At 36.5% G+C, this 72,089-nt stretch overlaps 2 long non-coding RNA genes across 3 annotated transcripts in view; one reads left to right on the top strand and one right to left on the bottom strand.

Moving 5' to 3' along the window:
- LOC138126237 (uncharacterized) overlaps nt 1-4,090 on the top strand; it is a 4,751-nt gene extending 661 nt beyond the window's left edge. The window contains exons 1-4 of one of the 2 annotated variants that reach the window (XR_011157707.1): nt 1-1,829; nt 1,896-2,431; nt 2,493-2,935; nt 2,992-4,090. The exon at nt 1-1,829 is cut by the window's left edge and continues 661 nt beyond it. This is a non-coding gene — a long non-coding RNA (uncharacterized lncRNA). Of the gene's footprint in view, nt 1,830-1,895; nt 2,432-2,492 lie in introns of both variants that reach the window. The other variant, XR_011157706.1, reaches the window with a different exon arrangement.
- Nucleotides 4,091-33,864: 29,774 nt separating this feature from the next.
- On the bottom strand, nt 33,865-34,810 carry LOC138127037 (uncharacterized). The gene is made up of 2 exons (XR_011158074.1): nt 34,169-34,810; nt 33,865-34,112 (listed from the first exon to the last, which is right to left on the bottom strand). It is a non-coding gene; the product is annotated as an uncharacterized lncRNA (long non-coding RNA).
- Nucleotides 34,811-72,089: the final 37,279 nt, after the last annotated feature.

Consider the following 72,089-nt stretch of genomic DNA (forward strand, 5'->3'; position numbering starts at 1 on the left):
TTAACAGAGTTGCCAAGTTATTGTTTTAAAAAGGCGCCACAACAACCGTGGATTATAATATATGGGTCGGGTGCTTTAGGCCGCTCTAAGTATCTACTGCCTATAAACTGCGTATTACAGATACCGCGCTCTGGTGAGAGAAACTACGAACCAATTTGTCTGTATCCATTAAAAAGCACGTCTTAAGGCGCCCGCCTGAATTTTTGCGTTCTCACTCTAGAAGACATTATCAGTCTATCTCACTCACTCTCATTAAAAAACGTTGTGGCACCCAAAAGCGGGTGTCACAGCGTAACTTTGGGCGCCACAATGACATATAATACTTAAATTGGGCGCCACAATGACACAAACTAAATCTATGCTTATTTAAAATTTTACCAAATAACGTTTACACACGATTTTATATGCATGTAAAAAAGGATGATTGGATTTTATGTTGGTCTAAAAATGAGTGCTTGCTTTATCAAATGATTGACAGAAGAATACCTAAAGCAAAATTATTCTGGCATTTTGGAAAACCCGTTACGACTCGCTTGGAAAAACCCGGAAGCTCGGTCATACCTGCACCCCCGACGTAACGAATAAGATGGGGATATATAAGGGCCTACTGAGGTTTACGAGGTCTTTTTCGTTTCGATCTCCATCCTGATTTTGGTATCTACAGTGCAGTAAGTGCGAAAGTGTGTGAAAAATGGGAAACAAACAAAAACTACGTCTATCAGATCATAGAAAAAATAAAAAATTGCTAGCTAAGAGAAGGTAAGAAAATGTAGTTTTAAAGATTTTTTGTTTAACCTGTGTATGTTTCATTTACGACTTGTATTTAAATATTTATAATTGAAAAAATTGCAGATTGTTCCAACAAAACCTAAAGAAAAGCACTTCTGCATCCGTAATTGAGGAAACTCCAGTTGCGAGCATGTGGTAACTAATTATTTTTAAGTGTCAGTAGTGAGTAGTACCTTGAGTCCGAATAGGTTTTCACTGTCATTTATCATTTGAAATCATTGAAATAATTGTTTCTTTGGATTAATTTTCAACATTACCAATTAATAATGAGAATGACGGCTATTCTTACTTAAAAAAACTTTCTGCGGACTATAATAATTATCAATTTTTACGAATTTTAGCAATGAAGCAGCTTCACATATTGCAACTAGCGAGCGTGAGTTTGCAAATGAATCACATTTGTTTTAAAAATTGGGAAGGTACTTCCAACAGTATGGAAAGCAATTTAATCGTCGAAGGATTTAAACTGAGCATGCAATTACATGGACTTCGGTATAAATTTCTTATTGCTGACGGCGACAGTAGTGTCCACAAAAAACTTCTGGAGTGCAGACCTTATGGTAATATTACAGTAGAAAAAATTGAATGCAAGAACCATCTTCTTCGAAACTATTGTGCAAAATTACGAGATCTTTCAAACAAAAGATTCAGTTCCAAGGGTACTCTGGTACCGGTCTGCGCTAGAAAATCTTTGAAAGGCAACATTTTCCGTTTGAGAGTTGCTGTTACTTGTGCAATAATGCATTATATAAAAGAAGAGGTGCCAGAAGATGTCAAAGTGTCAGAACTTAAGAACGACATTGCAAACAGCCCCCGACACGTTTTTGGAGATCATCGCAACTGTTCTAATTACTCTCTACGATGACTGAGTGTGGACTGTTAGACGACATTTGTTCAGCAGGATACAGACTTAAATTTCACGCAAAAAGTCTTATAAAAAATGTGAACAACAATTCTGCTGAGCGCTATAATTCAATTTTAGCGAAGTTTATTGGTGGAAAGAGGATTCATTTTTCAAAAAAAGGAGGCTATGAGATGCGGTAAGTAAATGTGATCAGATTTAGTACTTAGATATACTAAATTAAACGTTTTTATTAAATTTTTAGGTGCAATGCAGCAGCCATTTCAAATAACTCGGGCGGCAATTTCTTCACAACAATCCATAAACACATTACGGGAAAAAGTCCCGGAAAATATACAAAAAAATTTTCCCGACTGCAAGAGCGAAAACGAAAATATTCTTATAAAAAGAAATTAAAGTTTGATGCAAACATAAAAGAAAGTGACGTTCACTATGGGCCTGATGCTCAAAAAGTTGATCTTGAAATTGATCCGGACGATATGCAGAAATTAAAGGATGAATTTCTTACAAAACTTCGCAGGACTGCCGAGGAAATAATAAATATGTAAAAGTTGACCAGGGCGCAAAGAGATTCCTCTGCATGGCACGAGCAAAGAACTGTTCGATTGACAGCTTCCAATTTTGGGCGTGTTTGCAATATGCGACCTTCAACAGATCGCTCTAATTTCGTAAAGGAACTTTTAATTTCTAGTTTTGTAGGAAATAAATTCACGAAATACGGAATTGAGAATGAGATTAATGCATTTAATTCTCTAAAGCAAATTCTCATTTCTACGACAGGTAATGTACCTTCATCGCACACTAAAAATGTTATGGTTTAAAAAAAATATTGTTTTTCTAGATATCAGCAGCGAGGCAATTAAAGATTGCGGATTATTCATAAGTGAACATCATCCCTTTTTAGCTGCAAGTCCAGATGGAGTAATTGGGGATGATGGACTTATTGAAATAAAATGCCCCTACACGGCAAGGGACTTTACACCTGAAAATGCAATAATTTCAAAAAAAAACCAAATTTGCATCACTTGAAAATGGTCATTTGAAGTTGAAGCGTACTCACGCATACTACTTTCAAGTTCAGGGGCAGCTTTTAATAACGGGCCGTCAGTTTTGTTATTTTGTTATATGGACACCGAAGGGAATGATTTTAGAAAAAATTGAAACTGATCCCGACTTCCATGAAAGGATGCTGCCCAAACTGAAAACGTTCTATTTGGAACATCTTTTACCCGCTTTAATTCAAAGAGGATATTAAATTTTATTGGTATAATAGTCCTTTAATAGGTATGTTATGTTTTAAAATTTTCCGTCAACATCAAATTGAACGGTATTTGTTTTAGAACTTTCAATTGCAGCCTCCATCCAGACATGCAAGGTACTTACTTCGTCCAGTTTAATTTTACTGACACTAGTAAATAGCCAATGCCAATGTTAAATTTTTTTTCTACTAGAGTTTGGAAAACTTCAACATTGTAATACTAATTTGAGTTAGGAAAAGTGAAAAATTTCCTACTAAGGGCGGAAATAATATTTCAACACTAAAAGTTCAATTTTGGTCGTTTCCTGGGATACGTAACGTAAAAACTGGTATTTAATTGAGATAAAAGCTTAAACGCCGTCACAATTTTTCATTAATAAATTGTTTCTCTATGGTAACGAAAGCAGAACAATTTTGATTTCGCTTTTTAATTTAGAAATAATAGTATATTAAAAATATCCCAATTTTATGTATTTTCCAAACTCCAGTAGAAAAAAATCATGTGTGCAATTCGTAGGAAATAGTATATTGTTATATAAGTGAGGAAAGGGATGCATTGCTAAACGAGAATGACAATTGGATCACGAGCGATAGCGAGTTGATCTAATCATTCAAGTTTAGCAATGGACCTTTCCTCACGTATATAACATACTATTTTTTCCAACGTCAAGAGCTTTCGGTTTATCTTGCATAGGTATAATCAATTTATTATTTTATACAAATCAACATAGAAGTAAAATTTGAAAATCACGTTTCCATGCTCACAGTAAACAATAAAATTTAATTAATGAATGTCAAGTCGTGTTTTTACCAAAATGTGAAAATTAATCAGAATTTACTAAACAAATAGTGATGGAAGTAGAAGATAGTGTTGTAAATTTACCAAATACAGAAATTAAAGAAGCAGCGAACTAGGTATCTTTGGAATTATTACCTATAAAATCTCGAGCACGCTACGGAAAGGAATACAATCCGTTACTGAGATGGAGACAAGTAGTAAGAAGTGCTAGTTTGGCGTCAACGTCAAGCTCTGTACCGACACGTTATTTAGAAAAAAAAATCAGGAACATTTGGAGTTTTAATTCGTGTAAAAAATTGTACATTTAATTTCTATAATACTGATAAAAAAGTTAAGTATCTTTGTATGTGCTAATTGTTAATAAAGAATTCTTACAAATGTATATGTATGTATGAACGTTATTTTAAAGAAAGTACCTAAATGGGGATCAAATTTTTTTTTTACTTTCCCCACTAGTGAGGGAAGTGATTTACTTTCCTCTCATGTGATGCAAACGCCTACTTTCATCTCTAAATTGAGTGATGGAAATGTCATTTTCAGACTTGACGTTGGAAAACGTGTTTTTTCCATACTCGACGCGTTTTTAATCTCGACTTCGCCTCGATTAAAAATCCCGCATCTCGTACGGAAAAAAATCACTTTTCTTAACTTATTGCACAAATAGCTATGTTTGAAAATATCCATCTTTTTTAGTCTCGAAGTCATACGGGCTGAACGGTTATAGTTTTGACCTAATTTATTTTAATTATTGAAAAATATTTTCAGAATTTTTTAAAAGGTAATTGAACAGCGACACTTGAGATCCAGAGCGAACTAATGTAAATTAGAGGTGTTAAAATAAATCATTAAATAAGTTAATTGTGTTTCTTTAAATCGTCGATCCACGGAGTGTGAAAACGTTACACTATTACTTATTATTATTATGCCATATATCCGCAAAAATAGAATAAGTTGTCTGGCAGTTGGGCACCACTTGTCCTTTCAAGTGTCGTAAATTTACTGGTGACAAAACTATCGTTGCCCTGTTGTAAACCAATTATGAGAAGGTACCAGCGAAGCCAACACGACGTAGAAAAATTTTATACCGAACACAGCATTTCGTGAAGAGCGCTAAATGTGAAAATTAGAATTTGGCTCTCACCACTGGCGTATTCTTCCCCTTAAATGTAAACTTGTATCACATAAATATTAACAGGAATTTGTATTTATACCCCTCATTCATAATTTGGTGTGTTGATACTATCTACTTTCAGAATTGTAATAAGGAAATATCAATAGGTAACATAATACATATAAAATATAATTGAAAAATAATAATATTTACATAATGCAATTACAATAAAATTATATCAAACAGGCTTATGTTGTAGTTATACATTTTCACCATCAGATTCAACGTTATTTTGATCATCAATCTGCTCGTCAACTGCTACGTCATTTGGTGCTACAATGTTAGCGCTACTAGTACTGGCGGAAGGAGATGCTTTTCGTTTGCGGCACATCCTCTTCTTCGCGTGTTTCAGTACCGCATCTTTTAGAAAAGCAATATTTTTTTGCCGGGTGTACCTGTTGTCCGCTAAGTAAATTACTTCAAACAACACCCACTATTCCGTCCAATATTTGGAAAGATTTCTTTCCCTCTGACGATCCTCTGGAGACCCCAGTCCAAGAGTACTGTGTCCGTACTTTGGAAGTGAACATATGGTCCACTACTTTGTAACCAACCTTACAACCGACCTCCTCCCCACTACAGCCCCCAACTTTGGTCAACGACTTGATTAATTGGGTCCCTAAATTCCACGTTATTCCGAATTATCGTCTCCGTCTCAATCAATTCCTCGCAGGAACCTAACGGGAATTGAATGTTTGCCAGTAAATCTTCCTTCGGAGGAGCAACAGCTTGCTCCTTGTGCATTGGTTCCTGGCTTGAAAGGATCCTAAAAATTTTATCAAGGCTGACATTGATTTTGGAATAATTTTGCTTTATTTCTTCTTTCAGTGCATTAAAATTTGTCTTTATTTCCTCTATTTCCTGTTTTATGGTCCGCATGTCTTCGCAGATAGTTGCTGCGTATAGTGTGTCTGCTGGACCGTTGTTTGATTCCAACTCACTCCCAACAGTTTCAATAATAATGTTGGGGACTGGTTCCAATCTGTAGTGTTGTAAATTAACATGTTAATTATGAATGATGTTAATTAACCTGTTAATTATCTTGTTATTTATGGTCAAATATGACCCGATTTGACAAAATCACTTTGTAACTGACCTTCAAAAATTTACATAGTTTACTGTAAGGTGACTATAGTTGACTCAAGTTGCAAAAAACCACTTGTTATTTGCAACAGCATTTTTTCAATATTTTTGAACCAAATAAAGGCACAAAGGGACCAGAAAATCATAGTTTGGATTGAATATTTTCCATAAAAGTACAGTTTTAAAGTAATTTCAAATTACTAATGTCATAAAAGTGCTGTTGCGGATATTTGTCCTTTATGGTCACGGCGCACAGAGGGGTATTGGACGGTAAAAGTTGATCAAAAGTCGAACATTTAAAATTTATTTTTTTTTAGTTGGACCATGTAATCACAAAAAATACTCTTTTTAAAGATATGAAATTTGACACCCCGTGCCATTTGAAAAAAATCAAGTTAGCCTTGTATCTTAAAAAAAATGATGTTAGAAAATTGAAAAAGATCTCAGATGATAGATTTTAGACACTTCTAACTGTGTGCCAAATTTCAAGGAGCTCTGTTAAACCGTTCTGAAAATATTTACCTGTATCCATACTTTTAACGACCCTGTATATTTAAAAATAATAGGTGTGTTATGGTGATTTTTTCCTTTTCGAGTAGTCAGTTCTGTATAGAGGTTAGTACACGTAAAAATTACAAGTGGGCCTTGGAAGGCCTTGGAAATTAGTTTAAAACACTCCACATTTACAACATAGCCTATTTATAACAGTTCCTTTGTGTAAATGATAATAAAAAAATTATCAAAACGCTTACTGACTCGAGTCCATCACAGAAAACTCTTATATGTACAGAAAAAATTCACACTGAAACTTCGTATAACCAATAACGTAACAGGAACAGGTCAGAACATAGCCCTGAGAAACAATAAAGTTCGTCTGGGCGTCCGTCGTCGTGCATTTTTTTTTTGAAACCGGCAAATGACAACATACTTGATCTATTACTCCACTACATGGTTCAACTTAATGAAATGAAATTTTAAATTTTTGACTTTTGATCAACTTTCAGCGTCCAATACTCCTCTGGTAATAGTCAGTTTTCTTCTTTACTAAAAGAACTGGGCTTGCGTAGGGTGAATTTGATTCGCGCACTGTACCGTTGGCGAGTAGTTCATTCACAATACCCCGCAAAATCTCTTTCTCTTTAATTGGCATGCGGTAAGGCCGATACACTATCGGCCTCCAGGTTTTATGAGCATCACATCACGTGCGTTTAAAAAGTCTCCTCCGATTATGCAGTCTTGAGTTAAGTTATTAACTTTCATCACAATCAAATCAACTGGTACCTTAGCTTCACCGAGTTGTACCAAAGTGCGGACGCTCCCAACGCCTTGGACTAAATTACCGGCAAAACCACGTAACATTTTGTTAGCGTTTTGATCATAATTATGTTAAGCTTATTTTTTTCAAGAGGGACTCTTTAATTAAACTTGATGTACTGTCGGTATCTATCAAACACTTCACCTTCCTCCCGTTAATCGTCGCTTGCATCAGGTACGGGTTTTTGGAGGTGGTGGTCTTCGTACTAACCTCATTAATTTCATGACTGGAAGATGGCTTCTGCTGTGAGTATTTGTTTTCAGTTTTATCACTCCTATAAGGGCATTTACTTTGGATATGGCCCAGACGTTTACAATTAAAGCACCCTCTACGCGGCCTAGAACACTCACTAGTAAAGTGGGGACCTTTACAGTTGAAACAAGTAATATTCCGTGTAATAATTCCACTTCCGGTGGGCTTAGTTGAATCGGCTCGAGGAAAATGTTTCTTGGTTCTTGTGAAATTTTGGTTTGACCTATCTACGAGTACCATTGGGACTGATCCCAATGTACTTAAAAATGCATAAAGTTCGTTCGTGTCTTCGAAATTAGACGACCTAGCCGATCTAGCTATATTTTCATCCGGTATTCCACCGATAACCGCGTCGATGAGATATAGTTCAGGTATGACTACATTAAGTAGCTTCAACTTGGCAAGTTTAGTGAAACAGTACTCACTTAGGTCTTGTCCAGGCATCGCCTCGTACGTCGCAGCGTCGAGCAGCAAGTGTGCAAATGGGAGTGGTTTTCGGAACTGTTTCACCAGTACCAGCTTAAGTTTGCGCCATTCCACATTCAGGTGTTGTTGATTGTCATACCACCGTCTCGCCATTCCTCGGAGTCGATTTGGGACAATTCTGGCTACTACCTTGCTGCTCCAGTTGTACGTCTTTGCCACATCGTCCACTCGCGACACCCAAGCTTCAATAGTTAAATGGTCCTTTTGGGGGTCGAATATCGCTATAAGCGCCTCATCATTCGGGCCCGGTCCACTAAAATTTGGTGCACGCTCGATTGTTGCTAAACGCCTTTTTAGTTTCTTTAATTGACGCTTCGCATCGCCAGACGAACTCGAAGACGTACTTGTAGACGACGTACTCGACGATGAGCTTGAAGATTGCTTCCGCTGACGCTTTGTGCCCGCACGATGGGTTTCATGACTTATCCCCGATCGATTCATGATTAATTAAAAGTGTAATGCACTGCCCCAAAAAAGTTAAGGATATTGCTGTTTGTAAACAAGAAAGGAAGAACAGGGATGATAATCGATACATAATATGTGTGATTCCATTCATTTTCAGCCAAATCAACACAGAATGGCACTAAAAAAAAGTAAAACCTTTGAAATCAAATAAAAATAAAATTAATTTAAATAATTTTTGTTTTAATTTCAAATAATCGGTATTTCGTCCTCGTACCCGTATAACTTCTCTAATCCGACGAATTAAGTTGTCAATCTCTTCCTGGCGGATCTGTTGCCACAAAATAGGGAACAAGTCACTCAATTCCCGAATATTCTCTGGATAAGGCAAATAGTCTGGGAGAGTGTTTCCAAGGTCTCAGGCGGGTTCAATGGGGTTGAGGTCCGGAGATCGTGCAGGTAGCTGAAAATGCTGAATTTCCTGCAAATCTAAGGTTTCCAAAACCAATCGTATCCTGTGCAGACGAGCGTTATCATTCACATATCGAGAATATCCTTAACGTTTTTGGGGCAGTGTAGTTTTTGCCGCGTAAACTATTCGCATAACACTACTCGTTACACAGGAATTCAAACACTAACCTCACATGTAACGCAGATAAAGCGCGAGTAATCCCACTTCTGAATTTTGTAAGAAATACAGCCTAAATTTTTAAAACTGGCGTTTATTCCGACAACGTACAAATCGTTCGACAACTCTGAATCGACTGACTCCTCTACCCTTCACCTGATTACGTCTCACATTTTTTGCCAAGCGTGCAAAACATCGATACTAAACACTATAAAATGTTCATATTCTTCGGACCAGGGTCAATTATGTGTCATCAATCATCATCCACTTTTTCTCGCATTAGATTCGAGGAGCACTCTCGACGCTTCACCATAACCAACACAATATATTCACTACTCGAAAGTAAACTCGCCATTTTCACAAAATTTTAGCGTAAATCAAAGAATCAACACGTAAACACCTGCCTTGTGGAGTCGGACAAAACTAACTAAAAACCATACGACCGCAGAGCGGAAAAAACTGTATTCTAAAAACACAATGTTTTGCGTTGATTTTACAAAAAGTATTATTTCACGGTCACTGTCATTGGGTCAAATGGCTAGAAAATGCGAGTAGATAGACAGCTCGTTAATTTATGGGGGGGGAAAATACTGAAATGAAAATTATATTTCGAAAAATTTGGTGTTCTTGACGGGAACTGTCACTGGTCTTTTGTCGCCACGCTCTTTTGACGCCGAGCTCTTTTTTCGCCGCGCTCTTATGTCGCACGCTCTTTTGTCGCGCGCTCTTTTTGCGGCGCGCTGTTGTCGCGAAACCGTTTAAATCGTGGGCGCCTTTTTTTCATCATACTGTATATCGATATTAACTTTGGAATTATCTTTAGAATTTACAGTCAACCCATGTGTCGAGGATAAATTTTTTCATCTGTCACAAGGAAAGTTCTCGGGGCACAATTTTTTGTTTTAGGTATAACCACAATGATGAAGTCAGCTCTATATTGTATGTCATCTACCTACACCCATATTATACTAGTTAACTCTTCACGCCTACATGCTCCATTCTAACCCATTATCAAGATAACCTAAAATAAATGTCATTGTTGAATTTCAAGCTACAATAATGGGAACTTACTTTCATTGGTAGGTATGTTTTATCATTGACAACTTGTATAAATTTATTAATGTCGTCGTCTTCTAAAATTTGAGAATATCTTAGACTAATGTTGGGATGCTCGTTTTAGCAAAGCCTGCAGTTTGTTATACTTGGGTATTGTCTTAAAGTTTTGAAAAGAGTTTAATCAGTAAACTGTTTAATCACAAAATCGCAACCAAACGTGAAATCACAAAAGAATCACACTAATCACTAATTCACTAATGACTGAGTCGAGAATCGACACCAAGTAAAAGTAAATAATGACGGTTGACAGATTTCTCGCAGTAAAAACTATCGGTACTCGGTTAGTAGTGTAGTGTTGTCACCTATCGGCGAAATTAGTTTGTCTCATGTCGCAAAGTTAGCGGCATATCGAAAATTTGTGTGGTTTTCAACACCTACTACGATGGGACAATCATTTATAATGACCCTGTATTGGACATATTTATTAAAAGTCTCACGACATGTGCTGTTTGCAATTTGGAAGAAAATTGCCAATCCATTAAATTTGATTGCCACTTTCAGTTTCATAAAAACTGAAAGTACTTTGTCCTGTATCGAAAGTCTACGACATCGAGCAGTTGGATATAATCTTTCAACAAGTTCACAAATATCATTTAATACGTAAAATTTGATAGCCCTGTTAAAGTATTCAAATGTGTGTCACTTTTAATGGTAGAGAAGAATGAAGTTATTAAATCACCACTTTTCATTTGCACTCCCTTTTCATCATACATTGCTTTTGCAGGTTCTACGTTGATATCGCTTAAATTTAAGAGCACATTCACTGCATCACGTTCTGCTTCCCTCACATCCGCTAATGTCAAACCACAATCCTTTTCATCATACACTGTCTTTGAATGAATTATAATTAAATAAATAAATTTTGCAACATGAGCGTGCCTAAAATTGACCTTTAAGTGAAGTCCAACACACCACCTACAAATTGAATTATGATGTAACATAATTTTCTTTTGTTTTTCGAAAATTTTGTTATCAAAAGGTATGTTTTTTTTTATGCCATTACAATCAGAAAAAAAACTAATAGAATCAATTAAAAAAATTATATCACATGTTAGTAGATTCATATTTGAAAAATAAAAGTTGCCCATTGCCCATAAATGAGTACAGTGGCGAGCACGGAATTTCGCACACATTGGACATTTCACTGACTTAATTTTATTAAAATGAGATACCTACTGGCGGCAGTTTCGTGACAGTTTAGGTGAAACATCAGTCATGATCACATATATCATGCGTATCCCACCTCATTATTGATTATAATGACAATAAAGCTTAGACTAGATAGTTTTTTTTTAATGACGTACAAATTGGCGTGCGAAATTCCGTGCTCCCCACTGTACATAGTATAAAAATTATATGCTCAGGTTTGTAGTGTTTTTAGAGCCATTTCGTTTCCTGTATAATTTTTTCATTCGGGTCATCAATAACAAAGCTATAGCGTGGGCCGTTTTTTTTTTTAAGATAGCCTAGATTAAAACGAGATCTGTCCAGTGGCGGTTGTGATAAATGCATTTTTTTTATGACAAATGCATGCTTTGTTTAAAAAAGTCAAGATTCTAAAGTTAGTCTTGAAGACATATAATACATATGTAAGATTATTAATGTGAAAAAAAATCGTGCACTTTTGGGTGGCCGCGTGTGTACATTATTTCTTTTGTCGAAGTCAAACTTACTTACACAATTATAGAACATTTGCGGATCGGAAGGACTGATGATGCTTTATAGTATGGTATGCTTGAGTTAATTCAGCAACTATAATTTTATTTTCTTCTTCCGTTTGTGGTTTTATAAAATGTGAAGTTAGTTTTGCAGATGAACATGAACTTGCTGTTGAAACTTTAAGAACATGCTTTTGACATTTTAGAAGATCTTTAATATCTGCACGACCGTCGGCGCCCAATACCAATAAGGTAGAGGTTGTTTTTGTAAGAAGTACATACGCAGAGCCAACAACCTGCGCGGAGCTGACGTCATAGTTATGCACAACTGGCGTAACCAAATTATTTCAATAGGGTTTTTATTTAATAAAGTTAATAGTATATTACATACCGAGGAGGAAAGTGTTCCATTCCTGTCGAGAGAACAATAGTTCACCGAGAGGCTTGTGCTCGAGGTGAACTAGTTCTCGAAACACAGGAATGGACTTTCGCCGAGGTTTGTATACTATTTTATTCACAATCAATCACTTAATAAAACAAGCAACATTATAATAATAAAAAATCAATTTATTATTTTTATTTCGGCAAAATATTAAAACTTAGTAGGCGCGCACGATTGAGATTGTATTAAATTTTAGTTCGCAAAAGTTAAATCAAATTGACATTTGCTCACATTTTTTAACAAACAAAATGTATGATAGTAGAATAGAGTGTACTCTCCCCAGAATTGCGGGAATCGGCACACAAATTAACACTCAATCTTTTACTTGAGAAAAGCAAATTACGATACCAGAAAAACGTACAGAGATTTTCGCGATTGGTGTGACAGTAGCGCCACCACAGGTCAGTTATGGGTTTCATTACTAACCGCTTACGACTCATTACTGACTCCTTTTTTCACCATTACTGACCGGTTGATGTGTACATGAGTAATCGCTCACTTTCTAACCTTTAAGAGGTTAGAAAAGCTGCACGTTACTAACCGATTGTGAATAAAATAAATTAAAGTACCGGGATATCAAAAATTATCTTGGTCAAAGGTGGTCATGGATTTTCAAATAATTGTCGAAGCATTTATGTCAGTCATTTTTTGAATGAGTACACAGTACAATTCATAGTCTTTCCAATTTCATGTATTTTTTTTTATTGCTAACTGAAACAGTTATCGTTGCTAACCTGGTATAACTGATCACAATTTGGATTGTGTTTTTTTGGTAAAAACATTAAGATTCCCCTCATTTCTTTTTTTTTATTCTCATAGAAGCATTGCTGATTTCTTGTTGGCAATAATTTATATCTAAGCATTTACGTCGTAAAATAGAAAAAAACAGATCAGTAATGTTGAAAATTTCACTATGTACACGGGGCACCATTTATACCAATAACTGAATCCAAAAGAAATGCTCGTTTAGCAGACTGGTTGAAAAAGATAGGAGTAGATGTTAAGATGGCGAAAAATATACGACAATTTCGAATGCATTTTGAACCGTTCTGCGATACTAAATTCAAACGATGAGTACAGCAGTGAGTAAAAAGTGCTTTCGGAGCATCACCTTTAATATTCATTTTTAACCCGTTGAAAGATCCAGCCATAACCTTGTCCCATCGTAACACTGGACCACCAATTTGGTCATAAATTCGTATGACGCCAAAACATTATTTTGTAATAAGTGTGTATAGACTATCGGTAGTTCTGTCTTCACTGACATTAAAAAATACTAAAAACGTTTCCTTTATTTGACTCAGTTTGTTTACAAACCGTTTGGATTGCGATTTTTCGAGAATATCCGTTATATCATCCGTTTAATGTGTGCTTGAATTTCAGAGTCACGTTTAATTTGAAGATTAAATATTTGTCTGAAATTACCAGTGTTGAACGAATTATTGGAATCATTTCGCCTCGAAATGCCAGTTCTTGCTGTGCCAAAGTGACGGTTACGTCAATTAAATACGTGAGCAAAATTCGATTTTTCCTAACCTCTTCATTACATAATTTGATGGATAAAGCGTCACGCGCTTCTAATGTATCCCCAATTGTGGGAGCATTTTTTTCGAGGCGTTTTAAACTTAAACAGTTCTGCAAATGGTCTTTAGACGCATCGTGTTTTTTTACAGTAGCCGATAAATTTTTTAGATCCGAATATCCTTGCGAAACCCAAATATTCTGCCTCAAATTTGTCAAAAGTAAACATGGCCAACAAAATAACTTATTTTTAAAAATGCTGCCACATAACCACTTATGGCTTGTATACCACGTATATTTAAATGACCACGAAAATGATTGACCACGTTGTTTATCACTACATAAAATTGAAATGTTTGGCAAGGGACGGCCCAACGAAACAATTTCAAAAAGTTCCTCATTCCGGCGCTGTGAAAAAGGTTTTTCCATAATGCTGCAGATAATGTCCATCTGTAATAAAACTTTAACTTATCCAAGGATAGAAAAACATACCTGTTACCCTTCCTGAATTCCTGCTTTGCACCCACGCAACTACACAACGAAGTCAAAACAATGTATTAAATGGCATTCACATATGCTGCTTTTCTTTTGTATCTGATATGATTATCCAAAATGTGGCTGAGCTGCTCTCATCATTTAAGTTTCGTAGCGAAGTTATTGCTAAATGGAACGCGTGTTACCATTGAATCTCACGCTCACTCACATCTATTTGTCATTGGACATGAATGACATCACGTATTTGAGGTTAGGGTGTTCGTTTTTCGTTTTGTTGTTGGACATTGTTGGTTTTAAAACGCATTATGAGCGGAATATCAATCGAAGAATGTGTATTGGTAAGGAGTAAAACTGAAGATATTTATATATTTTAGTTGTTCCTCTCTCTTAATTTCCTTCTTTTTATAATATTCTTTTTTAAAATTCACATATTCCACTGTTGGGTTCTTTCTTTTCTTTTTTGCATTTGTTGATTCAGAATCTGTGTTTGAGGTCGAAGCAATTTCAGAACTTGAGCTGGCAGAACCATTGTCTATTGAGGCTACATCAATTGTATGAGGACTCGCATTCGTTGGAGTGTCACCTAAGATTGCATCCATTTGTTCAAAAAATAAGAATCTGCTGCGAGCTCTTCCCGTTTTTTTCTTTAGGTCCTTGGTCGCCTTATAACTTCTTAACAAATTTTGCCCATTTTTTCTTACAAGAACCTTCAGAATACTAAAGAAAAACGTTTTACTGTTGTGGATGTGCGTGAAATTATTATACTTCAAAATTTTGGCTAACTAGCTCTTGTGTAGTAACCCCCCAAACCGTTTTTTTCTTTTTTATATGAATGAGATCCTCATAATGAGCTTCGACAGCAGCTATCAGGGCTAGGGTAGCATTATAACCCCAGACAGTTTTGGAATCAAGCTCAGCCTGCTCAGCCGTGTCTTCAGGTACCTCATCTCAAGTGACTTGAACCTGATTTTCCGTTTCATGGCGGATTTCTAAATGGACATGTTCTAAAAAAATATGGTATAAAACAGTAATACTGAACTTATTTCTTGTTCTTATCATCTAATTCACCCTGTGTGGCCAACATAGGCCGATTTTAATTGTTAAATGTTATTAAGTTATTTGGGACCCAGATATTTTCATTAAGATCTAGAATTCACCAGTTATCTATTTTCTCCTTTTTATTGATTTTTACTGACCTGCAACAAGAACTAACATTTCGCCACACTCATTTAGTATCCACCCATTCTTGTTTCGTCTTATTTGGTACTACATGTCTTTTATAATCACTTTTATAACCGAACTTTCATCAGGTCAAGCTTTAAAAATAACGTATTATAACGTATAATAACGTCCAACTGGGGTGCAAATGTATCCCACATATTTTGGGACATATTTTTTTACAAATAAAACAACCTGTACTTATATTTATAAAAGTATTCATTGTTTTGTAACTAAATTGGGATTACAATTCTTCAAAAAATTTGATAATTTTGCGTTTACTCTGTGTTCTTTGCAAAACATTCCTGACATTTTACAGTAATGTTGAGATGCTGCTGACACACAAATCGTTTGCAGCATACACAGTATTTTCTAGATTTCCTGTCTTTGATCTTGCCCAAATGAAGCAACGGCCTTGAGATTCTGTTGGAATGGCTGGTTCATTTCTTGCGTCATGTGGCACAGCTAGATCTGGAAAAGCACTTATTATGTTCTTTTCAACTATTGTTTGCAATCCAGTACTATTTCTATAACGACGAGTAGAGTGGTCTCTTATGAGATTTTTTCCAAATTGTAATAAAAATCTTCTTCTACGATCTGGTTTCTTTGACTCCCATGTGAGATTTTTGATCATCCACAACTTCAAAGAATTGATGCCAGCTATGTCAACCCTGTGGTAAAATATTGCCATGGGCCATCTATTTGTTTTCCGTTAGCATGTTTTGCTAACTTATCTACGGTATCTACAGCCCCTTTTGTATGATTGTATTGCAGAATCATATCTGGTTTGTAATTATTTTCCTTTTCAGAAACTGCGTCGTCAATATGCTCACTTGATAAAAGAATCACAGCTCGGTTTTTCTTTGGTACGGTATCTTTGGTAAGATACCAATGTGCGGTTGGGTCTAAATGCAAACATACTAGAAAATTCCGGTTTGTAAGGTTTAGAAAGCAGTTCCGCCGGAATATATTTTTTATTTCGTCTCAGAGTACCTAGTAATGTTATATTTTTTTACCACAGTTTATCAGCCAAGGGTAAACTTGTCAAAAAGTTGTCGGTAGTTAGACCATATCCATTCCCCAAATATCTAGTCAAATCAAGAACCACTCGTTCTCCTTGTCCTACTTCAGGTTTTTTATTTTGTTTTCCTATTAAATATAAATCATACAACAAATAAAAACCTAATGGTAAAAAATAATATTTATCTTCATACCCAAATAGACTTGCATATTTAAAGTATACGCAGATTTACAATCAGCGAGTGCCCAAATTTTGAGTCCGTACTGTAACGGTCCGAATAGGTTCGATAAATTAAGAATTTTAATTTTAAAATAATTTCAACGAAATATTTTAAATACCGTTCATTTGCGACGGAAATGCTGGCCAGTTGTAAATTTTATTGAAGCCGTGTCGGCACCACATTCCTCAAGTGAAATCTGCCAACCTTTCTTTGAAAATGCAGGTACACGTCCTGTCCGAACACAACACAAAGATAACAGTTTTTATGGGAAAAGAAACATTGCAAAATTTACTCGTTCGACAATTTGGGGAGTCCAGTTAAAATCAGGGGATAATTGAATTAATGAATTTGATGTTAGCAGGTTTCAAATTGAGAGAACAACAAAATTAATGTTCATTAGGTTAATTTACTTTTTTAGCATTCTCAAATTTATGGCATATTTGTAATTAAAGGGCGAGAATTGCAAATTAAAAACAGAGCGCTTTATCGTAGAAAATAACTAGAATCGTTTGCACTTTTAGTTAGAAAAGTAACAAAGCAAAGTAGAAAGGGAGTCGGTAGAAAACACAGAGGACCGGGTAACGGTAAAGCCAGGTAGTCGTAGAAATCAGACGTGTGAGTGAGAGAGAGAGAGAATGAAATTTACGAAGTAATTATTAATTAGAACGGTTTTGGGGAATCAAACCAATATAGAACAATTTTTAGAAGTAACAGATCAACGGAATTTAGTTGCATGACATGACAATTACGTAACAGCGTTTCAAGCCCAATTTAGGTTTCAAAATAAGGTTAATTTGTTTCATTTTAATTCTGGTTGTTTCATTTTAATTATGTTTGATTCATTTTAATTATGTTTGATTCATTTTAATTCTGTTTGTCTCATTTTAATTATGTTTATTTCATTTTAATTATGTTTGATTCTTGGTGCTGATTTTTGTTATTGTATAGAGTCGGTAATTCAGTGTTCCTGTTAATTTTGTTTGTTCCATTTTTTAGATTGTGTTTGTTTCTTGATGTTGATGTTTATTATTGTATAGAGTCAGTAATTTAGTGTTCTTTTTCAGAGTTCTAATTCACCAACAAATTATGTACATTCGGTCTGGTCCTAACAAAAGTTTAAATTTAAACATTTAAAATAATGGTGGAAAAACGGAAACTGTAATTTCAAAAGTTCTAGAGATTTCGAAAAGGCGTCGCGATCGGCGTAAAGTAGAACCGAGCTGATTGGTCACTTTGGTCAAGTAGGGGTTGCGAAAGTGGGGTGCGCCAGAAATGATAAAACCAATTGCGGAACGGGAACGAGGGCTTTTTTGATTCACTCGGGGTTTGATCTTCAAAGTAGCCGGAGGTACGTTCAGTACTTCCAGCAGCCATTTTGTGACCACGTTCTTTACAGTCACAAGGTAAATTATTTCTCTAATTCTGGTACATTATTTGTAGTCGTGATTTAATTAGTCAACCAGCATTTAGTTCTTTATCGTTCTAAAGTAAAGATTATATTATTTTCGTGAGTATCTGATGACCACGGGACTCTTTAGAATCTTGTATTAATTTCTTTATCGCGAAGTATGTGATCTTCTTGCATTTACCGATTGGGGAACCGTGCTTTCATCAAGGGGAACTAGTATAAATTCATTATAAAACATTTTCATTTATTATGTATGTTTTGGAGTCTCGAGATCGGAAAGCTACCGCCAGTGTCCATCGCACTCAATTAGCTGTGGTCCGGCGTAAGAGCACAAAATTCAGCCGCGTCACCCCCAAGGGGGCCAGCGACCAAACTAGGCCAGCTGACACGTGAAGAGAGGTACCCTTTGGCCCTGTTAGAACCTTTTTTCCCTTTTATTTTCGACCACCGGAGTAGACCGGGGTGATCTATGAGATTCCAGGGCATCGCGTCGGGTTCAATTTAATTGGGGTAATTGAAATCTAAATCGGATCACATAGTTCGCATCTCAAACTTCCATAATGTTGTTCGCGCCAGAAACTTCTGTATTTGCCCAGCGTAGTCATTTATTCATGAGTCAGGTCTCAATTCGAGGGCCGCGAGTCAAATCTCATTAGGTCAAATTTCCACCAACTTCTGTTATCAAATTCATTTATTTATTTCTATAATTTGTTGGGACCAAACGCCACCACACTCGATAATTTGTTAAATAAAATTTAAGTGAAGTGTGCTCAATCGTTTTAATTTTATTTTTTGGAAAGCCTCGGAAGGTACGGCCTCTCGTTAGAACCTAATTAAACAAAATAAAAATAAAACACAACGTAGGATCCATAAATATTTCTTTTCTCATTATTTTTGTTTCGTATTTTTCCGCAAAATTTCATCCGAGGGAATGCGGCAACCAACAATACATCAAATGAGGGAGAAAAAAAATCATGGAGGAAAAGTCAAGGAAGTCGAAAAGTTACAGTACTGTAGTGAGACCGTCCCTTGTGATCGTGATGATGTCGTAAATTATCGCATTTTTAGCTGTTAATTTATCTTCTAAACTCTCAATTCGATTTACAAATTTATTTGGCTCGTCTAGTAACCCTTTATACTTATTATTTTCACTTACCTAAGTTGTGTTTATTTTTCGTCGATAGTCACCATTATAGTGACGATGAGGTTTCATTTTAAGGCCTATTAGGCAATACTCAGTAGTCGTAACACAAATTCGGAGACAAAGTAGTGTCAAAACGCATGGAGGAAGGGATTTAAACACAAGCTTCCCCACAATTATTTTATTACAAAATATTTCGAAGCCTTGTTTACAAAATGGATGAGTTCTGCGGGTTTGATCAAATTTTGCACTGTGTTAAAATTATTGTGGAGGTTATGGTTGTAATCAAATTCGTAAGAGACTTTCTTTTAAACAGATGATTGAGTCGTCAGTCGTCACCTGATTATCTAATTTAGATTTGAGAAAGTTTACTTTTGCGGTAACCCCCATTTTTCTGCAACCCTATTTACGTACCGCAAATCTACCCTAACCTTCAGGTAACTTGTTCGAACTTATATTACCCAAGCAACATTTAATATCGCGTTTACTAAGTTACACTTTTACCAGAGTCGGAAGTTAAAATGCTCGCGGCATTTAATACGGAATCGCATTTAACTATTACGCCCTAGTGCCGAAATACCTCTTCCGGTAAAAGTCCGGTGCTTAAACACCAATCACAACTTCCGAACAAAACCCGCATATACAAGTCCTCGCAAATCAATCTGAATGACTGTAGGCGTCATTTCTCTCACAAATTTTCGTACACGAGCTTCGACAAAGACTTGTTCAGAACTTTGCCGTACGCGACACCAGTTTATTACAGGTAACCGGGATGGTTATTTTGTCTCGTTTGTCCTCGTGGTAGCCCACACATACATAGTACATGTCGTTGGAGCGGGAAGTACGACGCTCATTCTAAGTCCACGGCCGGAAACTACGACCTGGCACCGTGTCTTAGACCTAGTAAAGTTGGAGAAGAGGGTCCCCGGGAACCACGACTCTCCTCATCGTTGGTGGCCGACAAACGCGCCTAGAAAGTTTAACACCCTGGTTGATCGTCGGCACCTGTTGTTTGAACTGGCACTAACTTATTTATTAGCACTCGGCACTCTTAACGAAGCTAAAGTGATTTAATAAAAAGAAATTATTTTAAGTTTGGAAAATTTAAACAAAATCGCAAAGGCAGACACACGGATATCGACTAGCTAGAAAGACAGTCGAAACCCGAATTTTTTTAAAACAAATGTGCCAAAACTTTAAATAGGGGACGCTAACTCGCTTACCCCCCTTCCCTTGTTACTCATTTTCCATATGTGTGGAATTATGCAAATTTGACTCTTACGACGCATTGGCATTCGATCAAACCTCGTTTAACTCGCTTAAAAAAAAATAATTATTTCCTAGTTAGGGTGGTTTTTCGATTCGCAATATCAACATTATTAAACATACAATTTGTTAGTCCATAGGACAATATAATACAACACAGTAACGATAGCAAATCACCCCAATTACGCTGAAAGAGAAATTAAAAACTCCAAAATTGGTTGTTGTTCTGTCTGCAATTAATTGTTGAACTGAGGTGGTTAATGAATGTAACAACAAATTTCGTTTGTTTAAATCACGACCTGCTGTATAATAACCGGCCTGTTCATTTCATTAAAAAAGCATTGCGAAAATGTTTCCCAGAAAGAGCCAATTTTCGCCGATGAGGGCGCCACAGTACGGGCGCTTCTGAAGAATAAATATGCGGAAAAATAGGTTTAGACATGATTTTAGAGTTAAGATTGAGAACAGTAAGTTCATATTTTCTTTCTAAAACAATACTGAATACAATTGCATTTTTGTGTTTTTGATTTTAAATTCGAATGTCATTTGAACCAGAAAAACTCTCGGTGAATAATATCCCCAAAAAGCGCCCGTACACTAGCGCTCTGCGGGGATCACTCAAATTACACTTTTGAACAGGCCGGTTATAATACAGCAGGTCGTGGGTCAAAAGAACCGTTCGGAGCAGGTTCGGAGCTGCTCTTGAGCTTGAAACCCCACGTTCCATTTGCTAGAAACGGTGGGCATCACGCTCATTGGTTTTACCGTTCCCTTTCCCCTCAAGGACCACCTATCGTGCAGGGGCGTGTGGCCCAAACGTGCATTTTAACATAGGATTTTAACCACGGGCATTTCAACTCAAAGTTCGCACTTTTTAACCGTTCCTTTCATAACTGCTCTCGAGTAGCTCCGAGAAGTACGAGGCTTCAAGCACCAGGGGCGTAAGAATATTGAATGGAAAGCAGCTATTAATGACGTTGTGATCGCGCTTGTCAGTCGAGTTTTCGTTCCTTATATTCGTTTTAATCGCAGTTAATCACAGTTAACAAACACCAAAAGTCTGTGTTTTTCAATAAAAATTGCAAGTACGTCCGCTTTTAGAGGTAAACAGACTGGCAAAGTGGCAAAATTTGTGAGGTTATGTTTTAATGTTTTATTTTCTTTACAGTGGTTTATTCTGTTGAACAGAACACGTTCATTGTTGTTTTTTACTTTCGAAGTGGAAGGTTTATTAATTGGGAATTATCTGTTCGTAAAAATGAATTCCAGCAAAATATCCGGACAACATTCAAGATCATTGTTAACTCACATTGGGCGAATTGTGAACAGATTTTTAACAATCGGAACAATTAACAAGGGTAAATCATCAGGACGACCACCAGTATCTGATGAAATACAGGTTGTTCGATAAATAGACGGCCATCTCTTCACTGCTACCTCACAGAGTCCAAAGAAAATATACTGTGTATTTGCTTTTTTGTTTTTATTACAAGTTGAAGAACGATTGAAGTTTAAAAATGACCACTGAGAGAGTAGGTTTCATCAGCGCCTATTTTGTTGTATCAAGTACTCTGTTTGGAAAAAAAAGAAAAATGTCACATTTGACGGCAAACGTCCGTCAAAATTCTGTGGCGTATCAAACAATAATTTCAATGACGAATGCAATTTAATTTAATATAAATGTAAGGTACGTGAAAGTTTATAATAAATGCTCAAATCGGCGACCATCAAGCTGGATACATAGTCGGGCCCGTCGCAATAATCCTGTTCTCAGATTTTCAAAAACATCTACATTATTTCTTATTTGATCAGACGCCAGTAATATTCGATTTCGCAATTCATTCACATCCGGAACAGAAATAAAAATCTAAAGGAGTTAAGTCCCCATACTCCTGGCGGGCCACGGAAATGGACCACGTCGGCCTATCCATCTTTGCGCTGTTGCAAAGGCAGTTCGTCTAAGAAATTTTCTAACTCGTTTTGTAAAAAATTCAAATAAGCATCTTCGGTTAGAGGATTGGGTATAAAGAAGGGACCAACAAAGGAATTTTGAAAGATCCCTGCCCAAACATTCAACGAAAATCGCTGCTGCTGATTTGATATTCTAGTGACATGTGGATTATCTACTGACCAATAATGCAAATTTCTTAGATTTAACACCCCATTCCTTGAAAAGTTTGCTTCGTCGGAAAAACAAAGGTTAAATGTGAATTGTAGATCTTCATTATTCCTTTGCAACTCCCGCCTTCTCGGAAGATCTTCAGGCAATAAAGCTGGGACGCGATTAATATGATATGGGTGCAGACGTTCTTTAGATATTGTTGTCCATACAGTGGTGGCTGGAACATGGATTCTACGCGCAATTTCGCGCACGCTAAGAGTTGGGTCAGCAGCTACCATTTCCAATATTTGTTCGTCTCGGACCACGGCATTAACTGCCGCAGGTCAGGTCAGGTCCACATTGATTGGCCTCAAATTTACAAATTCTCGAAGCCGACGATTAACATTGGAAAATACGCTACGATGGGGAACGCGGCGATTAGGGAATCTTTCTTGATATAACCTCACTGCAGCTCTGCTGTTGCATCCAACTTCACCATAGATGAGGTGCATGTCAGCTAAATCACTAAAGTTGTAATTTCCGGCCATTTTTGCAATTTAAAACCAAACCAAATGAACGAACCCCACTGCTTTCAATTAATCAAACTTGTCACACTGACAGTAGCTATAAAGTTTTTTTCTCAGCTAACTTGGATTCATTATTACAAACCACAATCTCGACCTGAACCCTGATTGGGTAATTTTTGATGCCTCTAGCATCTACAAGAAAGTAGCTGGGAAAAATTTAACAAGAGATTTTACTCCATGGTAGTAACCACTACCATTCCTAAAGCGATGGCCGTCTATTTACCGAACACCCTGTAGTCAAGGATTTGAAAGAAATGGTGGAAAAGACTCCACAGATATCCGTAGCTCATTTATCTCAACAATCTGGTGTACCACGAAGCACTTGTCACAAAATCATTAAAAATAGGCCACAACTGCATCCTTATAAAATAATGTACAAAAACTCCAACTCGCAGATTATCAAAGTTGTGTTTATTTAATATTGTAATTGGTTTCAAAATTACCTCAATTTCAGAATTTGGAGTGCTGAGAATCCGCACCAATTTTTAGAGACCCCTTTACATGTTTTGAAAATTGGCGTGTGGAACTGTGGATAGCAGTGTTGCTGTACCCTTAACCAATAAATGCTGCAAAATATTTTTGAAAATAAATAAAGATTTGTCAAGTGTTGAGAAGTTAAAGGGGGACATTTTCAATCTACTTTATAAAAAATACCAATTATTTAGTGTTGTTGTAAATTATGTTGTTGAATAAACTTGATTATATTGAGAATTATTTGTCATGAAAAACACTGTTATTTATATTGGAAGAAAAAATGGGGGTCAATACCGTATTCAACAATTCAGTCTAGGTTGTATTTACCACTAGCACAAAACAAGAAATGTGAAAGCAGACAAAGAGGCAGTATTGTATAGTGGCATCCGAAGACAAGTGTTCTCAATATTTATTATTTATCTGTTTGGATTTGTTCTCATACCGATTCCTGTACACTGTATGGCGGTACGATGGGGGCAATAATTGTTCCTCTGTTGGTGTTGATATGAAATAATAAATACATTAATGTTAGCAGGACCAAAACACAGTTGAAACTTGTCTCTGGTTAAAAGCGAACAACCTAACCTGAAAATGTGACATTCCATGGCTGGCTGGACCCGACAATCATTTATAGAGACCCTGTACAATTAATTAATACTTCTTTTATTGTTACTAGGTTATAAATAACTTATTACAATATGTAAATAAACTGGCTGAGAACATCATCTCTAAACTGACTTTACCAAGTGTTCGGCGAAAGAACATAATATGTATGTCGAAGAACCAGGATCCCAGAAGAAGACACTTTGTTGGGTTTTTGTAGTTTATTAACTTAACTAGGGGCTACATGTATTTTCGGTTCGACGATGTTATACCGAGTTCAGATACAGAGTCTATCTAGAGCTACAGAGTGTGTTTTTTTATAACGCACAAAAAACTGCTGCGTGGGCGTGGAGCCGTGCTCCGATCGCTGCCGGAAACGTCCGAACAAGTACGGGCGTTAACATCCTCCCACGCCACAAAAATGAATGTACAAAAATGTGATATAACAAATTATGCCAAAACAAACAATTTTTTGACTGAAAAGGCCCTAAGCCAATAACACATGTTCACAACAATACTAAACAACAAAAAATATATACAAATATAAAATACCAAAATGAATTAAAATGGAATAAAATGTTTTAGAACTACGCTACACAAATAATGTTCAGTTTTTTTTTGTTTACATTTTCACATTAAAGCACTTTCATTGTCCACTGGAAGTTCATATACCCGATTTGCCGCACGTTTGGTCACTCCACTTATTGTCTTCACTGATACGACACGAGTAATTCCATCGCTACCTGGATGTAATTCGACAATGCGGCCTAGCTTCCACTGTAGGGGTGGTACGTTTTCTTCTCGCAAAATTACCATGGACTCCACCTTTAATGGGCGTAGATTCGTCTTTTGCCATTTGTTCCGGGGTTTAAATATTCGGTCGACCAGCGCCTCCAGAACTCTTGGCGTAACTTCTCGACTCGTTGCCATCTTGACAGCCTATTGTCTGGTACTTCACCTAGATTATATTCTGCTGGTGCTATCAGGGCGGTGCCAATTAAGAAGTGTCCTGGCGTTAACGGTTGCAAATCGTTGGGATCATCACTTAGGGGTGTTAGGGGTCGGGAATTAAGGCTGGCTTCAATTAATGTCAGTAATGTGTACATTTCTTCGGCCGTAAGCAACGAAGTTCCCGCAACTCTTTTAAAATGATTTTTAAATGATTTAACTCCCGCTTCCCAAATTCCACCTACGTGTGGGGAATTTGGTGGAATAAATCTCCATTCGATCCCGTCGTTCGTAAGATTGTCCACAACCGCATTTTGAAAATCTTTTGTTCTGAGAAAGTCTCCTATTTCTTTTAGCTCGCGATTTGCTCCGACAAAATTAGTGCCATTGTCGGAATATATGCGCGTTACTTTTCCACGTCGAGCCATCATTCTTTTTAGAGCATTTAAGAACGACTGTGAAGTATAATCATGCACTAATTCCAAATGGATCGCTTTGGTAGCGAGGCAGACGAATACCGCCACGTATGATTTTGTCGTCCTTTTCCCACGTCCACGACCTTCTTTTATTAGAATAGGACCCGCATAATCCACTCCGCAGTTTTGGAACGGGCGGGATGGTGTCACGCGGTCTGTTGGTAAATTACCCATCAATTGAAAATATTGGACGGGTTTAGTGTGACGACACCTTACGCAATTGTAAATTATTCTCTTTGTTGTTCCTTTAATGGCCAGTGGCCAAAAGTTTGATCTCACCGCTGCGATTGTTGCCTGGGTACCTGAATGCAATGTGGTGATGTGCGTATCCCGAATTATTAATTTTGTAACGATATGACTTTTTGGCAGCAGCATTTGGTGTTTTGAATCGAAATTAATTTTTGCGTTCTGTAAGCGCCCTCCTACCCGCAAAAGTCCGTTTTCATCTAAAAATGCGTTTAGAGGGATTAAGTGACTGTTTTTACTCAATTGCTTTCCCTTTCTTAATTCGTCAATTTCGCGGTGAAATGCTTGTTTTTGTACAATCTTTACGATCGCGACGTTGGCTGCTTGAAGTTCGCCACAGCTTAACGCGCCCAAATTTTTGTTGTTTGGATTGGTGCAATTGTGAACAAACCGTAAGCAAAATCCTATTATGCGTTTTAGCTTTTTGTACGAACTTACTTTGTTAAATAAAGGTAAATCGTCTTGTATTGACTGACTGACTAACGCGACTTTTCGTTGTTCCGGTACATCCATCTGCACAATTTTTTCATTTAATGTAGGCCATTGTTTTTTGTCTTGCAACAGGAATGATGGTCCGCAAAACCACAGATGTAATTTGTCGTGTTCATTAGGTGCCATACCTCGAGTGATCAAATCTGCTGGGTTTTGATCCGTTTTGACGTAGTGCCATTGATTGATTTTTGTCAACGATTGGATTTCGGCTACACGGTGTGCCACAAAGCTCTGCCATTTTGTGGACACGGCTGCTATCCATGATAAGATGACCATAGAATCTGACCAAAAGTATGACTCATCTATGTTAACATCTACTATTTTTATGACCTTTGATGCTAATTTCGCTAACAATATGGCCGCGCATAATTCTAACCTGGGTATCGTTAGCGGTTTAAGCGGCGCAACACGAGATTTTGAGCATAACAATTGTACGGTAACTTCATTATTTTCATCTATACTTCTGATGTAGATCGCGGCACCGTACGCACTTTTGCTGGCGTCACAGAACCCGTGTAATTCGATGGTTTTGACGTTTTCGGATTGAATTACACTGCGAGGGATTTCAAATTAAATGTAAATTGTTACAAATTTTAAGAAATTTTTGATTGAGTTCGGTTGGTATCAATTCATCCCAACTTAGTTTTAATTCCCACAGTTGTTGTAGAAGAGCTTTCATTTTAATAATGATTGGGGTTATTAAGCCGAGAGGATCGAAGATTTTTGCTATGATTGATAAGACGTTTCGCTTTGTCGCATTAGTAGGAAATTCAATTGACGTGACATGATATTTCAATAAATCTTTGCTGCAATTCCAAGTGAGCCCTAACGCTGTTGTGTCAAAATTTGAATCAAGTCGGACGGTTAAGTCTTTTGAGGGGTGACTATGCTGTGGTAATACGTCATTGTTGTTTGATGCCCACTTGTATAATTCGAAGCCGCCCTATTTCAAAATATCAATCAAATCGTCGCGTAATTTGATTGCCTGTTCGCCACTATCTACTCCGACAAACAGATCGTCCATATAACAACATTTCAAAATAGTCTCACTGGCTTGTGGATGATCGCGTTCGGCTTGATGAGCCAATTCATGTGAACACCGCATCGCCAAAAACGGTGCACAATTAAGGCCATAAGTGACTGTGTTGAATCTATTCGAGTTAATTTGGTCTCGCATATCTTCCCTATAAACTATCCGTAACAAATCACGGTCTTGAGGGTTTAACAAAATTTGTCGGAACATCTTTTTTATGTCCGCGGAGAGTGCATATTTATGGAGACGGCATCGGCTGATAATTGAAAAGAGGTCTGCTTGCAGATTGGTTCAAACTCAACCCATTTGTGGACCTTGCACTTGCATAGAAGACGACCCTTGTCTTGGTTGTTAAACTACTTTCCTTTTTTACATAATGATGGGGTAAATAAACTACCTGCTGGGGGTCCGGCCCTTCAACCCGTTCCATATGTCCAAGCTCCATGTACTCCCTTAAAAATTTATGGTACTCTTCTTGCAGCTGGGGACTTTTACAAAATTTTGCTTCAATTGACTTTAATCGTTTTATTGCAATATTCTTGGTACACCCGATTTTTGGAGGAATGTTTTTTAAGGGTAAACTAACAATAAACCGACCATCCACGTCTCTTTTGTGTGTTTCTCGAAAAGAGGTCTCACATTGTTCATCTTCCATTGACAAAACGGGATCGTTCTCAAACCTTTCAATTTCCCAAAATTTATTGACTTCGCGTTCTAGAGTATTATTTTGTGAGACAACATGGCAAAGTCGGTATTAATTTCCGCGACCGCTATTGTATATGGACCACCAATTAGCCATCCTAGGCAACTATTTTGTAGATAAGTTTTGTCATTTGTTAATTTGATGCGACCGTCTCTCAATAAATCGTAAAACACGGCCGCCCCGATTAAAATATCGATACGTGAAGAAAGATAGAATGTAGGATCGGCTAGTGCTAAATTTTCCGGAATGTTTAAGTTACTTGGGTCGAACGATTCCAAAGGTAAATCATTTGTAATTTTGGGTAAAACTAAGCACTGAATTTTTTCTGAATATTCGCCCGTGACTGATTTAAATACGAGGTCTGTAATTCGGGTGATGTTACTATGACTTCGCCCTATACCAGAAATCGGTATATTTTTGTGTATTTGTTTTAGATTTAATAATTTGCATAGATGTTCCGTTATAAAATGTTCCTGTGACGCAACATCTACGAGCGCTCTGGCCTCGTGAAAATCACCGTTAATATCTCGGACCTTTACAAGTGCCGTTGATAATAATACTTCTCTTGCTTTGTCCGAATGGCAGTGATTACTGACGTTGGAAGCTTGATTTGTTTCACGTTTCGTGAAATCAAGCAGAGTGTGATGCTTCTTGTTACACGTTTTGCAGGTTCGCGAGTTACAATTTTTGGCGTCGTGTCCCGGTTGCAAGCAATTTATACAAAGTTTGAGCCGTTTCGCTTCCTCAAACCTTTCATTTTCGTTTAATTGACGAAATGTGGGACATTGATATAAAAAATGTTTTTCTTTGCTTTGACGCAGTTATCTTGAGCAACCACGTGAGCCGTGCGTTTCGAAAATTCGACAGGTTTAGATTTATTACTTTGTTGATAATTTGGTTTGTTCGCGATATTACCGAAATCAATCGCTTCTAAAGCTTGACAGCGTTGTTTCAGGTAGGATTTCATCTCGTCCATCGTCGGTAATTCACAATTTAATTTTGATTCCCACTCCCGTTTGGTGGCGAAATCTAATTTGATTGTAATTAAATAAATAATTAGAGCGTCCCATTTGTCGACTTCTAATCGTTGCGCTTTTAATGATTCGAGGTGTGCATTTGTTTGGTCGAATAATGACCTAAGTGAATTTGGAGATTTTGTCACTTGTGGCAAGTTAAATAAAGCATTAATGTGGTGTTGTACAATAAGGCGTTTATTTTGATACCGCTCCTTTAACAATTGCCACGCGGTATTGTAGCTATCTGCCGAAACGGAAAGTGACTCAATGATTCGCCTCGGTTCGTCTCCGAGACAAGAACGTAAGTAATGCAATTTTTGTATATTTTCCAATTTGGCGTTTTCGTGTATCAGTGACAAAAAACTGTCGTAGAAAACTGTCCATTCGGTATATTCACCGTTAAAATGTGGTAAATTTATCGTTGGCAATTTTACTTCCGTTGATGTTGTCGAAGGTATGATGGAACTTTTCTCTATGAGATCTTCCGCTTGCGCTAACACATTATAGATTCGCGTTTCGTCATCAATGCGTTCGTTGTCTGACTCGCTTGCCTCTGCGTCCGCGTTAAGGATATCAATATTATCCTGTATTTCATTATAAGTGTGCAAAATCGGTTTAAAATTCTCGTACCGTAACCGCAATGTTCTAATGTTGTCGGTGCTTTGAAAGTTTTTGACGAAATTTTCAAAACGTGTTATGGAACTTCGAATTTGTTTCCGTTTAGACTTTAATTGATTCAACTCAGCCATAGCGAAAGAAATGTACAAATTACTCACGAATGATGTGATTAGTAAACAAGATGCGAGGGAATAAAGGATTAAGTGATGATCACTAACCTTACGATGCGAAGAAATGGCGGTGTTCTGGATTGCTGGAACTTCTGGAATCCGATGTGGCGATACTGCCGATGGAGAATTTTCTGACGTCGTTGCGCTGTTGGCTCGATCAGCAAACTCCCGAGGACTGTGTTTTTAATTTCGTGTTGCGAAATTCGATGAGCGATTCAATTCAATTGATCCGGCTCGAAGGACCACTATGTTCGGCGAAAGAACATAATATGTATGTCGAAGGACCAGGATCCCAGAAGAAGACACTTTGTTGGGTTTTTGTAGTTTATTAACTTAACTAGGGGCTACAGGTATTTTCGGTTCGACGATGTTATACCGAGTTCAGATACAGAGTCTATCTAGAGCTACAGAGTGTGGTTTTTTATAACGCACAAAAAACTGCTGCGTGGGCGTGGAGCCGTGCTCCGATCGCTGCCGGAAACGTCCGAACAAGTACGGGCGTTAACACCAAGCTTTACGTACTTGTACAACCAACTGAAAAAAAAACACACAGTACCTACTTTCCTTTCATCGAGCATCATTTAATAAAATTTTATTTCCTCTTCAATGTAAGTTTATTCATTAAATTAAATATACAAAAAATATATATCAAAAATACAACAATATTGATATATTTACCATAATGAATTATATAAACAAAAAGGCAATACCAAAAATATACAATAACAATGAATTTAATTCACCATTCATCTATATACATATCTAGGTATTTCTGAATGCAAACAGTGCCATCCTGGGCTGTAGCTACTAATAATTTGTTTGTTGGCATTGGATATAATATCCATAAAATTCCCAAGATCTTGAAATCTTGCTTAAGCATAAAGCTTTCTGGTATTGTGATAGCCGGATTTACGTTAAATTCAGGATGGGCACTTTCGCACTGTCGTTTGTAGAAACACATTACGAAGTCAACAAACAAATCTTCTGTTGCGCAATATTTCTTTAATAATATATATTAATGCCTTCCCGTTTCTTGCCATACGGCTTTTTACGGTACCTTTTCGGTCGGCCGTTTTTCACTTTCAATTCCTTTTTTTTGCCTATCCTATCCTCCCTTCAGGTGGTGCGACGGGGCTCCGGGGCACTTTCCCCGGCCACCCACGCCCATTCCACCTCACATTCACAGACATACACAACACTTATACACCCATGGGCGCCTTTTCCCGACGGGACTCGAACCCGTGCTGACCTCGCGGTGGTGGTCGAAAGAGTGTCGCTCTTCCTTCCACCACCCTACCGTCAGCCCCTAATAGACATACACACACATCCATGGCCCGGCGGAGGTTCCTTCCTTCGAAAAAATCCTCCCCCTTGGGTGGGATTCGAACCCACTAGCGCCGGGACCGCGACCTCGGAGCACTGTCTCCGACAGCCATGAGGCCACCGAGCTACCTTTCTTTAATATAGAGTTTTTTTTTGCCAAGGCTGAATATTTTTCGCGCCTCGTTTTTAAATGGCCAAATTCAGTAAAATGTTTAGACTCGAATTCGTAGATGAAACTACGAATATTTAAGGCATTTATATGCCTCATCGCCTCCCAATTTGTGAAGCTCTAAAAGTAATTAATAAATTAATTCACAATAACAAAATCACTTTTGACTTACTTGTTCGACTTGTAAGATATCCAAAGCGTGTTTAAGTTTCAGCATTTCAATTTCATCATTTAATTTTAATACGGTAACTTGAAGCTTATGCTCATCATTTAATTTTAATACTTCAAGCTTATGCTTATGCTCATCATTTAATACTTCAAGCTTATGCTTATGCTCCAGTAGCTGACGTTCTAGTACAATGATTTTCCTATTTTCTTCCGATAAGGACGCTACAGTATCGACGTTACTATTCTCCTGGTGGCACATAATAATTTTTAATTATAATAAATTAGGTAATAATGTAAAAAATTTACCATTTTTCTGTTGGTCCTTGAACCGAACAACGACGTACGGAGGTTTTTGTGATATCAATAAGTTTATACGGAAGTTTATTATAAACTCTATTTATTAATGAAATCCACACTCTATTTATTAATGAAATCCACATAACTGAAATTTGTAACACGAATAATGACACAAATGATTACTGGCGACTGGCCACTAATGGCGGAAATGAATTGAAATGAATGGCGTATCGCGTATGGCCGCAGCTGTTTCTAAATTTCCATGTGCTGCGCATGCGTATTTTGGGTTGCCTATCTTTCATTACCGGCGGAGTCGTTAAAGTACTATACTTGGGCCAACCAACAGATATAGTAATAAAACCGCCCCCTAGTGCCCGCGTATTTTAAATAGCAGCTTTCAATTGGCTTATTCAAAACGTGCGCAGATTTTCGAAAGCTTGATGTACATCCACAAAAATTACTTGACGGTATCCGGCATCTCATTAGTTTTAACCTCGCTTCGGGAGTTTGACCACGTGTTTATGTTTGTTTGTTTTCCTTGGCATTTTTCGATTTGTATTACAAAATAGTTTTTTTTCAAGACTTATAAGAATGACAAATGGCAAAGAACCTGCTTCATTGTAAAACAGGCTTCGGCGTATATCGTTCTACGCAACTAGGCCACATCCCCTTTTTTTATTACTATATCTGTTGGTTGGCCCAAGTATAGGTAGATCAACACGTTACGTATAGAGGTACCGCCATCAGTGATTTTTTTATGTCTGTCCTTGTCGCACAATCTACTCAAACGGGATAAAAAAAACACAATCTAAAAATGATTTGACGTAATTTGCCAAAGTGTCATTATTCTGCTGCATATTTAATAATCCTCGTTCATGATTGATCTAACCACGACCTGCTGTATAATAACCGGCCTGTTCATTTCATTAAAAAAGCACTGCGAAAATGTTTCCGAGAAAGAGCCTGTTTTCGCCGATGAGGGCGCCACAGTACGGGCGCTTATAAAGAATAAAAATGCGGAAAAATATGTTTAGACATGATTTTAGAGTTAAGATTGAGTACAGTAAGTTCATATTTTCTTTCTAAAGCTATACTGAATACAATTGTATTTTTGTACTTTTGATTTTAAATTCGAATGTCATTTGAACGAGAAAAACTCTCGGTGACAAAAACTTAAGATGAATAATATCCCCAGAAAGCGCCCGTACACTAGCGCTCTGCGGGGATCACTCAAATTACACTTTTGAACAGGCCGGTTATAATACAGCAGGTCGTGGTTTAAATTTTACGGAAAGCATACGGAAGAAAGACGTAAGAAAACTGTAAATTTCGTAGCACTACCCCCTCTTAGATGTCGCCCCCAGTACTACAGCGCAAGGTTGGTAGAACTGACTAATTTGTATAATAGGTTGCCTCGTTTCCATTTAAAGCAATAGTCTGAATTTTTTCCCCCCGCAAAAGTTACTCGTGACGTCACAGTGTACTAAACTTTTACTACAGAGTCTGTCGATCATGCATTAGGTGTTCCTTCGCTAGAATAAATCCCAAAAAGCCACCCAATAAACTCCACGGAGCTTATAAACCTTAGGTTCTATTCGAACACCCAAAATTTCTGGGTTGATTTTACGTCACGAGTTACTTTCCCCCCCGCCCCGCAATTTTCAACGAGGCAACCTATTATACAAATTAGTCAGTTCTACCAACCTTGCTACAGCGATACTATTTTTACATTTTCACGATTTTCTCCGTTTTTCCTACAGAAATTTCTACAGAGTGATCAACAAGGACTGAAGCTGTTGGCAACAATGACAACATGATGAAAATTTCAGTGAAGTTGGTAGCATTACATTACAGTTGTCAATTTTGACGAGCAAATTTAAACTTCAAAATCAAGTGTCATTTTTGTATCAATTTATTAATGAAAATGGTTTTTACACTAGAGCAAGACATTTTTATTGGTATGGCGTACTTTCGGACTGGAAATTTTGATGCTGCTAAGGGTTGGCAGTATTCCACGGAGCACGGACGATATATTGCACCAATTTCAACAAATGTTCCCTGAGCCAGTTGGTACTTTGGGCGGCGCGGTACCTTAGTCGCGTTTAGGCAGCATTGCACGAGATTGGTGCAACGTTACCTACAAACAGGTGATGTAAAAAAGGCAAAACCTACTGGTAGAACATCTACACTTACAGAAGATGTAGTTGAGAATGTTCGAGGTAGAATGGAACAAAACCCTCGAAAGTCAGTGCGAAAGCTTTCACTCCAAACAGGCGTGATTCTTATGTAAAAAACACGCATCCAAAGTTCTTTGTTGGGCACGTTTAATGCAGGGCCTAATAATCCTTACCATTAAAAATCCCGTCATTCCTTTTCCTTACTTTACAGGCTTGTCATATGGAAGTTGCCTAACCATTTTAAAGAAGAAATTAAAAGTTCCACCCATACAAATTTTCCCGGATCTAATCCCTGCATCCCGCAGACTTTCAGCTCAAAAATAATAACGCATAAAACATGTTTCTGTTTCTCAGGAGGGGCATGCGGGCACAGCATGTCGCTTTTATGAATAACGAAACAGTGGGCCATTATTAAGTACCGCTAATTACATTTTATACTGTTTTTGGTCGTTTTGTACGTATCGTGTTTTAAAACTACCAACTCGTAACATAACCTAAATTTTTTGACATTCACAACTTGCAGCGGGTGCCAACACTGACGCACAAAAAAATTTCATACTTTGGGAATATTTTGCTGTCATTTGCTGCCAACAGCTTCAGTCCTTGTTGATCACGCTGTACCTACTTCCCTTGTAAAACTATGTTAGTAAATGGACAGTAATCGTACGATGCAAGATTTGCTTACAATGGTAAAATAAAGAAAATTGGTTTGTACATCAGAATTACGATTACTCCAGCTTAAATTAGGGTTAAATTGGATATCAAAATGTTCAGAAAAATACGCGCGTCTTTCTAAAATCGTCGGTTTGTAACTTGACTTTGTTTAAACAAGAATTTATTAATTTCGCTAAATTTTCCCACGACTGACAACACGTGCAAGTGTAATCTGATATCTTACTTAAAAGTCTCGATCTGTAACGCGTCTCTCGCCCCTTTAACTAATCGGACCACCCTTGGCTGGCGACGCTGGGTTTAAAATCTAAATCGCAGACACCAAATTCTAGTGGACCAATTCATTTGTGAATATTTTAAACGATTCGACCGATTTACAAGGATTTAAACTAATTAACAAATTTTACTACATGGATTTAGCAACCCCGAACAAAGCTTCCTATTTAATGTAAACATCTTATGAGACATTTAAATGAAACATCATTTACGACCAAACTCTGACGAATTGAATTGTTATCAACATTGTTAATTCTAGTGAAATTTTGTTTTTGTCACTCAGAATACACGGCGACTCCTTCCTAAACGGATGTATTAATTTATTTATCGTTATATCCAATTTTAAACAACAAATACATTATTTATCTTTTCGTATGCAAATGAATGCCTTGCTTGGTGGACTGGTCGAGTGTGGTGGGCGTCTCGCCACCCTGATAACTTAGAGAAATACCAGATGGCCCTTTGCAAGAAACTCAAGAAGTTAATTTTGCGATTTGAAACGGTCTTAAATTCCAGGAAACTCTCCGTGGGAACGGCTCTGTGTGTATTTTAAATGGAAATAAATAGAATTCATAAATTGAACAGAAACAATTGAAGGTTGTTAAGACAAATCTGAATTTGTTGAATTGAAGATGAATATTTTCCGCGATGGTAATAAAATAAAATTTATAAATACCGCGTTCATCACAGTACTTATCCGGCTTCGATTTCATGTAAACTCGAAAAGGTGCTCTTCCTCGAAATGGCACCAATTGCTCATCAATGCACAGGTAACTATCAGGATTGTATGCCTTTTTACAATTCTAAACCAAAACATCGAATACTTCTCTTATCGGTGCAAGCTTATCAATATTTCTTCTTACAGTCCTGGTCTCAAAATTATCAAACCGTAAGAAGCATGTCAGAAACTTATATCTATTTCGTGACATGCAGGCTGGAATTATGGGCCTGCAGTATGCAAGATCAGATGACCACAACATTTCAACCGATTCATTGGAGGCTTGGAGAGCACCCATTGTTATATAAGTCACTGGCTTTACGATTTGTTTCAGTAACAATTGCATTGATAATGTCATCAAAAAAAAATAAATAAAAAAGCTTCCGAAAATGTATCAAATTGCGAACTATAAGTGGTAGTTCCGGGCGGTATTTTCAATACGTTAGCTTGCGAATGTCGTTTTCGATTATTTCTTATAGGAACTTTCGACCATCTGATGTTTGCATCGCGAGTTGAATACTCTAAATTATTTTCAGTATCTTCTGTAGAGTTTTCACTGCTTGCTACATTTTACCATAGTTGCATTTCTAGCTTCCACATTTCCTTCAATTACGTCATCTAATTCTTCTTCCTCAAACACGTGATCAGAATCATCGTCACTGTCCAATATATTGTCAAATTCATGGATGATAGTTTCTTCTTCAAGCAAACTTGCTAGCTCAGTATCTGATAAAGCTTTTTGATAGCGGTAGCTAGCCATTATAGGGTTATTGTTTTCCGGGTTGTGCCGCGGTCGTCTGGATTGCTGGGTATCTGACGTTTCAATAGCCATGCTGCTATCTTCTTCGGAGCTTGTAAGTAAACTCCATAAATTGAGATGTGAGGTGCATGTGCACCGCGCTCGGCCTGATGAAGGTTAAATGTTAATGTTTTTTAATTCAAATTTGGATTCTTAACCTCAAACTTTAATTCAATTTTACGCTTTTTCTCGATTTTTTACCCTCTCCACCTACGTGAGAAAATTCTGCATTATTGCAGGCTGTCGAGAGCTGATGCTTTAGCGGTAAGGGGGGAGGTAAAAATGTCAGTTAAAATTATCTGAGCAAAAGTCAAGAACAGTATACCTAACAGGACTGCTAGATGCCATAAGACATGCGTTCGCCAACGTCTCGATCGCTTGTCACGTCACTGCAGTCCTCGACCGGTTTGCTAACATTTGTGAGAGTGCATTTTCAATATATGAAATTTGTTGGTTCTGTTTCTCTTGTACAAATGTTCATTCTTCGTTCGAAGAATAACGAAATTACATTTATCCCTTTCACATTATCATTGTTTTCCACGGCGCGCTTGATTTTTTTCACATTCATTTATAAATCATCGTAACAATGAATTTTTTATTTATCTTTTTTTAATTTTTATTGCACAAAAGCCAACGTGTTAGACATCATTGAAAGCAGAAAAAAAATTCTCTACTCTACTAGAATAGAAATAAATAAAAATATATTTTTAGGAATCAGCCTGTATGAAAACAGTTTATTTGAGTTTCGTTAGTGACTTAAAAGCTTGTGTGTTTAGACGCTAATTTTTTGGTTTTCTATGAAAAAGGCCATTTTATTTTCTACTTAGTAGGTTTATTATTTTAACTTTAGAAGTAATATTTTAATTGTGCAAAACATGCGTAGCACAATGGGTGGTATGAATAAAAATGGAGTTGAAACTCGGAGTAGAAACTCGCGAGTGTGAGCATGAACTTGGAGTTTATACTCCGTTTGATATGAATAAAAATGTTTCAGCGGTGGAGTATAAACTTTGAGTATATGCTCTTATGTACATTGCTTTGACAGTAGTTTGACGTTTGTAAATTGCGGAAGAAAGTAGAAATGTGTTCCGACGATGAAACTAATGATGCCCCTGAATCTCAAATGGGTTTTGTAATGGTGTTACAAGAATATCCTGCGATTTTTCAAAAATCACAGACACCAGCATCACGAAAAGCCAAAGCTGTAAGTTACGTAAAAATTCAAGAGATGTACCAAAAAAATACGGGAGAAAAAATTAGTGTTTCGCAATTATTAAAGAAAGTAAACAACATGAAAACAAGATTAAAGAAGAAATCAGACATAAATCGTACAGGAAATAAGAAAATAATACTTCGAGGTTGGGAACAAAAATTGCTGGAATTACTGGAAGGAGGAAATAGCAACCCTTCAATACATTCTCTTTCGGGTAAAACATTTCAGACGTTTTCTTTTTTAGTGGTATGTACATACCTGCTTTTTCACAGGAGGAATTTCTGTAGGAACTGTTTCAAATATAAATCATATTAATGATTCAAACGACTCAACAGTTGATATCACAAGACCTACATCTTCAGTACATGAGATACCTCCTAAGAAAATTAGGAAAACTATAGTGGACGAGTATGAAACATCAGAAACCCGGCGATTAAGCATGTCAGAATTACAAAGATTAGTGCTCTTGCAACAACATAAGGTTTTAAATTTAAAAGAGCAGAAACTTCTCCACGCAAATCAACATGAATATGTCAGCGAACAAGGACCCGTTTATTTTAAATTATAATTTTTGTTTTTAAATTTGCAAGTGATTTTTTCATACACGTTTCACAGATAATTTTATATTGAGTTTGTTGTTTCGTTGTTTGTTATTACGCATTTATAAGAAAAAAAGTAACTAGGGATAAACGTTTTCGTTTAATTTTTTAATTTAATCAATAAACATTATAATAACTATGAATTCGGCCCACAACATTGAAAAAACTATGTACTTCATACTTTCATCAAAATTATGATTACATCTTCAAAGCTCCTATAAATTTTGCTCGTAGATGATATAAGCTATTTCTCGTCTTTTTTGTTGGCCACGAAAACGGATGTTATTCATAGGTTCTTCTTGGATTTCATTCTTTTCAAGTTCAATTTGCTGCAGTAGTTCCATTTCATCTTTTAAATATTTGGCAATGTTTAGTTGTCCAAAACATCTTTCAATAATGACTCTCTCTTTGGTAAATAATTTGTTGTAAGCCCTTTCTTCGGGAGTTTGAGGATTTTTAAAAGGTGTCATTAACCAAGGTGCAATACCATACCCTTCATCTCCTAAAAGTAATGCCTTTTCTCGATTTTCTTCCATTACTCTTTTTATGTCCGAGTTTCGCCAGATTCTTGCATCATGTACAGATCCTGGCCAAGATACGTCGACACTAGTGAACCACTCTTCACTATTGCAAGTGGCTTGCACATTTATACTTGGAAACCCCTTCCTGTTAATATACTCATCCCCATGTACCGAGGGCTTGACAATTCTAATGTGTGTACAATCGATAACACCTATTGCTGCTGGAAAATTGTATTTATTTAGCCATTCTCTGTTGGCATTCTGTATTTCTGCTTCAGTTTGAGCAAATTTTATCCAAGTTGATGCTTTTGGTAAAATCTTATCCCTTATTTCGACAATAATTTTCGATACAGTTGTTTGGTGGATGCCTATATCTTCAGCAACGCCTGTCTGGAAACCTGGATCACCCACGCATCTCAAAAATATTTTAAGCTTATCGACATTTGATAAAGCACCGCCTCTTTTCTCGTTCTTCTCTTGTCCCATAAAATATGTTGCCATCCATTGAACATTTACTTCATCAAATCGATACAAAGATTTGTAGTCTAGAGTACAAGTCAATTTTCGCACGTTATAGAATTTTCTTCTGCGCACTATCGGATTTATGAACTCCGCCATTTCGAAATTTTCGATGTGGAGTCGGCAACGGACCAGACTCAACTGAACATGAGAATCTACTCACAAATTTGAGCATGAACAAATATTTTATTCATAGAGTAACTACTGTTACGTTATAAATTACGCTCCCGAAACTGGGCAACCCTGTTACCGGTTACAAATCCCGAATATTCAGGGGTATAACGAACAAGTCGTGGCTTCGACTCGGTTTACAATGCGGACCACGAGAAACGCCGACTGAAGCTGAAAAATTGGTGAGAACAGCCCGGAGTACGGGAAATGATACACAATCTTCCAACTAATCGTTTATTCAGATGTCTACAATGAAAATAATAATATAAATGAAAAAGAAAACAACGAAGCCTGACTAGCCTAATGGCGTGTACAAATTTCAATAACCTAACTCCTCGGAGGGTCCTCCGGGTCCCAGACGTTCAACAAACGAGTACCGGCAAAACAATAAAAAAAAATCCTTTCTTTAGCGAAGGAGGAAGGCCGACTGATCCTACGTAAGGTCGCTATTCGGCTACGCCGCCCGCATAAGCGGAGAGGTCCTCCAAGTCTTTCTTCGCTCCAAAAAAAAATTGAAGTTAAGATGTTTTTCTTCGGTACGGACCGGTACCACGCGCAAAAAAATGTTCGGTGAGCGCGATACACAATTCCTGGCGAGGTCGCTCACGGATTGATAATCGTTCGTGAATATAAAACCCGACGGACTTGATAAGGAAATTTTTTCTTAAGTTAGTACAATTATTGAAAACACGCGCCTTATGACAAAACTGGAACTTTAACAGTCGAACAAATCCTAAACGCGATATACAAATTAAATGAAACTGATGGAAACTATTCACCCGTCGAAATAATGAGTTGACAATGGAAATTTTACAACCGTTAAATACAAACGCTCAATTAGTTCGACGGAGTGACAAATTATACAACCAAAACTTTGGGAACCCACGGCCTGTGGAAAATGGGGTGTCACCACTGCTCCTGTCTTGCTGGAGGGTAGATCCGGCACCTTCCGGTGAGTCCGGGGACGACCTGGACTGTCAGGACTCGACGAGATCCTGATCCGCAAAAGCGTTCGGTCTGGAACCTTCCGTAGTGAAGTCCGTGATCCGCTTGGCGATGTGGGCGGTGGTACTTAGACGAATCGTCTCCAACGGCCCTCGTGAACTCTACTACGTCGTCTCGTCGGCCCAGCAAATTCACTCGATCACTGTCCCCTTGACTCTCCCCAGGCACTCACAACACTACCGGCAAAAGGTCATGAAAATCTCCGTACCATCTCTGGTTCCCCCGATTTATAGCTTCCACCCCCTCTATGCGCAGATTTTTCGGCGGAAGTCCGAGTACGTTTCCGTCGCGATGGATTCTAGAACATTCTAGACAATCGCGCGGCGATTTAAATCATAACACTACTCATACCAAATTTTACATAAGAGTATGTACTCCTGCCTCGAGGTGATACTCATATTTTATTATTAGGATTGGGAGTCTATACTCCACATTTTAGAGAATGAAGTATACACTCACTTTTATTCATACCACCCAATATGTGCTGTGTACGAGTATGGATGTATCTAATAACACCTATATTAAGCAAAAAGAGATTGCCGAAAAATTTTCATTTCATCGCTTTCCTAAAGCTAGACACCTTGTTTCACAAATTATTAGAAAACAGTGGATTGTTCGTTGTAGAAGGAAATTACGATTAGAACAGAGTAAATTCATGATGACGTGAATGAGTTGCAAAGCAGCTCATCATTTTCATCACGCACCAGAACCTCTAAATGCATCTAAAGAGCGCTCTGATTTTAAAGAAAATGCTGAGGAACATAAAAACCATCGGAACAGTTTTCGAAAAAAGTTAAGAAATGGAACTTGTACACAAGAAAAGGTTGGACAAAATTTTTTGGCCGGAATAATACTTTCAATCTTAAATCTTACCATGGTGAATAATTTCGAAAAGGACAGGACGTATACAGGCTGATTCACGTAGCCCGTTCATTAGAAACTTTCTGATTTCCCCAAATCATATTTATATGAAAATTGGTAGTTGACTATAATCGACTACTCCAAGTTCAAATGAAATATTTTCAAAATGGTGGCACTTCCGGAAATACCGGAAATCGACGCCATCTTTATTTTTTTTAATGGAAAAGCCTTATTTTGACTACACATTTCGATTGTACAATTGCGGCCACGGTATTTTGGCCGTCACTTGTCATTCCATTGACATGAGATCTAAAGCGGCCCTTACGTATTCGTAACCTCACTTTCTGCTATTTCCAGACTTGTCATTTTGACGCTGACTGACTTGCATGAAAACGCGCTTCCTCATTGCCTGCAACAAGTCAAGCACACACATACGGGGTGATCAAGAATGACTGAGTCTGTTGGTAACAATGAAATTTGGCAAATTTAAAATTTACCAACGAAGGTTCATTTTTGTAATAGTATAAACATAACTTGCATAACCAAGAATGTGTTTAATGTCATCTCAAGTTAAAAAATCCGGTCAGTGCGTGGTCAGTGCCAATTACTAGACAAAAATCACCAGTATTTTCAATTGTTTCATTGCCAACAGACTCAGTCATTGTTGATCACGCTGTATTATACATGTATATGCAGGAATAACGCAAAGAGATTCATTCACCCTCGGATTCGAGACAAGACTTTCTTGGATCTATTCCTCAGACGACGACGTGAGGTTCTGACGGAGCCCAGGAAATTACTGATATTCACTGCTGCAGTAGCAGTAGTAAAAGGACTGTTTCGTATCACAGTTAAAAGTTGTTCGTCTTGATTACGCGTAGAAATTCGACGTCCCCCGGAACCTGGACGTCGTTCCACTGTTTGATCTTGCCTCCATTTTTTAATAATTGCACTTATGGTGCTTCTTCCTATATACACAAACGTTCCGAAATTTTAGAATGTGATAGACCATCTTGGAACAGGGATATTATCTACACTTTATTAAAATAGGGTATTGGTGCCATGTTCGCAACTATTTGAATGAAGTATGACAGTGACAAATTTTTGGATGTCAATTCAAAAAGTCAATCATAATGACAATAAAGCATGGACTACATCCATTTTTTTTGAATTGACATGAAAGTGACGGCCAAAATTCCGTGGCCGCGATAGTACTATGGCGGCCAAAAAATTTCGTCCGTCATTTTTCCGTCATTTCAAAAAAATCGGTGTAGTCCATTCCTTATTGTCATTATGATTGATGTTTTTACTTGTCACTTTTGAAAGTCAAGCAAAATGCCATCGGTATCAAATTTTAATAAAATTAAAATAGTAACTCTTGCACAAAGAGGAATGTCCCAAGCTGAGATTTCGATGGACCTTCGTATACCTAAAAGTACAATTTCATCCATTCTTCAGAAATGGAGGCAAAATGAAACTATTGAAAGATGCCAAGGCTCAGGGAGGCCTAGCACATCTACTGCAGAAGAAGATAATATGCTTCTCAATAGATTCCGCAATAGCCCTTTTATGACGGCTGTTGAAGCGGTAAATACAAGCAAATACAACGGAAAGGAGCGGTCGATTTTCGGCAAACATATGGGCATGGATTTCAGTAGATAGCCCCGGGATAATGTTGCATCTAGAAGATCAGCTCAACAGTGATGTGTTTATGTTAGGATTCTTGAAGACGTGATGATGCCCTCAGTTTCAAGAATTTTTCCGAATTTTAACTTCATATTTCAACAAGACAATTGTTCAGTGCATACAGCACATAGGGTAGCAGAATGGTTCAGGAATAATAGCATAAACGTTCTTGATTGGCCGAGTCGCAGTCCTGATTTGAACCCTAAAGAAAACATGTAGGGACTTTTGGTTCGTAATTTGCAACGACAAGTGATTTGGAATAGGGCAGAACTTTTGACTGCGATTACTAATGCATGGCAATCATTACCTAGGAATTATCACAGAGATTTATGCCTCTCCATGTCGCGTCGTGTAAGGCGAGTTATTGATGCCAATGGAGCGATGACCAAGTATTGATTTTAAACTTCATTCATTTTATCTTTTGATGTAGCTAAGTACTTAAACAAAAATAAATGTTTCATTTCCTTGTCTTTGCCCTTAATGTTTTTCGTTTGATTTTTTTAAAACTACGGCATACTCGTATAATTTCCACGGTTCTCTGTTTGGTGCTTTAATCCAAAACTAGCCGCAAGTCTGCCTCTAGTGCCACTAGCGGTCGTGTGGTAATTGTGTAAGAGTAGAACTTGTCCTTTGTATTCACAGAATTTGAACTGATGGACTGAATGACAGATTGTCAAAATGACAATAACGATAAAAAAGCGAGGTTATTGGTGCTTAAGGGTAGTTTACACTTTATGTCAGGGCCTTGAAAGTGACGGACGAAATTTTTTGGCCGCAATAGTACGTTAAATTTTGAGTTTAGAACGTCTTTTTTTCAACACTTATCTGTCATCGTTTTTCACCTATGTCATCTTTTTTGCAAAAAAGCGAGGTTGCAGGGCTTCATTAACAAATTTATAACTCTTGAACTATCGGAAATAAATAATTGATTTTTTTCAGTTGAATTACTAAAGGCGTGGCCGATCTTTTCCCCCATTAGTGAAATTTTTCTCATGTTTTTTAAATGGCAACCACCATTTGTGATACTAGATATAAATGTAAAATTCAATTCTAAACCTACTTTTATTAACATTGTGTATGCCTATTCCCAACCGTTTTGGCGTAATTTCGATTTTTTGAGTCAAATATATTTTTTTTTTATCAAACAATTGTTTTATTTCAATTTTTATTCAAAAATCACATGCAATAAACAGTAGATAACAACTAAATGATAAAAAATAAGCAAATTAACAAAAAAATATTTTCAATTCAATCATTTACATTAAAATATTTTTTTGTTAATTTGCTTATTTTTTATTGTTTTGTTGTTATCTAATATTTATTGCAATGCTATTTTTGAATAAAAATTCAAATAAAACAATTGCTTATAAAAAAAATATTTTATTAAAAAAATTGAAATTACGCCTAAACGGATGCAAATAGGCATACATAATGTTAATAATAATAGCGGAACTGAAGGGGAAACCATTGAACACATCATTTCTTCTTGCACCGTTTTGGCTCAAAGCGAATATAAAAAACGTCATGATATATTCGCAAAAATTATACACATGAATTTAGCAGTTAAATTCAATTTATTAAAGGATACACAACCACATTACATTTATAAACCAGAAAGTTGTTTAGAAAATGACAATTACAAATTATATTTTGATCGCACAGTTTTAACTGACATTCACATTCAGCATAACAGACCAGACATTATTATTTTAAATAAACAACAAAAGCAAGCATATCTTTTAGATATAGCTGTTCCAAATTCACACAATATAACACAAACATATAATAAAAATTAATAAATATTTAGAACTATCCGTTGCTATGAGAAATCTTTGGTGTTTAGAAAAAATTTCGATTTTACCATTTATAATTTCAGCAACAGGAATAGTACCGCAATCTCTTTTTAAAAATTTAAAAATTTTGGACTTAGAGAACACATTGGTGGTTGAAATTCAAAAAGGTATATTATTATACTCATGTCACATCGTGAGGAAATTCCTTGACACAGAACATAAAACACAAAAAAGTCAAAATGTGGAGGCGAGACGCCGATAATTATGTTGATAAGCACTGCACTATTACTTGATAGTATTATCCGTAATAGTGTATGTACTCCGGCAAAATTGCCGTGCCGCCGGGTGGAGGTGGGATACGATTATAAAAGTGGCCTTAAAATTTAATTTTAAATTTATATCTAGTATCAGACACGGTAGTTGCTATTTAAAAAAATGAAGTTTTCGACATTTTTTGATTATCAATTTTAAAAAATTGCAGTAGGCGTATGAAACATAAAAAAAATGTCGTTGATAGCGCAAAAAAGCGGCCAAATCTTTAGCAAGTCAGTAAAGTAAAAATAAATTATTTATTTCTGATGGTTCAGGAATTATAAATTTTTTAATGAAGCCCTGCAACCTCACTTTTTTGCAAAAAAAGATGACATAGGTCAAAAACGATGACAGATAAGTACTGACAAAAAGACGTACTAAACTCAAAAGTTAACGTAAAATGTAAATGTGAAGTCAAGATGGGGCCTTTCTATTTAAAAAGCAAAGATGGCATCGATTTCCGGTATTTCCGGAAGTGCGGCCATTTTGAAAATATTTCATTTGAACTTGGAGTAGTCGATTATAGTTAACTACCAATTTTCATATTAATATGATTTTGGGAAATCAAAAAGTTTCTAATGAACGGGCTACGTGAATCAGCCTGTATATCCGGTGTGTCAAAAAGGTCGGATAAACTTTTAACCACGAGCTACTGGCTTCATGTACTCGTAGAACTCCGAAAAAATATTTAAAAAATTTTGTCAAAAAATAAAATGAAATTTAATTTTTGAGGTACAATTTTTCTAAATTGTTTTTTGAATCTTCTACGTTGTCCCACAACCTCGTACGTAAAATTTTGGCACATTTTAAAAATACAGGTATATCATATTTTACAAAATGTACCCCAATGCAAAGTAACCTCTATGAAATATGCTCTAAAACAAGGAAACCGCATTGGTGTACATTTTATAAAATATGATATACAAGGTGTATTTTTACAATGTGTTGAAATTTTACTTACGAGGTTGTGGGACAACGTAGAGGACTAAAAGCAATAAAAAAAAATTGTACCATAAAAATTAAATGTCATGTTATTTTTTGACATAAAATTTTTTAAATATTTTTTCCGACTTCTACATGAAGCCAGTAGCTCGTGGATAAAAGTTTATCCGGCCTTTTTGACACACCCGATATACAAAATTGAACAAAAAAAATCTTCAAAACAGAAACGACTACCATTCCAATTAATTAAAGATTTTTGCAAGCGAAGCTTAATAGGTAATTACAATGAATTTCAGAAATTTAAAATCCAAATTTACAAGGGGCATGAAGAGAAAAATTCCCCAGGACGACATCGGTAGAAGAAAAAAGATTAGAAAATTACATAAAATTATTAGTTAAACAGAGTGAAGAATAAAATTTTCAATACCTACCTATTTTTTTCTAGTCCTTCGCAACTTTTTTATATTTTTGTATACGTAAATATTATACGGGATTATTCTAAATGATTGTAGTCGAAGTAGGCGTGAAAACTGAATGTAAAATTTATGGTTGCCGCTCCACATAAAAAACATCAAAATGATGTGAATAAGTGAGTACACACCATTCACACACGGGAGTTAATTTGTGTGCAAAACAACTCAATATTTTTAAAATTGATTGCAAAACAACTCAATCTTTCTGGATTCAATTGTTAATTTTACAAAAATAAAGAAAAGTCGCATCACCGCACTTTTCACCTAAAAAATGAGTGACAGCAACAAAACTGCCAGTTCACATGCAAGCGGCAAAAATGTAATAACATGGGCATGGCCTACTTCGACTACAATCATTGATGAAATTGGTATTCACGGTCTAAGTTGTTCCAAAAGCAGTGGTAGATTTTCAAGACACACTGAAATTAATTCTATTATCAACCGGTCTTTGACTTCTATTCATGTTAATTCAACTTTAGAACCAAACGGACTATCTCGTGATGACGGAAAACGCCCTGATGGGATGACTTTAGTACCGTGGAATAAAGGTCAACCTTTGGTTTGGGACGTTACTGTCGTAGATACACTTGCAGACAGTTACGTATTGAAAACATCTGAAGTCTCAGGTTTTGCCGCTGAAATGGCTTGCAAACGCAAACATAACAAATATCGTTCAATTATTTCGTCAAACTACATATTTAAAGGTTTAGCCTTTGAAACCTTAGGCCCTTGGTGCAAAGAAACAATAGATTTCATTAATGTCATCGGAGACCGACTTATCGCGGAATCAGGGGATTCAAAATCTAAGAAATTCCTTTTTGAGAGGATTTCCCTTGCCATTCAACGTGGAAACGCTGCAAGCATTCGGGGCACTTTTCCAGATTCCGCATTATTATCGGAAATTTTCGCATTGTAAATTAAAAATGTTATTTTATGTTAAATTTTAATAAATAACTTTTCACAATCATTTAAAATCACCCTGTACATAATTTTATAATAAAATATTCAACAAAAATGGCAGTTTTTCAAATCGATTTAATTTAAACGCAGCAGATTAATTCTCCCATCCATGCTTTTCAATGGGAAACGCGTCAAGTGAGGACTGCAGCCTACGTCACAGCTAACGAGAGGTTGCGCGGACAGATTCAGGCGATCCAGCAATCCTGTTACTGTTTACTATTCTTGAGCAAAAGTAAAAGGAACGCGCTTTTAATTGAGCTAGGTTTAAGTGAGCTGAAATATCTGGGAAAGCAGCAATAGCGACACTGCACAGCAATCCCCTGACCCCCAGCCCCGCGAATATGGAAAAATAATTCGTCGATCCAATAAATCCTGAAGGGACTCGAAGCTGCTGCCTGTTTGAGTCTAATAATATGCGAAATGAAACTCAGAAACGAGACATTTTTCTACATGGATAGGGTAGAGCGAGCGAGATAATGCACTATAGTTGTCTCGTTTTTCAGGGGTAGATTAAATGTTGTCTGGGTTCTCGTTCTGGGTTGTGGAATTATAATTATGGTATAGTCAAAACACTGAATCAATCGATGCACGTCATCACTAGAGCGTGACGTCATACGAAAGGCTAATTTACACGCAAATTGATGCGATTTTGCGGTAATTTCAAAAATTTTATCAAAAGATTTAATAGTTATTTACATTACCAGATGCGTAAGTGAACTTTTTTTGCCAAGGAGGTAGTTCAAGACCCGAGGCGACAGCCGAGGGCCGTGAAACCTCCGCGGTGAAAGAAGAAACTTGCGCATCGTGTATTGTATTAAATTTTTCCTACTACGAAGCACCAACATTTTATAATGTTAAAAAAAAATAGCAAAAATCGTGCCGTATCGCGACCGTCCTTGGATCTTGGAAGTAAAAACCATAGCAACAGCTTTTACAAACATTTTATTTTTCGTCTTCAAACGGCGTGAATTGTGTAAGTGCGTGTAATCCGTAATAATGTTAGTTTGATAGTTTGCGGTTATTGGTATTTATGCAACAAGTCTTCCCGCAAAATATGGAATGTGACGGAATTGAAAGAGCCGCTGGAATTACGTTAGGCTCATTGTCGCCTGTCAAGTCGGGTGAGCGATATAACCTAACTTTCCAACAATTCATAAATCACAATAAATCTGAATAAGTAGATTAATTTTCCTTTGTTGTATTCAATTGGACTAATTAAACTACATATTATTATAAAATGTGTTGCTGTTTTCCATTTAATGATTTGGGTACCTCAATCGAAATTGTCACAAAACAAAATAAATTCTCCTCGTCCCGTAAGGAATCTCCTAGTCGCGTAAGTATTTTACTTTCGTAGCTAGCAACCACACGCAAGATAGGATTCACTTTCGATTACAAGTGTGTTGCTAGGGCAGTAGATGAAACTTTCTAGATACGTAGTAGGAAAAAAGTATTTACTGTGCGCCATAAAAAGTTAAGAAACCATTGAAATAGTTGAAAAATTATAATAATTAAAACGTTTCAGATTAGAGAACGAAACAAATCTATTGCCATCTGTTTATTTACAATTATAATATATTCCAAATCATTCCGACTCTTTATTTCCTGAAGTGGGCAGGGCCGGATTGCGGCGATGGTCAACTTTTAAATCTCCCGTTTAAAATGTCCCTGAAAAGGTGATGGCCGGATTGCGGCAGTGATAAGATTCGGGTAAAAAGGGGCAGGGCCGGATTGCGGCGATGGACTTATAAATCTTCCGTTGAAAATGCACCTAAAAAGCTGATAAAACTTTTCGACATGCGTTTACATAGATTTTGACATTGTAGCTCTTCAATGTGCAACACCAGTTCACACCTTGTTTGGTAGTACCGAACGATCATTTAAAAAATAAATCGAGTTTGCTTTGGAGCCTATGCTATAGCATGGGTTGCCATAGGTAACACGCCGACTCGATTTATTTTTTTATTGATCGCACGGTACTTTTTTCAGAGTATGTAGATTAGTTGTTTAAATCTTACGTTTTACACGAGTGGTGCGTCCACAATCGACTCTTCAACGCCTACTGTGAGGTGAAATTTAAAAAAATACCCGATATAAGACTAACCATAGTTTTGAAACGCAGAATATTTACAACAGGGCTTTTATGCTAAGTAATAGACGTTTTAGGATTAATTAAAAAGATGCATAGTAATTTCGCCGACCGGCCGCAATTCGGCCCCTACCTTTTCATGTACAATTTCAAATCCGCCGCAAAACGGCCATCCATGTACAGGGTAGGTATGACCATGACCGCAATCCGGCCACACCGTCTGAAGTATATTCTTCAAAATCTGAATCTTCATCGACTTGTATAATTAATGGAGCCACCTCATCTCGGTCAAACAAGAATTCTCGTTCATACCATTCTCGCACTCTAGTCTCAGTATGCCTAACTGTATTAGCCAAAGTAGCTGGAGTAATCATGTTTAGTGCCTCTTCCCACATAGCCAAAGCATTCTGGGTACCATTTCCATGTCTCCCAACATGGTTATTATAATAGGATTTAGTTATTCCCGAAATATGTTCAATTGGGTTGAAGAGACAATGATACGGAGGAAGACGGCGTCTTCCGGGCGCCGGCGCCGGCAGCAGGATGCATGGGCGTGCACTTGTACCCCCCTCTCAGAAAAGAAAATACGCAGAAAAAGATTTTTATTAAAGAAAATTTTTTTTATTAAGTTAATGTCTGAATAAAAACTTAAGGCGTATAGGTTGCTGTTCAAATTTCTCAATCACCTTGTCAATAAATTTAGTGTTCTCCTCTATTCTTTTCCTGTGAACACTGAGCATGCACAGGCCGCTTAGCCTCGCGTCTGCCATCGTTGATCGATTCCACGTCTTGACACGTCGTAACGTGCTAAATGTACGTTCAATGCTACATGTTGTTTCTGCAATAGTTAAACCAAATTTGATTGCCTTACCTACATACCGCTGGGTAAAACGGGGTGGGTTGACCAATCAAATCTGCGAATTCAACAACGGATTCATAAAGCCGCATCACTTGTTTCATTTGTCTTCAACATCTCGTACCACGTAGTAGCCTTGGCAATAAAATTATGTAGAAGACCTCCCGTAAAGGTTCTGTACAAAATAGCTATTTGTGTATTAAGAGCGCAAAGTGATACATTGTCGATTGAGAGATTGTTGCCGCGCTCCTGCGTTGCGCGGCATTTTCTCGAAATCGACAATGTACGAGTACACTCCTATTCAAAAAAAAAAAAGCGTACACGTATTGAGCGCTAATGTTAATGTAAATAGGGATAAAATTAATTAATCGTTTTCAAGAAAACGTATCACGGTATTACTGACATTTTGTATGTATGTCAAATGTGTGAAAATTGCTTTTTATCAATTTTTAAATTGTTGTTAGATTGTTGAGAGTTGCCTTTTTCTATAAATTTACGAATAAAGGTTTGAGTTGTGTTTGTAGTAATTCAGTAATTAGTAATACTTTCCTAATAAATAAGGCAAAAGATTTACACACATTAAAATCTCTGAAAAATACTTCGATAAAATCCAGCTCTCAGCATGGGTTTTGTTACAGGTTTCTAAGTAACAACAATTAAAGGACTACAATGTGGCAATCTAGCCAAAATTGTGCTCACTACTTGTACGCTTTTTTTTTGAATAGAAGTGTACATTTGCACTCGCAACATACACAAGATTTTTTCTACAATCGCAACTATGACTACTACATATTATTTTATTTGGACTAAATCAATGTAATACCTTCTTAAAATCAGAAACTAATTATTCACAATATTGACATTAAAAGTACAATAATTACGGTTTTTGAAAAGTTATCCATGCTCTGGAAGTGTGCATTCTGGTATTTTTGCTGGACTTACAATTTTGGGAGGTGTACACGAAAACGCTTCCTCAACAGTTTCCCTTCCTTCTACAGGCTTTTGAGCAATGTTTTTTGTAAAAACACAAAGAACACCGACACAAACTGACACAACAATTCTTTCTGTTTATTCGTTGTCACTGGACATCTGGTTTTAACAAAAAATTCGAAGAGCGAGCGTTTTGTACATTTTTTCGCGCGTGAGCGACAAAGTGAGTCTTCGGAAAACGTCAACTTTGCGTTGTCAAATGCAAGCGCAAAGACCTACTTTCTACATTGATTGTAGAAAAATGCTTTTTTGAGTGTTGAAAAAAGTCGATTTCTCAGAGAAGAAATGATAGAATCTAAATATGGGATGAAGATAGATATTCTGAAAAATTCTTCTACATTTTCAGATGGTTGATTTGATCTGTAATTCTGCCTTGCCGCTACTCGAGGACGCTTAAATCCAACATCCAGTTCTTCGCAAATTTTTTGAGCTTTTTCGAAAATAAATGCAAACTCCATGGAGGCATTATCGCGGTGAGGCTGAAGTATATCCGTTAATTTATTTACGTGATCGTATCATGTATTTATATTCATATTTACTTCTTGTAATTGGTTGCACATAGGTTCGAGTTTGGCGTGCGAAAGTTCTTCTAAAACTCGTACAATAGTCAGAAAGTGTTCACAACCTTTTCTGAAACTTTTGTACTTTGTTGTCCAACGCGTTTCACAAAACTCAGGTATATTGGGAATTTTATTTCGCCGCAACGTACTATTGGCGCCATCGAAATATGAACGAATTTCTGGTGCCATAGAAACATCTTCTGTTTTGTTCTAGATTAAATAAAACTTTGTTCAGTGGCGCATTAGATGTATGGGAAATCAAGAAAAGATTTTTATTACCTATAAGTTTTATTATAATTGTTACAATTTTAATATTTAAAGACTAATATTTTGTTGCAGAGCCGTTGGTAACCAGAACTCGTTCTAGCCTCCTTGGCATAGACATAATTAGTGACCTCATATCTTAGGTGTGTACGAGCTCTTCCCAAGCACTTTCGATGGTTTGCCAGAGTTAATCGGCATTTGCTGGCCTAAGAGGCATTTTGTATATTTTCTTTACTACGTCACTCCATACGTTTTCGATTGGGTTTAGATCTGGACTTTTTGCAGGCCCTCCATTTTCTTATTATGTGTGCGGTATGGACGGAACAGTTATCCTGCAAAAGAAAACTTTGTGGTTATTGTATATTTTAGTAAGCTAATTAAATATTCTCACATGTTGGAAAACAAAATTGCCAGGAAAAACTTGAGTCACTGAGGGTAACATTACATTCTCTGAAATGTTTCTGTAGTTAACTGCCGTAAATCGTTCATCAATCTTCCAACACACTCCAGGCCCTTGAACGCTTATCCAAGTCCATACGTTGACTGAAAAGCGACCACTATTACTAGAACGCAATGTGTATTTCTCCTCGAATCTGGAATTCCTAGGTCGATATACACGTAATGTCCCATTATTACAAGACTGAAAAGTTTTTTCATCAGAGAACACCACGCGATTCCAAAATTCGTTACCCTGATTTAAAAATTCATTTGCAAACTGTATTCTTCTTTGTTTATGTTCTTCACAGAGGAATACTTTACGTGCAGCAACTCTTCAAAACTGATTGTTTCATTCGTCTTTGTGATGTTCTAAAGATCCTGGAAAGTGTGTTTCTTCTCGCGCTTTTACAGCGAATGGATTCTGCTAAAGATACTCTACCAGGGCATTATCTTCATTCTCGTTAGATATTCTTCCAACACCCTGCCGAGCTGGCCTTTGCAGTCTCATTTCTTGCCAGCGCTTTTTGACATAAAATATGCAGCTCTTGCTGACATTCAAATCAGCAGCCACTTCAGCTAATGTCCAGTTTTTCTCGAGTTTGGCTACAACCCTCGCTTTTTCGGCATCGGTCAAGTGTCGTGGCATTATATCATTTAAAAATAAATTAAATCTACTGACAAATTATGTTTGTGAAAATATGTCACAAATCTGACACACTAACGCACGCCTATGATTGATATTTCAACACACACTAGGAAAATTTAGCGTTCACATTTCGATGGCGCCAATAGTACTCTTTCTAAAAAAATTATGATGTTCTTTGCAGTCCCAGGAGTATTTCTCACTTCACTGACATCGTTCAGGTCATTGATGACAAGATTCAGTACATGACTTGCATAGTGGAAAAATAAGGCTGAAGGATATTTGTCATTAATAATTTTCTGAACACCATCTATGTGACCTGCAATTGCAGCACAGCCGTCGTATCCTTGACCAACAAATTTATTTAAATCAAAATTGCAATCTTGTAGAAATTATTTTGCTTTTCAGCACATCAGAGCAAGTTTCAGTTAGTTCATTTTGAATTTGATGCGATATGTACAATGAGTTTTTTGCATCTGACTCTAACTGATTATTCAAAATCTCGTCTCCCGATTCAACTCGAAAATGTAGCAGGTCTGTAAAAACAGAACCCTCATCGATTTTCCCGCGAAGCGGAAGATCATGCTGTCCGCAAAATAAAATTGTTGATACAATAGATCGAAGTTTCATACGACTTTCTTCAACTTCCTTGTGATATGCCGTATTTAAAGCTTCATGAACACTTAGTCCCTTTCTATCCACGATCTTTTCAAATGTATTTAAAGAAGCTAGTGCGTCACAATGCCACTTACTTGTCGCATCAGATTGTGCAGCTTCATAAAACTGTTGATATTTAAGGCAAGGAGAAATGATAAACTGTCCTTGTAAACCGCGCTGCACTGGAGGCCGAAATAAAACATATTTTATACAGAGGTCCTTTTACTATAGCTGAGTAAGTCACAGATAGGTTGTAAGCCATTAGCTAGCCATAGACTGATGGAGGAATTTTGCAATATATAAGGTTTTATCAACTTCTGATACAGGAAAAATTAAAGCTACCTGAAAGACAGGAATGTAAAGAAAATCTGAATTTCGTATTTATTGTTGATGAAGCATTTGCTTTCCACAAACACATTTTGAAACCCTTTCCACAGAAAAACCTTTTTTTTTCACTGTGTTTTCACCACCACTAATTTTATATTTTTGCATACTTCTGTTAACGCGGAAAATCCCTGTTTCTTTAAATTCTTATTTAAATATTCTGAGCTTTTTATTTTCCATAAGGCAGTATGTTGCCGATAAACTTCTATAAAGTCAGTCAAAAATTCTCTGTTAATCATTTTTGCTGCACTACCGAAAACGTTATAAATACTAAATGAATTTTTAAGGTCGTGCAGGCGTGTGCGTGTCAAAAAATGTGTTCGTCTATGGCTAGCTATTCATATCGGAAGGCTCGTTTAGCATCAAGGTTAACGTCATTTTTAAAATTGTACGTTTTACGGGGTTTCCAAGGATATCTTAGTAATTTCAAACGTAGATCGTCATCGACGTGATAAATAAAATCTAAACACAACCCAATATCCAATAATGAATGAGTGGTGCTACTGCTAGTAGAATCGAGCGATGCATCTGCTTGAAGATCTTTACTGGTAGAACTGGTACCTATAAGCAAAGCAGAATTTTTAAATAAAACAACTAAATTAACGCATTCACGAAAAAAATCGCCCAAAAATATTTCATTAAATAATATGATGTATACTTGAACGAATTTTTGTGATAACATATCATTTAACAGTTAAGTAATAATTTTTAATCTTTATTAATTTGTAAAGTCTTTAATTTTTAATGTAAATTTTTATAAGTTCCATAAATCATTCTAGAGAAAATAAAACAAATAATGAATGATAAGTTGCAAATTTTGATCGGCTGGTGTTTTTTTATTCGTAATTAATTATTACACTTTTTAATATTTCAAAAACAATGAACTGAGCAGTACCTATATTTTATTATGTTTGTTAGCTTCGGGGGGTGAACACCCACAAACACACACTGAATCAGTGAATAATAACAATCTTTTATTACATTTATTCACAATCGGTTAGTAACGTACAGCTTTTCCAACCTCTAAAATGTTAGAAAGTGAGCGATTACTCGTGTACACATCAACCGGTCAGTAATGATGAAAAGAGGAGTCAATAATGAGTCGTAAGCGGTCAGTAATGAAACCCATAACTGACCTGTGGTGGCGCTACTGTAGCACCAATCGCGAAAATCTCTGTACGTTTTTCTGATATTCTGGGGAGGGTACACTCTATTTCACTATCGCACATTTTGTTTGTAAAATGTGAGCAAATGTCAATTTGGTTTGACTTTTGTGAACTAAAATTTAATACAATCTCAATCGTGCGCCCCTACTAAGTTTTAATATTTTGCCAAAATAAACGATAATATTACGGAGGTTGGTTTTTATTTATTTTTTATTATTATAATGTTGCTTGTTTTATTAAATGATTGATTGTGAATGAAATAGTATACAAACCTCGGCGAAAGTCCATTCCTGTGTCTCGAGAACTAGTTCACCTCGAGCACAAGCCTCTCGGTAAACTATTGTTCTCTCGACAGGAATGGAACACTTTCCTCTTCGGTATGTAATATACTATAAACTCCCTGCCACCACACCGTGCTATCCGCGTACATGAGATCTCGATAATAATAATAATAATAATAATCATGTCTTAGTCTATTGCGCATGGACGGGACGTCTCCGCCGGAAGTCCGTAGAGGTGGAGATGATAGAACCCTCTGGTGCAGATCGCAGGGTGGTGTCTATGGTTGATTGCTAACATATTTATTAAATTTAAGTAAAAATGTATATTGTAAGTAAATGACACAATTCAACTACCAACACAATATTTATTAACTAAAAATAAACAGATATAATACATTCATTTTTGTAATGATGAACTAACTGGAACTTTTTTTTTGTTAGATTTTAATGAAACCCTGCAACCCCGGTTTTTTGCGAAAAAGATGGCATAGGTCAAAAACGATGACAGATAAGTGTTGACAAAAGGACGTTCTGAACTCAGAATTTAACGAATAATCGAAAGTTGAAATCAAAATGGGGCCTTTCCATTAAAAAAATAAAGATGAAATCGATTTCCGGTATTTCCGGAAGTGTCGCCATTTTGAAAATATTTTATTTGAACTTGGAGCAGTCCATTATAGTCGGCTACCAATTTTCATATTCATACGATTTTGGGAAATCAGAAAGTTTCTAACGAATGGGCTACGTGAATCACTCTGTATATCGAATGATTTCACGTAACCCCATAGGTCAGCCAAACACCACAGCTTATAGCCTCGTTTGATAGGCTTCATAGGGTTATATTGTTTCAGTACTGATCGCCCTTTGAAGACAATTATTGACTCATCAACAGCCATTTCTCTTATACCGTGATATAACTTTCATTCAACGTATTCACAAGTGGTAATATTTTATAGATTTAATTTTTATTATTTCATGGAATAGCCTGGTTATCATTTACATGTACTATCTTGAAAGCGATTGCGTATCATTGTTTTTCTAACTATGTTCTACGCCCATATCATTACTTGCACTCCAGTAATACTTATAGCTGGGCAATAATATGGTAACCCATAAAAAAATTAATACCACAATATGCAAGCAGCTCATTCTTTTTCAAATTTAGAATTTTGCCTTTTTGGGTAGCATATAAGTTACTCTGATATATTATATCTGTTACAGCTTTACTTACCAACTTTTTGAAATAATTTGTTGAAATAAATAAATGTTAAAAGTTCATCAGAAAGTGGAGCTTAAGGAAGGTTATAATTGAGAACATGAATATTCAGATATCGTTTTTTCCAACGTCGGTCAGGTGTCTTTCTATTATTGCTTCTACTTTTGCTGCTACTGGCTTGCGCGGAACCGTTTTCGGTATCGTCAGAATCAGATGGTATATTATCTTCACTTACATTATTTGTATTGGGATCTTCCTCAACATCAGTATCTACCAGGAGGGGTTGCCTTTTTGCTGGCTGGGAAAATCTAGTTTCTTCTTCCTCGTAGTCGCTTTCTACATTTGTTTCAGGTAAATTATTATCAAGAGGCAATCCTTCTTCGGCCAACTCATTTGCGGCTTGTTCAGCTGCCAACAATAATTCTTCATCAGCCAATGCTTTCTTCAGAAGTTCGTCACAACGCCAGAATGCCATACTCTTATTTCTACGTCCTTTAAAGTAGGAAAAAAACCTAAAAATAAAATAATTTTAGACACTTAAATCCTGACGGTACTTTTGAGTCCATACCTTGTTTTGACGAAAAAATCTTATAGAAATATTATCAAACAGATGAAAATTTAGTATACATAAAGTTAACACATTACTTTTAATAACCTCACCATTGTACGAGTATTTCTTAAATTTCCAGTCATTAACGTTCCGGGATGTTCGATATTAGAGAGTTTTCGCGTTACGTTTTTCAGATAACCGTGTACGCTAACGCCGGTGTTGCTAGGTAACCGTAATAACGTAACGCGAAAACTCTCTAATATTATTATTAATATGGCTCTACTGGCTCTAACGTCCAACGGGCACACACATGTCAGATACTAAAACTGGCATTTGCATACGAGCAAAACAGTGACTAGCTTTCTAATGTGGTACTCTCAAGTACCGTCGGGTCCGCAAGGGTAGAAAACTCACACATACTATGCTGGATTGCTGGATAAATTGATTGGTACTTAAAAGTACGGTTGGGACACAAAGTGTAAAATTATCCTCATCCAATAAAATATCGATTTTAAAATAAACATCGAAAATAGGAAATATCGATGTTTCAAATACATCGATGTATATAACGGGTGTTTTTTTTTTAAATTTGACGTCGAAGCAGGCGGTGAACTGTCGATTGTGAGCGCACTATACAGGTTACGGATCACGGATCAGCTGTTTAAATCTTAAGGTGCAAATCCACGATGAGATATTTTCATGCAATTTTGGTCTCATGATACAAACATTTCACGAACAACTTGCAGGAGACAATATCTCGTGCTATGTTTCAGTGTTTCATGTCTCTCACGAGTGTTTCCACAATGAAATTTAGTTGTTCGTGAAATTTTTGTATCATGAGACCAAAATTGCATGAAAATATCTCATCGTGGATTTGCACCTTTACGCTTTTACACGAGTGGTGCGCTCTCAATCGACTCTCCAACGGCTACTTCGACGCCAAAGTTAAAAAAAAAACACCCTCTATATGTCCCATCACTAGGCACATGCGTGTTGGTTCATTTTGCACTGAATGATCGCATCGACGAAAATTTCAACTGCGTGTATTTTATACACGCGCCCGGGTAATTAAGGAGTAAGTTAGGTTAAGGTCAGGTCGTCATACTTTAGATTTGATGATTGCAACAACTGTTGTCGAGGGATTTGCAAATACAAATAACACACAAATTAACTTAAGAGAGATAAAATCAAACAAAAGCCAAGTTATTGAGAACAAAAATAAAAAAAAAGTATATAAACAAATCTTATCTGAGGAACAATCTTTATGCCGCTGAAAACGTTAATCCTCAGTTCATTCACACTTTCTTTAAACTCAGATTAAACGTGGGCATGTTAAAATTGAACGTTGACTTTCGACATGATTCAACACAGGAAAATAGTGAAATCAGTCAGAACAACCCAAAAATGAATGCATGTGCACAATATCCATTTACTAGGAGTAAGGCAGCAACATACTTGCTACATCTTGCTGTCTCCTTTTTAATTTATGTATCCTGGGAGGTATTTAAATGATCGTTATTTTCTTTTGAGTGGAAATTAATTTTATGGTGAGTCTCAGATGAGACAGGTGTAACAATTTTAGCACCTCGCACCAACATTTCCATTGTTCAAATGAATGAATGTACAGTTTACTTGTTAAGAAGAAATGTGCACGAAATTGTTCCAAAACTAGATTTTTTTAAATTCTGTAGCGCCGTGCTGTACCTCATTTCAAATCTGGCGCTACTCCTATCCCCACACCGAGTGACGAGGAAGGAAAAACTCTCTCTCGTCGAGGAACGAAAAAGCTCTCTCGTGCGGTTAGTGATAAGATTTGGGATTGTTAAAACGCAATAGTCTCTAAGTGCCTATTTTGTGATTGCTAGAACTCAATAAATATAAGTGTGATTGCCAAACGCAATAATTCTAACTGGGAAATTTATGTAAGAAATAGTATGTGGTTTGGAAGAAGAATTTCAAGGATAGATCTAATTTTAAAATCAGTTTTAGAAACAAAATTAATAGATAAGATAGACAAAAAGACACATAAAAACGAAGAATTTTCAAATGCACTAAATAGTGTATTTGAAAATCCTTCGTATCTGTGTCTTCCAGTTGTTCGTTATTTTCTTCACGATCTCACCTGTGTCACCATCACTGTCTGTCGTACTCTCCCGCACCTCTTTGTAATGTTTTTTCACGTCTTGCCACACCTTTCCTCTTCTCGGACCTGTACGGGGTGGTGATGTCGACACCTTTCCCTTTCCAGGGCCTGCGCGGGTTGGTGTGGGTGGCGAAGACGTTCCCGGGGTCCAAGAAAAAGACGTTGTCCAAATCAGGGATTACATAAGCTGGGGTGACAGCATCTCATAATAATCCCCGAAGGTCATCTGAAAATTTCACAAAATATGTTAAATTAGAGTATGTTCCGTAACAAGCCGTAAGTAACCGGTATTTCAATGACAGCTGACAGTGTGGTTACTGAAAATCTGGTACTAAAGGAACGGTCTGGTTATGATTTTGGCACGAAATTTAAATTTGTTTATTCCCTAGTAATGGTTGACGCAAATGACAAATGTGCTCATTTATAATTTCTTTCAATACTATCAAATGGATGTGAAAATTTGGTATTCGTTTTTAATGAGATATTCAATAACTCATCAAGCGATGAAGATGACGAAGTACTGCAACTTTTCCGGGGTCCAATAGTAAAAAGGCCAAGAGTGAGAAATTTCGAAGAAGTAGTGAATTTATACTCTAATGAAGAATTTCGGCAGAACTTTCGAATGAATAGATTCACGTTTAACTACGAGTATATTCTAAATTTGATTGCGAATAGAATTGAATCAAATGTATTAGACAATCATAGACATACTATCACCGCCAAAAAGCAATTACTAATAGCTTTATGGTATTTTGCTACACCTGAATCTTACCGGTCAATATGTGGAAGATTTGATGTTGGAAAGGCGACGGGCCACAGAGCTATTGCCAGAGTAACCGATGCTCTTTTAGAATTAACACCAAATTTTATAAAATGGCCTCAAGGGAACAATTTGGATTTGATAAGAAATCGATTTAATCAAATGGGCTTCCCTGATACCATAGGTGTTATTGACGGAACATACATTAAAATCCCGTTACCTAAAGAAAATCAAATGTACTACATTTGCAGAAAAAAAATTCCTGCGATTATACTGCAAGGTGTTTGTAATCATCAATTGATGTTCACTCATTGTTATGCTGGAGAGGTCGGTTCAAATCATGACGCTCGGGTTTTGAGAAGAAGTGAAATTTGGACATAGCTTACTCAACTACAAAATGAAAAATTTCCAGATGATACACACATTGTTGGTGATAAAGCTTATCCGTGCATACCTCAATTAACGACTCCATTTAGAAATAACGGGCATTTAACTGCACGCCAAGAAAATTACAATTATTTATTGTGTCGTGTAAGAAACACAGTTGAAAGAGCCTTCGCATTATTAAAAAAAAAGATTTAGGTGTCTTAATAGTTATTTAAGATATAAGTGTAAAAAGTTATCCTTTATTGCACGAACGGGTTTAAAATACGACCGAGGTACGAGGGAGTATTTTAAAAGATGTGAGTGCAACAAAGGAACTTTTTACACGTATGTCTTACAACATTTTATCTACGATCATGAGATCATCACACCGGTTTCAACATAAATTTGTATAAAATAATTCATTGGTTCAATATTTCATGAAGAACCAAAGTCGTTTGAGAACCACGTCGTTTAGCAACCTAAACAATGTTTCCAACAAATTCGATTGTTGTATTCTGACAGTTCTGTGCCATAAAAGCGAGAAATCGTGCTCTAAAACTTTTAGAGAACGATTCCGTCAGTTTCTCTAAACGTCAACTTTGACAACGATTTTTAGTGCAAAAAGTGCCTACTTTTTACGCGATCGTAGATAAAGATACATTTGATGTACGAAATTTAACACAAATTCCAAAAATGATAATCGCATGTTGTGTTCTTCATAATATTTGTATTCTACAAAATGACGTTATGGATATAAATCTAGACGATATTGAGCAGGATGATGAAGAACCACATCTTGAAAATAATGACAGAGAGAGAGTGATACTAGGCAATGAAAAAAGGACTCGAATATGTAACAATTTGTAATTTAAAAAGTTCCTACAATAAAAATTAAACTTGATTTTGCAACATATCTACCAAATGCAATTAACATGAAACATTAAACTCAAAATTAAACTTCTGTTTTATTCTTTCTTGTGTAAATAGTCTTGAAACCACTGGAATATTTCTCTTTTTTGATTCATTCTTTCTTGATGTCTTCGTTCTTTATTTTCGTCCAGTTCTTTCAGATTCATTGTTTTTTTCTTTTTGTAGCTACCATTCGTGTTTTATGATTCATTATTATTTCTTTTGTTAATATTGCTTGGACCTGGTTGAGAGTTGGTTACAGCGCCACCGCCAGTACTAGACACTATGCAGACAGGATTAAACTGAGGGCTACTTTTTAAAATTTCTTCCATGCGATCATAAAATTTCCAATGATGAGGTCTATTTCCTGTTTTATTATTTTCAGTTTTTATTTTATTATAGGATTTTTTTAAATTTCTCCATTTTTCGTCACATCTTTTACCGCTTTTTCTAATCTTATAGCCATTAAGTTCCTCACTAATAATTTCCCACACTCTTTTTTTCGTATATTTCGGTGATTCAAATTTTAAACAATGTTACTTCCAAGCTTCTATTAGTGCTTCAACTTCCTTATCACTCCAGTCACGTATTTCATCATTGTCAACATTTTTTTCGTACTTACTGCAGACTGCAGACCACACAACATTTTGGCTAAAAACATCATATCCATTACTTAAGGATCAAAAATCAATGCAAAATACCTGCGAATTCTTGGCATTGACATAAGCGTTATATATTTTAACCGAAATGACCGGACTAAATTCGCCGGTCGTTTTGGTGACATATAAGTTACCATTTTCAGTTGACAGCCATTCCGTAACTATCCATATTTCAGGAATCTGTTAGTATCGGAACAGTTAACCAAAAATTCGGTTGCAAATGTCGAGTAACGGAACATACTCTTAATTTAAGAAAGTTCAAATCAAACTTACCGCTTCATCCACAAATGACAGTGGTGAACTATCCATATTCCTTGGGGAGGTGGAGACGGCGGTTGATATGTGTAGAATCAAGAGCGTAGACAGAGACTGAAGTTTTCGTTTTCTATATCAATTTTCTTCCGCTTAGCTTGTATCTAATACTTTTTCGTGTTTCTTAAAGCCAGCCAAATCTTTGTCTATTTCTGCTCTTAGTCCAATCAATAGGTAGGTTTTACCTTACAAAACGTACAGAAAAGTTTATACTTGGCAGGTATATTCTATTAGGCATATTATATTATTAATATTGCTCAGTTTGCGACCTTGGGAGGTTGACGCTCGCGCCGCCATATTGGAGAATAGGGGTGGAAAATCACTTTTCTGCGATTATTTCATTATCCGTGCGACATACGTCTATCTAAGCTATTATAAAAAATGTAGAGCTTGAAATTCCCTACATCTTGTTCTTCATATTTTTTGTCAGGTCAATAGTTTCGTAGTTTCAGCGTGTTGAAATCGATCATTTTTATTATTTTTGTGCTTTTTACTCTTACCTCTTTACCTCTATCGACGCACCACAACACGTACTTGTCGACACCGGGGGGAGCCAAACCGAAGGGATAAAAGACGTCGCATCCCTTAGACTCGCTCTCTCGCCGACCAACTTCAACCACGGCACCACCAACCACGCCGTTCACCATTTTGTTATTCACCCATTCATTGTTATCTTTTGTTATCGTTACTTGTTATTGTTGTTACATTAAACTCAAATCACGCATCAAGCCGCCTCATTCATTCCGGACCAACAAAGTACTCCACACTCTGTTTCACATCACCACAGAGGAAGAGCAGTAGAGCGCGTTTTTTTAAATGTCGTGTCCCCAGTAGGCATAGTCCACGATGCAGTAGAAATTTACTGTATTTCTCTTTTCGATCTCTTTGTGAACATATACGGACCCGGTTGATCTGGATCGGGCAGAGGCCAAGCCTGTTATGCCCGCGCGTCCCAATAATAGCAACCACAGTAAGATTTAATTAATTAACGAAGCCACATAACTGTCCTACCGAGGTTTAAAGCCGAGAAGTGTTTTGCTGGTAACTACTTCCACAGGTAGGGAGTTCCATACGTCAAAAATCCGATTCGTGATGATGATGAAGTTTTGCCTAGCACTTGTGCGAAAATTGTCCTTTGCCAACTTCAAATCATGCCCTCTAGTTCTCCCACCGTCGTTTAATGGAAAAAGGTGCTTAGTGGGGGAATTTTTGTCACCACTGCGCTTGGTATACCAATATAACATCTCCTCTTTTACGTCTGTCGGAAAGGAGAGGAAGGTTCATTAAAGAAATCCTTTCAGAGTACTCGGGGCGATTTCTATCGAACGGGATACGAATGGCTCGTCATTGCACAGATTCCAACAACTCAATGTCACGTTTTAAATTAGGAGCCCATATTCCATGACCGAACTCCAGAACTGGCCTAACATACGACTTAATGAGCTTAGCAGCTACAGCGATGGTAGTCTTAGTGAATGTTTTGCTCAAAAGGTAGACAATTTTATTCGCCCTTTTGAAGTATGTTCCGACCATGACAAACTTGATGTTACCAGAACTCCCAAATCCAAACATGAACTCGACTTGTGTAGTTTCACACCGCCCAGACAATACTTATGATTCGGGTTCTTGTCGCCAATATGGAGAACCGTACATTTCTTAATGTTAAGTGGAAGCTGCCAATCGCTTGCCCATTTACTGATGTTAGAGATGTCGTTGGAAAGCATTTGGTAGTTTGAACTATCATTATATATCTTCATATCATCAGCTTGAGATGAAGACGTGCTAGGTTGCGGATCAGCTCCAATAATATTTTGGTTATCCACGTCGTTTTCATCAAAAACATGGTCATCAATATGGTCACTACCCAAATTTTCTTCAAAAGTATTAACATAGGCTTCTAGCTGTTCTTCGGTTTCAATGTTTGTAATTTGCCCGCGAGGGTTTAACGCCAAACAGGACTTCCTATGGACTCTGGGGCGTATTCCTTCGTGATAAGTTGTGTTTTTGGCGAATTGGACAAACCTCAAAACTTTTGACCATTTATTTCAATCATTATCTTGCATCCATGCAGTTAACATATTCTGTATGTCCTGATTGTCTTTTTCGACTGAGCCTTGTGTTTGACTGTGACGAGGCTTTCCCTGCATTATTTTAACATCTTTCCACATAGCGCATAGTTCAAATATGACTCGATTACTGAGCTCTCTACCATTATCTGAATGCAATATAGCGGGAGCACCAAATGTTAAAAAAATATTAAGAAAGTGATATGCTACTTCTTCCGCTTTCTTGCTTTTTAAATGTCGTAACTGGACAAACTGGGTTAAATGATCTTGATATATGTACCATTATAAAATTGTAATCGCCATCCCTGTGTGATTGCAAGTCTATCAAGTCGACTTGACATCTAGAGTTCAATTCGGAACTGACCATTGTTTCACAACAATACTTTTTTTAGGCGCGTTTCATGTCACATTGTTTACACAAATTTAAATACAACATTATAACTTCGTAAGTATGTAATACGAGTATTTTTGTATCTAACTTGCAATTCTTTAAGCATGCGTGTTGTTCCTCCATGGCCTGTTCTTATGTGAGTTTCGGAATAGTTATTTACGAACCAAGTGCGGGAAGACGATGTTCCCGCATGAGCGCATTTTTTAAAGCACGAGCGACGAAGGAGCGAGTGCCTTTAATTAATGCGCGAATGAACGGAAGATGTCTTCACGCAAGTGGTTCGTACAATATTTTTTGTACGAAAATTGAATTAAAATTTTTTATTTTAATACATTAAACATAAACGAACATAAAACCAAGTAGGCAGTGATCTTTGGTTATTTGAAACAATTGCTTCACTTGATATTTCAATTTTTGTAATAATTTGTGAATTTTCTAGGAACAATTTTCAACGATTATAAATCTTTCCGTAATTTTATTATTATCAAGACAGATTTTTTTTTTAATGCCTCAAAGGGCCAGTGTTTTCTGCAATTTTTACATTCGAGTCGACCGGGAAGCACTCGTTTCGGAGCGAGCGTTGGATGTTGGAAGCGTTGCTTTCAAGGCTAGGGGCCAGTTTATAGAAGCGAAATTAAGTTGATCTTAATCAAATGCGCGATTAACTGAACACGTGATCAGATTGAACCAATCGAAGTTTCGGATTTATGGGTTAATCGCGCATTAAAATTTAATTCGAATTAAATATTTAATTCTCTTTCTATAAACTGGCCCTAAGAGTACAAAAAGTATATTAAACAACTCATCATTTGTAACATAATACTGGATATTCGTTTTTCCTGGTTTTAATGACACAATTAACTTTGCTTTATCATTATCACTAATTTTTAAAATGTTAAAAAGTTTTAAACGTCTGTAGTCCAAAGGTGCACTACACTTACTTTTAGCAAAAATCACTTCAGAAACGGTTTTAGAGTACCTTTCTTGATAAAAATAAAAACAATTATCTTCTCGTTTACTTCCAAGTAAGGCATTAACTTTTCAAAAAACTTATCACGATTCACTGCAGTAGCCATTGAACACAAATTATAATTTCTAATAAAAAAATTAAATTAGCAAGCTTGCACGAACGCTATTAAAGCGTAACACTGACGAAGCCAAGAAACAAGGTGCTGGAACCGCCCAAAAAATTGTTGCGAGCTGTCGTTTCCGACATTCACCGGAGCATGGAAACTTTAACTGGAATAAAGATCGTAACTTAGACGATTTTTGTAAAAAAGTCCCGAAACAGGTCAATTATTATTTTTCCTTGTCAACATTTTGGCATATATGGTTTTGTTTATCTGCTGCCGGAAGTGCGCAGCCACCCCTAACTTTTTTTTTCAAAGGGTGTGTCAAGTGACACTTCGCAAGGAATACAACGCATTATTTGTTTCTTAAATATTTTTAAAGCCTTGTACAAACTTTTTTATTCGCGCAGTAATTTTTTTTGGAGTTTCTTTTCACATTTCTCCATCTTTGTAGTTCGACTGTCACCATTTGTGACTTCATTAAATTGTACGGTTTCGTACAATGATGACTACATACAGGAAAATCAAGGATAAGATAAAAAGCAGTGGAAGTGGGACAGGTTGCAAGTGGCCTTATTTTGGCGTTATTGATGAACAGTATGACTTGAAAGCAGCAGTGCAGCCTCGTCCTGATTTAATAGGTGGATCACTGGAAGAAGAAAAGCATGAGAAGCATGTAGAAAAAAAAGGCGAAGTAGAAAGAAAGACGAGGGTGAAAAACATTATGATTTTTTTTTAAGAAAAACGAAAATGTCAAGAGACAGAGAGTCGAAACTACTGCTCAATTATACAGGAAAAAATTGAAAATTGACAGATATAAAGAAGAGAGCGACAAAAAAGAAAATAGATTTAAGGACAGATGGAAGAACAGAAGATTGAAGCCATTAATCGGCTTACGTCTGTTTTTGAACAAATGGCCTAATTTGTTCAGTCGATTAAAATAAACGTTGTGTTTTAAATAAACCCATACAAGAAAAATTACAGTAAAAATTAAAATTAAATTTTTGAAATAAAAATTGTCATTTTCTCAAAAAAATTGTTTTGTAAGGTACCAATTTTTTTCGTTCGTCGTTTAGGTAGTAGAAGGGTCTATCAAAAAGAGAAGAAGAAAGTGGGTGTTGTCATTTAAAAAAATTGGTGATGACGTCATTGCGCCAAAACAAATGTGTACGTTTTATAAAATATGATATAAAGGGTGTATTTTTAAAATGTGCCGAAATTTTACCTACGAGGTTGATGACAACGTAGAAGACTAAAAGCAATAAAAAAAATTGTAGCTCAAAAAATAAATGTCATTTTATTTTTTGACATAGAATTTTTTAAACATTTTTTCCGTGTTCTCCGTGAAGCCAGTAGCTCGTGATTAAAATATCTGCGCAACTTTTAAAATCACCCTGTATGTTGTAAACTGGTGCTGATGGTATCACGAACATTCACCTCAACCTCACCCCTATTGTACTGACAGGACAAAAAGTTCCATGGAAGATGGAAGTACTCGGTTTTGATGAAGTTGACCTGAACATTCCAGCAACGTCTTTTTTCTTCTGCAAGGAATTTTCTATGTAATTTTCAGCTACAGTAGGGCTCTTCCACCCCTCATGTCTCTTTACAGTAACCAAATCGCTACCTTGATTTGCCAGGTGAAACGCACTGGACCTGCCGAAGCAGTGTCCCGTGTACTGATCAGGATTGCATAATCACAATCGTTTTATAAGATGCACTGTGACAATCGTTCTTTTGAGGCACTCCTCATTGCGTTCGTCGTGCCCCAACCAACTCGTGTCAGAATCAAGCGTCTTATACAACTCGTATAATAATATACTAAATACTCGTATTATACTTATGTCCACTTAATTGTCTTGTGAATTTATTTAAAATTCTATATGTATGATCTCGGCTTACGCCAAAACGGTCTCCAATTTCTCTAAATGTTTCTTTTGTTGCAAGATACGACAAACTGAACATAATTCCAGCTCTGACATGTAATGATTGCACTATGCGACATTTTTTCACTTTTTTTTTTCTAACATTGACCAAAATACGTGTATTCCATCTAATTTTGTTCAGAGAATCTAAAAATGATGACCAAAATGCTCCATCACGTAAGGTTTTTTTGTAATTTTTGTTTTCATATTTAAAGAGTGGTCGGAATAATCCGTAGTAATCACTCATATTCACGATATAGACTGAACTAAAAAAATGTATTACATACTAGAGAGTTATTGCAACCTCTCTTTTAAGGATCTTTTAATAAAGTTTCCTTTATTTGAGATCTGCGCATGCGTATTTGATGTTCCCTTAAATATTTTCCTTTATTAAAATACGGGCCAACTTTATTTAATTTAAATACAGGCAAAGGTTTCTTTTATTAAAATCCCCTTATTTTGACATTTCATAAAAGTGTACTGTCAATTTAACGTCAAGAGCTGTCAATTTAACGTCAACAGCATACAGTTGTGGTAAACCCTTCTCTTGGCTAGTCTTCTGTGTTACAAATTTTGCTACGCTACACGTGAACACGTGCAAAGACGTTCATTTGAGTCATTTCAGTTTCACTTATTTCTGTTGATTTTTTGTGTAACTTTTTTGTGTCTTTTACTTAATACTTAACGATGCAAGAAAAAGACAAAAAACGCCAAAGATTTAAATACGAGGACGATGTTGTTCTTCTCAGAGAGGTAGTTTCTCGAAACCCATTTTCCAACGGATGTGCTGTTTGGGAGGAAATTAAAAATAATGTTATGCAGGTGACGCAAAAAGAATTAATTTTCCGTGAAAACCATTCGGCAGCACACACATCTGTTGCTGTTGCAGTGGCCGAAAGGAATATTGCCCTAGCAGAAAAAAGTTTGTGTATGAGTCAGAACAATATAAAAAAATATTTTATTCCCAACAGGAAGTGATTAATAAGTTATTGAAATCTAATATGTTTTATTGACATGAATTATAGAGGTATTTCATTTCAGTGAGGTTTAGGTGATATTATTAATAGCATCTTAATTTTCAAACAATATATTCTTCCAAAATAGGTGGCATAACATTGAAGTATTCAGCAGTCTGACTTCCATACAAGCATGTGTGACAGTTGGTCAGAATGACTGCAGATTTATAGAAAGTTTCTATGTCATTAAGAAGTAGTTTTTGATTTTTCTTAAAATCCACAAATGCAAATTGAGATATGATTTTTTGAAAACCCCACTCAACTGAGACACGAAGGACTTTCATGGTGTTATTAAACACAATCTGGTGGGGTAATAAATTTGCCGGTTGACCAGGATATGGGGACAGCAACAATCGTCTAACACCATATGCTTGATCTCCATATAAAACATAATGTTCGCCATTTGGAAACAGAACATTCTGTTCCAACTCTTCATACAAGTTCGTCTCCCGAAAAATACCAGCGTCATGTCTTCTGCCAGGAAAAGCTCCTTTTAGATTAACTATCAATCCATTTGGAGTTAACACTGACTGATATTTGACACAGTGTAGTCTTTTGTGTCCAGAATAATATTCATCTTGGTTATTTGATGGCCTGCATATAGGTCTAACTGTACCATCAATAAACGCCCAACAGTTCTGGATAGCTCCTCCCATGTTAACAATAGACTAAAAATTATATTTATTAAAGGAGTTCTGCTTACATAAAGTAAAATTACTTGTGCATATAGTTGGTATCTATTCCTATTAAGCCACTGATGTGCATTTAAATTTTCTAAAAGGTGTCCATGATTTTCAACAATAAAATTTGCCATTGTTGAAATGATGTGGGATAGTGATTGGGAAGAATAGTTGAAAAAATTTGCCAAATCCACTAATCTATTAGGATAACTGAGTCTTCTTAATAACTAGACTTAGGCGAAAAATAGTGAGCGCGTCAAGAATACCTCCCACCATCACGATCCAGTGCAGCGCGCTCGTATTATAAAACGATCCACGGTTCACGCTCGCAGCGAAAAGATAGTGGTGCGGCGCTGTAGCGGACTGGTGGGGAGCGCCAACTATTTTCCGCCGAAGCCTATTAATAACATACATAGTGCCAGGGTTCCTGCAAAGGTGATTTATTTGTGTTATTTATGTTGAATTTTTGGTATATTGTTTTATGCTGAGCATATATATTTAATATTTTACATTACCAGCCACTTTATTCCTGGTGTTAGAAATAACTCTCTGTGGTATTCGCAAAGCATTTCTGAGTCGTATTATACAGGGTTATTCTAAATGATTGTAGTCGAAGTAGGCCATGCCCATGTTATTACATTTTTGCCGCTTTCATGTGAACTGTCAGTTTTGTCGCTGTCACTGTCATTGTTTAGGTGAAAAGTGCGGTGATGAGATCTTTATTTATTTTTGTTAAATTAACGACTGAATCCAGATATATTGAGTTGTTTTGCACCCAATTTGACTCCCGTGTGTGAACGGTGTGTACTCACTATTCACATCATTTTAATGTTTTTTTATGTGGAGCGGCAACCATAAATTTTACATTCAGTTTTCACGCCTACTTCGACTACAATCATTTAGAATAACCCTGTATCTTCTCTTTGAAAACGAAAGTTTGCTTTAACTTCATCATCACTTATATTATTTAAATTAAATTCAACGGGTTGTATAGCGTTATTTTCTTCAACTCCAATAATGTTGTGGAGAATTAGCTGTTCAATTTCTTGGTCGTTAGCACCCGCAAGGATGGCTATTTCTAATTGTTCTTCCATGTTTATGTTGATTTTAGTTACACACGTTGTACACAAATTGTTAGGTTAGTTTTGTATTTGACTTGACATCTGTCAATGTTGTCAAAATAGAGGATGTGTCAAAATAAAGTATAAAGCAAGAGAGAAGGTTGCAATAACACTGTTTAAACCCGACGTAAAAATTTTAATACAGGATACTTTATTTAAAGTTCCTTAAATAAAAGCAAGTTTTCACTTTGCAATAACTCTCTATTATCTAATATTAAACTACACACAATTGAACACTAGATAATAAATTGAACACAAACTGAACAAGGAAATATTTTCAAGAATTTCGTTTTTCTCTTTTATGTGGAGTAATGTCTTCCTTTTCCAGAAACCAGCAGGAGTCCCTCATAATTGTCGAATCCCATCTACCTTGATACCTTATTTTCATGGTGCTGATATCGTCGCATCGGAACAACAGTAGGACATGTACGAAATTTTAGTTCTGAGTAAAAGCCGATTTTTAATTTTGTCATTAATTGATTCTCGTATAGCTCGGTCACCACTGCATGAATTTATTCAAGATTTTGGTCATTATTATAACTTTTGTTTAAAATTAAATTAGTGTATAATGCACGTTAATTACCATTACACGAAGGTAATAATAGTATATTATGTTGGCTGGTTTGTCTGCCTCACTGCGTTCGGCAGCCAATCTACCAGCCGCAACACATAAAACTTCATTTTTCCTCCGAATAACATATACTATTTTTTCTTCAAACGTCCGTAAATTATGACATTATCCTGCTGCATTGATAATGCTAAAGTGTCACTTCATTGTCATGGCATCTAACGAGCTGACGACGAGCGGCAGATAAAGTTATTATCTCCGCAGGTACATAACAGTATATTAACTATAAAAATATAAAATACAAATAAAATTCTCTTCTCTGCTTTACTTAAAAAAA

This window comes from Tenebrio molitor, chromosome 3 (assembly GCF_963966145.1).
Source record: "Tenebrio molitor chromosome 3, icTenMoli1.1, whole genome shotgun sequence".
Lineage (NCBI taxonomy): Eukaryota > Metazoa > Arthropoda > Insecta > Coleoptera > Tenebrionidae > Tenebrio > Tenebrio molitor.